Source organism: Rhododendron vialii, chromosome 13a (assembly GCF_030253575.1).
Source record: "Rhododendron vialii isolate Sample 1 chromosome 13a, ASM3025357v1".
NCBI lineage: Eukaryota > Viridiplantae > Streptophyta > Magnoliopsida > Ericales > Ericaceae > Rhododendron > Rhododendron vialii.
Genome location: NC_080569.1, coordinates 7,296,980 through 7,367,215, shown reverse-complemented (window position 1 = coordinate 7,367,215; position 70,236 = coordinate 7,296,980). Strand labels below are relative to the sequence as shown.

The following is a 70,236-nucleotide window of genomic DNA, read 5'->3' as shown; positions in this document are numbered from 1 at the left end:
GTTGGGGCACTTGGGCTTATAGAATGATGAGTTGGGCTAACTCATTATCTCAAATTAGGCATTTTTCATTCTATTGGACTTAAAAAGAGTCCTACTCAAATTCAAATAGTAAAACTATTTAAGTGTTCCTAAAATTTGGGATTTTTGGAATGCCCAAGAGGCCCCTCTTGGGCCTTAATTGGGGTTGGGCCGGCACTGTCCCAAGCGAGCTTACTAGTGTAAACCTGTAACGACTCTGATTTTCAGTAAATAAAAATTTCGTTAAAAAAATTTGAATTTGAATTTTATTACTTGGATTTGCTTTTAATATTTGTTTTTAATTTCTATAATCCGTCATAATTAGATTTAAGTCTGTAAAAATTTTATTTCTTGGCTAGAAATCCTACTTGGCGAGTAAGGTTAGTTTCCAACCGACTAGTTGGACAAACCAAACTACCATTTCTCCTAGTTACACTTTCCGAACCCTAATTGGACATTTTTGATCGTCTTGGAGCCTTTTGAACCCCCGAACCCTAATTGAACCCTTAGACTTTTAGGGGTAATCATTATACCCCATGACAAGTCATTTCAAACCCTAATTATTACCAATATTCCTTTACCCCTTGATCCATAATTGTTAGGAGAATTTTTATCCCTTGGTTAATAGACCTTTGACTTGCCAATATGCATGACAAGACAAGTCATACAAAGAATCCCATCATTTTGCTTCCAAAAGAAGCAAGACTAGCCATGCATGCATGCACACCTATGTCCTAGCCTTAAGCCTAACTATCTTAGGTTTTACTTTCCTAGATGAATATATACATGTACTTATATACCTATATATGTCTATAGAGAGAGAGAGAGAGAGAGAGAGAGAGAGAGAGAAAGGCCGAATGGGAGAGGGAGGTGGAGTGTGTGATTGTGTTTTGGACACTTACACAAGCAACCTTAATAGCCCTAAGCCTATGTACTTCATGCCAACCCATTCTAGTCTTCCAAAGTACAAAGCTAGTCCATGATTATATTCTTTCTTGCAAGCAACCTCCTCATAGGCTTGACAAGTCAAAAACCCTTCATGATGGCCTAAGATTTGGCCTAAATTGGAAAAGACAAGTCATGGAAGGCTATGACTTGATTAAAAGGCTTGAAATGACCACTTAGTGGAGCAAATCCATGGGAGAAAGGAGAGCGGGGGGGGGGGGGGGGGGGGGGGGTTGCGGCGGGCATAGAGGAGGGAGGAGGAGCTCAAGTGTTGGCTATAAATAGCACCCCATGCCTTCCATTCAACTCACACCTTCACTCATTTGCCATTTTCATTTTCCAGACAGCTTACTGCCCTTCACAAATCTTTATTTTTCTCCTGCTTAAAGTAGTTTTTAGAACCAACTCCCTTCGGGAAAGTTGTAGAGCACTTCAAAACCTTCAAGTTAGACCCAAGAACCACCCCAATCGGTAGTGAAGAAATGATAAAGATATTGGCATCCGAAGTTCAGTAAAAATCTCGGATTTCCATTTCCAGACAGCATACTGTCTCTTCCTTTATCACCATTTTTCTCCTACCTAAAGTAGTTTCTAGGATCAACTTCCTTCACGAAAGTTGTAGAGCACTTTGAGAGCTTCAATTACGACCCAAGAACGATCATATTCGACCAAATATTGACCGAGTTACTGCCATCCAAAGTTTGGTCCAGATTTGCGAATTTCACCGCCCGTAGAAATCCTCCAACTAGCTTATTCGTCCCCGACTAGATTCGGATCAAGGTAGATTAATCTTACTCACTATCTCTATGTATAACGTAGGATAATCTTAACTCCTATCTCTAAGCATACATAAACGTTTTCTTAGCCGTTAAACTCTAAATGTAAATGTATGATGCTTGTATGTTGAGAAATGCATAAAAAAACTTGAAAGGTGTTTTTCCTAAAAAGATGAAAAGGAAGGGGAGTATGTTAAACATATCGACTTTATTTTTCGGAAAAGCATATGTTGTTTAGAACTTCACAAAAAGGAAGAAAGAACGATTTTCAAAAGTCAAGACTTTATCGTTTGATTAGAAGTATTCGTGTCTGATATTTGAGATAGTTATGAGCATGATTATTAATATAGAATTGGATGATCTTGCTAGTTTAGTTTCAAGATTACAATGAATGATTTATGTAGAAAGTCTTACCGCGGAGTTTATGCATGAAAACGAGACACGGAAATCGAGAAAGTAGAAACATGACACCTAGGGTGTGGTTAATAAAAAAGGCGTGTTTTTGAAAATGGTGAAATGTTTTGAAAACCGCAATGTGGCCGAACGTGGTAGCCCATTGTGTGGTGTGAGTTTTGTGTGTGTTCCAATGAAAATCCGGAATAGCGGAACCATTGTGAGGTTGTGTGCGTTCCCATGAGAACCCGGACCGGCGGAACCATGGTGAGGTATGGCTTGGTTATCCGCGGAGAGGAACCAATGCAAATTGTGTGCCAATGGAAACCCGGTGCGGCGGAACCATTGTGAGGATACTCGGGAGACCGGAACGGCAGAACCGAGGTTGGGTGTGTTAAAAATGGATTTCCGAAATAATGAATTGGTTATGAAATGTGAAAAATGGAGACACGGTTTACGAGATGTCGCGTAGGAGAAACTCAGAAAATCACGGACACCAACGCTAGGAAGATAGCGAATGTGGATGTGTCATTGTTATTCATTTATGCATGAGTTATGCGACAATCATGAGTTGTGTGCTATATCTATGACCTGCTATTTGTAAGTTAAGGGTTGGTGGGTATAGGATTATTCTATTGAGCTTTGTAGTTCATGGTGTTACTCTTGATGACCCTGACATATTATATCGGTGGCGACGCTGGTATAATGTGTCAGATCTTACAGACGAACAGGGTGAACTCTACACCTTGGAGACTTTTGGAGCCGAGGAGCTGGCCAGGATGGAGGAAGAAGCGGAGCAGTAGATAGGACCCCTAGTCTACCCTCCTTTTGTTGAATAAGATTATTCTTTGGAGAATATTCTGTAATATTGAGCCAGACTCCATTTAGTTTTTCAATGAAATTGCCTATTTAACGTTTTCAAAATTGGGGGCGTTACAAAACCAGTGCAGACAAACTTGACAGATAATTCTTCCTTAGATAAGGCATTTACCACATCGGTTGGGTTTTTTTTAAGATGTCAATGTTTTCATTGGAACTTAAGTCAAGTCTTTACATAAGATGGAATCTAGACCGGGCGGAATACAACCCGACTGAAATAAAAACTTCCTATCAAAACAGTTAGAAGCTATCCAGTGTGCTACTCTGTTCTGTCTCCTACAGCACCACACAAAAGACCATTGCCTCGTTTTGGCCCATTCTTTAATATCCTGTACCATAGCTTCAATCTCCCAGGGGCATTGCGAATTATCATCAGTCAAGCATGAAATGAGAATCTTGCAATCAGCTTCAAAAATCACATTCTGGAAGTTTTCTTCAATTGCCACTTTACAAGCAATCCTTAAAGTCCAAGCTTCAATGGATAGAGCTGATGAAACCGTAGTTCTCCCACACCGCCATACTTGAGCCGATCCACCACTGTCTCTGGCAATAATGCCAAAGGCAGCTAAGCTGCGGGAGGATTTAAATGCTCCGTCACAATTGAATTTTATAACCGATGGGCGATGGAGGAGGTGGTGACCACCCCTCCAACACGCTTGGCCTAGCAAGGCCCTCTTCCCTTTGCTGACATATCCCTTGCAAGTAATCCATATTGGCTTTTCTAGCTTGCTCAATGACCTCTTCTGGTACGACCTTCCGACTATTGAAAGCAAAGTTATTCACATCGGTTGGGTTGGACTGGCTATTCTTTTCTATATGACTCCTCTCCCATGGATAATGTATTTACCACATTGGCTGGGTTGGTTTGGCTATTAGTATTTATTTTCTATTGAAATGAGTAAGTTGTATGTGCAAGTCACCTTCTTCTATGTTTCTCTAAACGACACGGCATTTTAATTTTGTTACCATAGAAGGCAGAGACGCGGAAGTTGTGCTCATTCTACAGATAACCCTAGAAAAATCCTTTAATTCACTCTTTTTTTTTGGGAAATGATAATGGTATTCCAAAAATTGATGCAGGTACTCAAAAATCAGTGTAACTCCAAAGCTACTTTCTTTTATTTTTTGGAATGCTTGCATCAATTTTTAGAGTGCCAATATCATTTCTTTCTTTCTTTTCTCTTTATTTGTATCAGATTAAACCCATGTTACTCTTCGATTCAGATCTGTCAACTTGAATGACGTGACAAACGTTTAAAAATCAAAGACGACGCCAAATTTGACATCGGAGATAGTTTGTTGAGAGTAAATTTTTTAGCTTATTAGTGAAACACCATTTTGTCATCTATTTTGCCAAATTCTAATTGAAGGCCTACATAACTGATCATGGGCAAACCTATTAGTACTAAATTTGTAGTCCCCACAAACCAGGAGGAGCTCAATCAAATCCAAATATGTACTGGAGATACTAGTTCGGTTGGATTATGACGTAAGATCCTAGGTATCCACCGACGTGGATTACTGCAGCCATAAGAGATGTGAGTAGGGTAATCGTGCACGTCAAAAGAGACTCGCAGTAGAAACACACCCTGGCATCACGTCTACCGCGCCATTTGGCAATCTCGTAACTTCTGTTGTTGAATAACGTGGAGCTACTAAGTCACGCCGCGTCTCCACTCAATATTTGTCCTTTCCAATTGTTATGGAGTATAGTATCTGGGGCGGCGGAAAAAACCCCTCCATTCTGCCCGTGCCGAACAGAATTCATTCTCGTTTCATTGAGAAAACATTCTTTCCGGAGGCGGAAGAAAATGGAGGGTTTTCCGCCATCATTGTGGGCCTCTTTCGTGGGTTTTTTTTGGGTAATCCGAACCGTTCATCATATAAGGCCCATAAAATAATATATTCACGCGAAAAATTAGCTTGTCCGGACATCGATGGGTATGTCAAAAATTGAGTTTAAGACGAAAAAACTGACGATCGTGAACAGTTCGACTTAAAAAACAGTTGATACAAAGAATAATACTGAACTTATACTTTGCACAGGTGATACAAAGTTTGAAAATGCTGATAGAAAAAATGCACACAACAAATTCAACATTCCTAAAATTCTTTAGCTTTTACAATGACCATTAAATTTACTTACACCTTGAAAATTATATGAATTATGAACTTGCCTAAATGCTTGGTTTCCCATGCTGCGGAGCTAGAGCCGCTTGGTTTACTTGGTATTTACGACTTTGCGCGAGAGTGTTCATGCTAATGTTTTTGTGAATAAACTATGCTAATTTTGCATGTTATTCATGCTAATGAATAACTTGTGTTGCAGAAGTTAATCAATAGCGTGAAGCTGAGAGCCATCTATTGGTTTTTCATCTCTGGATTACTAATCTGTTAGTAGATCTTTACTACTAAAAACACCAATGCTTAGACCGAGTTAGGAGACAATAATAATTGAACTCAATTCTCGTCAACTTGTTCCACTTTTAGTGGGCCCTGATTTACTTAAGGCTCCCAGCCTAAAGAAGCGAAAGATGTTACTGTAGAGTGTGGGAGAGTCTAAAAGTCGTCCTCTGAGTTCTTCTACCTTGCACTTCATGTTCACCAAGTCATTGGCTGAAAAAGTCCCGTCAATGGATAAGACAAAAATCTAAAACTATCAAATTAAACGCCCTAACAACCACGCAAGTTAACCCTAATTATAGTACTAGTAAATAATCGATACGTTCAACTCGCATGTCGGATTGTGTCATTTGACTTTCACACCTGAGAAAAAAAAAATGCTTTAAGAATTTCAAATTATTGAAGACCGCTACTATTTTTTCCGAAATTAAATAGTACATGATAGACCAATTGGTAAAAACACCGAGTCAATGACCCCAGGTCACGTAACACCTGCCCTCAACGTAAATTCGCCCTTGATCACAGCGGTCAGAAGGATCCCACGCCAAGCACGCACAGGATGGAATTGCTGAGTACTATAACAGATGCATGCAACCAGGACACAGGGTGCCTGCCTGTGCCATTTACCACATGTTGAAATACCGACGCAATCCATGACGTGGACAAGCACATCATTTTACAAGTAAAGCTAGCTACGATCGAACAATCAAGGATATTTCTAGTATTACTTAACACATCGCGTGGATAAGGATTAAACCTGGTTATCGAATCAAATCAAATCAAATTCAACTCAAAACTCTCTCGCAGATGATGTCACCACTGACCACACCATTTTTTAAAACTAATACACTACACACGTGTATATATATCCCCACGTATATATATATATATAAACCCATGCTCCCTCCCAAACTCGTAAAGCATTAAATTCTTCTTCCAAAAAAAATTTCTGAGCTTTCTGAATGGAAAAGGCCAAGACAAAACCCAATTGGGTCAGGGGGAGCTGTATAGGCAGGGGCTCGTTCGGGACCGTCAGCCGCGCCGTCGACAAGTCCGACGGCGGGGTTTTCGCGGTCAAGTCCGTCGGCCTCGGGCCCGGCTCGGAGGCCCGGGCGGAGGCCTTGGAGAACGAAATCCGGATCCTCCGGCGTCTCTCGTCGCCGTGGGTGGTGGCGTACCTCGGCGACGACATGACGGTGGAGGACGGCGCTGTGGAGCCGTTCCGGAACCTCCACTTGGAGTACTTGCCGGGTGGCACCGCGGCTGACCTGGCGGCCGACGCGGACGACGAGGGCATTGTGCGGTCGTTAACCTGGTGCGTCGCGTCCGCTCTGAGTTACGTGCACTCGTTGGGTATCGTCCACTGCGACGTCAAGGGGAGGAACGTGTTGCTGGGCCCCGCACGGTACGCGGCGAAGCTATCCGATTTCGGGACGGCGGCGGAGTCGGCTGCGGCGCCACGTGGGAGCCCGCTGTGGATGGCACCGGAGGTAATTCGGGGGGAATACCAGGGGCCGGAGTCGGACGTGTGGTCATTGGGGTGTACGGTGATCGAGATGGTGACGGGGAAGCCGGGTTGGGAGGACCGCGGCGCCGACACGCTGTGTCGGATCGGGTACTCCGACGAGCTGCCCGAGTTACCGACGCGGTTGTCTGAACTCGGCTTGGATTTCCTAGACAAGTGTCTCCGAAGGGACAGAACGGAGCGTTGGAGCTGCGATCAGCTGCTACGGCATCCGTTTATATCGTCGTCGGCAGTTCCGATTATGGATTCTCACCAATCGCCGCGTTGCGTGCTCGATTTGTTGGATACAGAGTTTTGCGAATTCGACGACGACGACGACGATGAAGAAGATGATAAATTTCCGGAATTACCAACTCAGTCTGTTAGAGATAGAATTGGTAAATTAGCTTCTACCACGGGGGTAAATTGGGAATCTGATGGGTGGATTGAGGTGAGGAATGTGATCAGCGAAAAAGCTCCGGAAGTTTCGGAGGCGCGTTGTTGTCGTGGGGGTGACGAAGAAGGGACAAGCTCGGAATTCTCGATATTTTCGAGGACTGAGGGAGAAATGGAAGGGACAAGTGGGGAATATTCTGATTGGAAAGAAATTGAGAGGACCAATTTAGAATATTTTGATTTTGGTGGTGGGATAGAGGAGGCGGTGGTGGTGGACGGAGGACGACGGTGGCGTGGGAGCGAAGCTGGTACGAGTTGTCGGTGTAAATTGGGAGGGTGGAATTGGGTGGCGGACGGTGGGCACGTGGCCGTCACAGCTGGTGGAATTTTATTTGTACTTTATCCTCCTACTTCCTTGTATTCCACACCAGTAATGTGTAAGGATTTGGTTATGTTTTACCTACTACTCCTATCTGCTGTATTATTCACGTTTTACTTGATATACCAATTCGACGGTCCATTTGAACTGCTTCCAACTGCATTACACCGTGTTTCGCCAAGTTTATTAGTATTTTTTAAGTGGTGTTCATTTAACTTTTTCTAAAAGTTATGGTTTTTTTCTTACTTGAATTTTTTTTCACGTTTGTTAATTTTGTATCAAAATTTTATGATTTATTAATTTGTCTCGTCGAGAAGAGACGGAAAAGTAATTTTTTTTTTTTACTTTTACCCAAATACTTATCCGATCCGTATCTTCAAAATGAATTGGAAAACCAAAAAAATGAGGCACAAGACTAACAAACGCGAAAAAAATTTAAATAAGGACAAAACCAAAAAAAAGAAGTTGGTGAAACGGGATATAAGTACTTATTTAATTTTAGTTAGTGGAATCTAAGCCTTCTTGAAATGTTCAATTCCTTATAATTTAAGCCAAACTTGAAAAAATATCACTTGGGTGTCCGCTGCACCTAATTGTTTGGTTGTTAAAATGGTTACTATTATTGTTGTCGGCTGCACCTAATTTTCTTTAGGCAATGGTATGTTGCAAGAATATGCCTCCACATATTTGAACAACCGGCTGACGAAGGATCGGGGGTGCTGTAGTATACGGTGCATCCCGTGTAGGGCGGCACACAGCCGTCGATCTAATCAATCAACGGTCTACATTAAAAATCAATTATAACCGGTAATAAATGATTCTTACCGGTCATAATTAAAAATTATAACTTAACCATTTATTGTCGAGATCGATGACCCCTGTGCGTTCTACAGAGTGCCTTATAAGGTCTTGCACTACATGAAAGAATTGTCCAAATCCTTAGTACATCAGAGGTGCTTTATTAGGCTTTCGGAAACAGTCTAATGTGAAATTAGACTTTAAGAATAGAGTACTGCTATATACACCGACCATTTTGGACCGAAACCGTACCGACGGCCGCGCGCGGCCGTCTCCGGCCACCGGACGGCCGATCCGAGCCGTCCAAAAATTTTAAAAAAAAAAACCGAGGGGCCTAACGCGGGAATCAACGTCATCCGATGTGTGTAGGGTGCTTGATCTAAACACCCTATTTTTCGTGTATATATGTATACACGAAAAATAGGGTGTTTAGATCAAGCACCCTACACACATCGGATGACGTTGATTCCCGCGTAAGGCCCCTCGGTTTTTTTTTTTAAAATTTTTGGACGGCTCGGATCGGCCGTCCGGTGGCCGGAGACGGCCGCGTGCGGCCGGAGACGGCCGCGTGCGGCCGTCGGTACGGTTTCGGTCCAAAAATGGTCGGTACACATAGGATTTTCCTTAAGAATATGGATACCCACTAGGAAATTCTAGTGGACACGACCTTAGTTTTGTTTTCTTGGGAAAAAGAGAAAGAATGGTCACATCACAGAAAGGATTTGAAAACATCCACGATTCCACATGTTCTAAACTAAAGATTGTTAAGTTGGGTTCGTGAACTAGCGGTCCGTTTGCAGGGGCGGAGCCACCTTGAGATAAAGGGTGGCATCCGACTCCCCTGCCTTCTAAATTACAATGGAGATAGTTATAGTTTTCATATCAAAATTGTTTACTTGATCTCATTTTTATATTACAATTTGTCCCAGTCCGTTTAAAAGTTTGGAACTTGAGGAAAAAAAGAGGGCAAAATAAAATATCCTCACTTCTCCCTCCAAAAAACCCCCCAAAAATATCTACTTAACTCCTTTTTGTTTACCATTTCAACGTTTTTTTTTTTTTACTATCAAGTAGTATGAAATAAATTTTTTTTGTGCTATAGAAAATTGACTCCACTATCAAGAATTTCTGGCTCCGCCCCTGTTCGTTTGGCGGACAGAGAAGAGAGGGGGATGAGGGCTTTGGGCGGATAAGCAAATCCAAACTTTTTCTGATCTGGTGTTTGGTTCTCCCATTTGCACGCACCCGAACTGTTTATTTGGCGGATAAGCTAATACCCCTTATCCCATTGACCCCTAACTTATATTTGGATAGATGGAATTATATATTGGCGTGCCGTTCATGCCTCTCTCCAGTCATTGTTGTATTCTCATTACAAGGGCAACTAAAAAAACTCTCACACTATTTCTATATTTATCCACTCACTTTTATTCATCCATTTCGGACATCAAACAAACTATCCATAGTTAATGTTGAATTCTTGATTAATTCTCCCTAATTACTTATCTATTTTTTAATCCACATTTTTTGTTCTCGAATCCTTATCAGCCCGCAAAACTCAGCGTGTGAATTAGGTGGTGTGACAAAACTTCGAGTTACCAAAGGGTGAAGAATATTGGGATTGGGTCAAACAAAATAGTGTTATCACCACAGCCGCTAATCTTCCGGGTGGGTTGGCAATGATTTACCCAACACAAGCCGAAAATTTCTTAAACTTCTTTTTATTTTTACTAATCGTTATATATATGAACTTATTTCACCTTCGATCTATATATTCTATAATTTTTTTTATTTTTCTCGTCGAAACAAATAATTAGTCCGAAGGACTAAGATGAAAATCTAAAGAAAAGATTATGAAAGTAAATATCTTTTCACGAGGTTCTTTTGCGAATATTTTCATTTTAACCCAACGCGTGGAAGAAAAAATAACGCTAAAGATATAGGTACCGACCAGCCGAGAGGGAAATCGTACCGACGGTCGCGCTGGGCCGTCTCCGACCACCGGAAGGCCGATCCGAGCCATCCAAAAATTCTAAAAAAAAAACCGAGGGACCCCTCGCAAGAATCAACGGCATCCGAGGTGTGTAGGGTGCTTGATCCGAGCACCCCTTTTTCGTGTATATACACCCCTTTTTTTGTGTACATATATATACATGAAAAAGTGGTGCTTGGATCAAGCACCCTACACACCTCGGATGCCGTTGATTCTTGCGCAGAGTCCCTTGGTTTTTTTTTTTAGAATTTTTGGACAGCTCGGATCGGCCGACCGGTGGCCGGAGATGGCCCGGCGCAGCCATCGGTACGATTTTCCTCTCCGGCCGGTCAATGTATATAGCAGCACTCAAAAATAAATTCATTCTTCACTTTTTTCTGTCACCTCACTTTCTCTTATTTTTTTCATTTTTTTTAATGAAATGAACATGAACTAATTTTTAGTCACGGGATTAGATTTATTACCGAAAGAAATAGATAATACAGGATTTTGCTCCAGTTTTATTTGTAATCCGCTCTAATGGATGGTCAGATTGGCCCCCATACCTAGCCGAGGTGCACAAAAATTATAAGAATAGATAATAAAAATTAGGGCCACCGACCATCCTAAAGAGAGAAAAGAAAAAAGGAGCATGGGAAACCATGTTTGTTAAAAGTAGTTATATATGGTAGTCAGCCCATGTTCGTTTTTGTGACAATTGACAACGAGAGAGAGAGAGAGTATGCAATTTCAATATTTCCTTGCCTAACGTGTTAAATAAGGTCCATCCACCCTCTATTATAACAAGACAAGAAAACTTGTTTTCCACGTACTCGGTTTCCACCACACAAGAAACCATGAGAAACTTCCTAAGAAATGAGGTACTCCAGCAACTAGCTTAGCAAGTCTTCCCATCTCTTAATTACTAGAAACTTGTCGTTGCCATTTTCCTTGTTTTATTGGTGAAATATTATTGATAACTAGATAAGGGTACTGGGTACATCGAAGAAAGCAAAAAGGAAAAAACACCTACGACATGATGTTGATGCTTTGTTTCAAAAAAACGCCTACAACTTGTCGTTGCAATGCTCTGCTACTTGTTTCCCAAATTCCCTTGTGGGAACAAGTTCGAGTGCCGTGAATCTTCGGATGATTTAAATAATCTATATCGATCTTTTTCTTTTACTACACCCTTTGAGTTTGTTTTTTTTATTTTTAACCAAACCGCCCTTTGAGTTTATCCATATTCCATAGATGTTTCTCACGAGTGAGTCATGACGTAAGATGAAACTTCATTTTGTAGAGCATCTTCAATCCAATAATTCACTTCTTCTTTTTTTACCTCTGTTTCTATGTTTGAAATCATCAAAATAGTATATTATATGGAGAGAGAAAAAAAAGTGGCTTTGAATGGTACTCTATTACAGTCAACCCCAAAGCCACCAATACTCTATTTTCTAGAAAATTTACTTCATATCTAGGAAATTCAACACTTCCCCTTAAAACTCAAATTCAAAATTTCCCAAAATTTTGACGTCTCCGATTTGAAGCCATGGGTTGAAGATTTGAAGCTATAGGAGCATCGATCTTCAACTCATGGCTTCAAATTGGAAATGTCAATTTTTTTTTTAAGACTCATGTGGCATTTTTGACATCAAACCCTTCCTCTTCAATCTTTTCATCAAATTTCTTATGTCAAACGATTCTTTCTTAACCAACAATAGCTTTTTTTTTTTGAAGAAAATGTAATTTGGCATGGGGTGATGGTGGTGTCACATTTGGCAGCCGTGAGAGCTTCCTTCAAATCCACGTGTAATTGGCATAAGGAAGGCAACTTGGTTGGATGGGTTCTAGTTGTCAAAAGGAGCCGTTACTTGCTCCACGCCACTTTTGACCTCTCCCGTTGGAGATGCTCACATGAGGCAATGCGCTATTGCCCAAAAATGGGCTAAGTAGATGGAAGACTCACTTAACATTGTGAAAGCCCAACCCAGTTAATGTTAAATGATTGGATCAAGTATCTATAAATATCGGATTGAGCTAATTTTTCGTAGAGCACTTGAAAAAATATTTAATATTTAATGAACGACTTGGATTGTTTGTATGAGATCCGTAGTGGGCCCCACACAAAAATCTGTGCGGGATCTGTGTACAACAAAGTCTGTGTCAACAGACTTATTTGAACCCGGTTAGTCGAACAATTAACAAAATTTCCGCCCATTTGGATCCTAAAACAATAAGCCCAATCAGTTCAAACCCCACAAAAGAAACAGTAGGCCCAATCACATGTATAATTTGGGCCTTATGATCGATCAGGCGGGGCTGCATTTGACAGAGATTATGACCAACTTGGATTCTACCTTCAGGATGGAGCTTTTTCGCCTCTCGCAGCATTGCCGCCTTTGGTGTAATTGTCAGGGATAGTAGTGGAACTGCTCAGTTTTGGCGGTGTGGGAAAGTGAAGGTGTCTTCAGCTTGTGCGATAGAGGCATGGGCCCTAAGGAGAGCTTGCAATTCAAAAATTGAAGCAGATTATTCTCAAGTGATTTTCGAGTCTGATAGTCAAGTGGTGATACAAAGCGTTCAAGGAAGAATTAATTGTCCATGGGAGATCCATACTGTGGTGGAAGATATCAAGACTTGGGCTAAAGGAAGAAATTGGTCCTTCATCTGGGCTGGTAGAATGAAGAACAAGGCTGCTTATTGGTTGGCTTCTTATAGTATTAATAGTTGTTCTTCTATTCAATTGGGTTGTATTCTGCCCGATTTTGATTCTATTTTGCATAAAGATTGTAACTCCTGATCCGGTTGCTTTTTAATCAATGCGACATGTTCAAAAAAAAAAAAGGATTCTACCTTCAAAGTTTTCTCAGAATTTCAATTACAAAACCTAGAATTTCAATCTCATGTAAATTATTTTTTAATTAAAAAGATATAATTACGAATGGTGTACCAATAACATTTATTTAAAAGTTATAGTAATTAAATTAATGGGCTTTCTATTTAACCCCACCCGAATTTCGGGCATTTTTTTATAGCATTACTCATTGCCAATTTGTCAAGCAAATTTAACAAGTATTCAACAGGCACACCCTCAGGTTGCATTCTTATTCTCTATAGCTGCTAAAGCCATTAGAGAAGCAAACTAAAGTTGTTGAGCTAGTCTTATTTACCGTTTGCTTTATTGGTCAAATTAAAACTTTCACAACTGTCCAAAAAAATAACATGTTATTATAACATAAAAGATTCTTTGTTTGCTTAAATAAGAATATTTGAATTATATATCTGAGTAATTTTAATATTTTATGTTGGATTATATGTCAATATATAATCTGGTAATCGCACAAAGTGTTGGGATAATCAATACCGCGAGATGTACTTATTAGTTGAATAGATTATTTTTGCACTAAATTTTATCTTGATAAAAATGATTCATGGGTGTTTTGGCTTAATAATGAAGACACATTATCTTTTGTATTTACTTCATTTATTTACATTTATTAGTTTTGCTTTAATTTTTCATGAATTATAAATACGGATCAACGAGAAGAATTTTAAAAGGTAAAGATTATGGATTAAATTAATATTTTTTGTATTAGATAAAATTTTGTCTTTACTAAATTTTTTTTAAGATTGTAATCTAATATTTTAGTTTGTAAATTTCTCTCATTGAGATAAGCCAATAATTTTTTTTAAAAAAATCAACACAAAATCAATAAATACAAACAAATTTGAATAAGAAAAAAAAACAATCTAGCTTAATTAATTTAAACCTCCCGTGCTTAGCTAAATCCTCACCGTCTTTTAGCTGTCAAGTTTCCATACGCCCCTCCACCCCGTCATTATATAACAGTACAAAAACCCTAGACACAGTGACACGGTTCAAACCCTACTTCTCTCTCTCTACCAAATCAGTTAACCGAACACTCTACTTCCTCTCTCCCTCCCTCCGAATGGCAGATCCAGAGCACAGAGACGCGGAAGAACCGGCCGCCGGCGAAGACGAAGACACCGGAGCACAGGTCGCACCGATCGTCAAGCTCGAAGAGGTCGCCGTCACCACCGGCGAAGAAGAGGAAGACGCCATCCTCGATCTGTAACTCTCCCTCCCTCTCTCTTGTGAATACCTAGGGTTTCCGTGATCACTCTTAATCTGATCTGTCGCTGTGGATATTTGTTTTGCAGGAAAGCCAAACTTTACCGATTCGACAAGGACGGCAACCAGTGGAAGGAGAGAGGCGCTGGAACTGTGAAGCTTTTGAAGCACAAGGTTACCGGAAAAGTTCGTCTCGTTATGCGCCAATCGAAGACTCTCAAGATCTGCGCCAACCATCTCGGTCTGTTGCCCTTTGGCTCTCTCTCTCTCTCTCTCTCTCTCTCTCATAATTGACTTCGTCTCACTCATGTATCGTTTTCCAGTTATTGCTACCATGTCGGTTCAGGAGCATGCAGGAAACGAAAAGTCTTGCGTCTGGCACGCTGCGGATTTTGCTGATGGGGAACTCAAGGACGAACTCTTTTGCATCCGATTCGGATCGGTGGAGAGTAAGTATTTTGCTTCACTTTTTCTCTTCGTTACGTGGATGTGATGATTCGCTACGCGAATGTGATGATGTGTGGCTTGGCAGTATTTTGTAGTGGGCTGAACAGTCTGAATTGGTAGTATCCTGTTGTTGAGTTTGGATTCCTTTGACTAGCTTGGGATCTTGTGCCAAGTTTATGTGTAGGATATTGCTAGTGCATGTTGGGTTTGGATGTTTGCCTTTTCTGGTTTGTAGATGTAGATTAACGCTGTATAGTATGTTGGCCATTAAAAACATCAATCACTCAAAAACCATATTTGATTGAACCAAGTGGTAAGATATTGGAACTTCTACGAAAGGGACAAAAGTCCCTGAGATATTAAATTCTGAGTGTCAATGTAAAATAGTTTCTTCGAATGATTGTCACGTGGGGTTTATGTAAAAGCCTAAAAGGTCTCAAGAGACTTATAGAGTTCTGATTTAGCAAAAGACAAAACCCAAAAAAGGAAAGAATACCGTGTTTTGTATTTTCGAGGGCTATTGGCATCACAGTTTTCAGATAGATGGGGAGCATTTTGTAATATCACAGAGAACGAATTCTGAGTATTACCATTGTCCATTGACCGCGACATCAGTTAGTGGTAGAAGAAACGAAGCAGCTGCATTGTCGCCCCGCTGGCATGATCTGCTTGAAGCTTCTTATGGCCATGGAGCAAGTCTTATAAGGGTTGACTCTGACCTTTCTTTGATGTCTCTGATTTTTGTGTCTTTTGAATCCTTCACATGATCAGCGATCTGTAAACAAGAAATCTTGTCCCACAGTGTGGTGCCGTCTACTGCCTCACTAAGGCATAAGTTAGCAAGTTTGTGTGCATTGAAAAGAGGTTCAATTTTGATCTCCCCGTCTATTTGAGGTCATCGGTAAACTCCCCCAGTGAGGAATTTCTCCACATTCATGGGGATTATCTCAATCAATCAGCCCCGAGATCTAACTGTAGGTCAGGGCTGCCTTCATTGGTTGCTTGTATTGACGCTCTTCTTCATCCCTATCAACAGCTATTCGGGGTGAAAAGGGAAGAAAGAAACAGAGGATTAAGTATAGCGTTTGAGGGTGCCTCACACTTCAATAAATTACATTGCTTTTAGCTCATTAGTGTTTGGGACACTGCTGTGTATATTCCCAAGGAACTAGGTTTAGTTGCGTCATTTTTCCAACTTGGAAGTTTGAATCAGTACAATTTGTTCTCTTACTTCTGGCCAAAGCTTTTATTATCTTTATTAATTCCTTGTTGCTTCTGCCAATCTCGGAAAACTTTATCTCACAGTCTGGATTAACTCCTAACAGCCTCTCTTTCCGTAGTTACTCCAGACAAATGCTGGTTTAGCTTTTATTAGCTGTATGCTGCATTTCAGAAAAGAAACTGCATTATCGAATCTTGTGTTAATATGAAGAGAAGGAAAAAAATTGTGTTGGTTGATTGGTTTGCATATTAATGCCCCAACATTAATCCTTCAACCTTTGCCTATTATGGCTTGAATTTCTGTCACTTCCCCCAGATTACTTTTATATTCGTCACTCATTTCTTGTTCACATAATTCTCTCTCTGACTCTAAGGAATCTATCGCACGCCTTTACCCCTCATTTATTAACTTATTATGGTTATTTTTGCATTTCATTGTGCTTATTATTATGTCTTATCAAAGTTGGTGATTCAAATGTGCCATATAATCAAAACTAATTTGTTTGAGCTCTTATTAATTTTGTAAATACATGTTTGGAGTTTTGGACAATTGACTTAGGTAAGGGTATGTGATGTGCATGTCTAGTTGGGCATGCACACCCTCAATAGTCTACGTGATTAGTACGTCCTTGCATACCACATATTAGCTTATAAAGTTACAAGTACCGCTTACCCAAAAAGTGTCAGTTGAAGCTAACCTGAGTCACCTGACACTTTGGCCAATACCCTCACCCATCATGTGCATATTACTACTTGCAACACTTTGGCCCTACCCATACCCATAACCATCCCCACCCCCATCCTCATCCGATAACATGCATCTTTCCAGGGAACTCTATGAAACAGTAAACGGGTGCGTCCGATGTGGCCACAATTTTATTCTGATTTGTCAGATTGTGTAATTCTGCAGAAACTGTTCTGCATCATTTACTTTCTTTATAGATCATGATATTTGTGGCAGAGGAATCTGCTTTATCCAACTTTGAGGCGGATGAGGGGCTCTAGCCTCTAGTATCTCTCTAAAGTGATTAAAAAAAAAAAAAGGGTAGGTGGAAGCAACACTTGTGGAAGAGGAATGCCAAACCACTGCTGCAATTTGTGTTTCTGCATGGGAGAATGGGTTTACTAAATCAGCATATAGCTGGAACAATGTACGTATAGGCTGGTGCAAATGATACTACTCCAGTTAAATTAGTGTGCAAATGAGTGCGCACAGATCGCTGGTCAGCCGAATAGATTGTACCGCATCGTCACAAAAGTTAGATACGCATTTTTGTGCCTTCAAGGAAGAAATACTGAGCAATGACTAAGAAAGAGTTTTAAAATGCAATTGCTGTCCTCATCGGAACCATTATCAGTGGTTCTATTGTTGTTACCATATCGAGTTTAGAAAAGTGTACATTACTTATTTGTAGTGTGGTAAGGTCAATTACCACATATTGCCTTCTTGACCAACTGCGGAGTCTTTGGCAGTTGAATTGGCTTGAACTCCTGATTGGTGCTGGTTATTTCCTGAGTAATCTGTTTTTTGGTTATGAACTGATTTGTTGAAGGCACATAATTTTTTTTGTTACCTAAATACAGGTTTGATTCATATTTGTTTCTCAAAGCACCAAAGTGGAAATCGTTATGAAGATATAAGGCATCTGTCACATTTTATTTATTGTTAATAACTCAATGTCTGAAATCAAGGGAAATGATAATGCCAAAACTATTTTTGTTGGTGTCAAAACTGTTTTTGTTGGTGCCAAAACTCTAGTGCACAAAAGGCTTGTACCAGGTGCAATTTACAAGACTTTTATGCATTGGAGTTTTGGCACCAACAAAAACGGTTTTGGCATTATCACTAGCCGAAATCAATTGTTTAATGGATTGGGTTTTATAGTCCTCATCAGATATTTTGGTAGTTTATTGTCCCGTAAGTTTCATCAGGCGTTCCTCCATCACTCCAGATCTTTCCCCTGAACATTTTAGATTCATATATATACCTTCATTATTTTCTCTGCAGATTGCAAAACCTTTATGGAAACGTTCCAAGATGTAGCTGAATCACAACAAAAGAAAGAAGAAAACAAAGATGCATCTGCTGCTGCTGGGCTGCTCGAGAAGTTGAGTGTTGAAGATGAAAAAACAGAAGACAAGGCCAGTGAAGAAGTCCCTGTTGCAGCCAAGGAGAAGGAATCTGAAAGTGAACCTGTGAAAGTCGATGCAGAGAAAAAGGGAGAGACTTCTGCTCCTTCAACTTAAGGTGGGAATGTCGGTATTCCTTCCAATGTGGCAAGGTTACTAGTCTGACCTTGTTTACCACCCAATTCTCGGTATACTCTGTTAAATGGTCAAATGGAGTGGCGTATGGTTATGGGTGAGAAATGGTGTGGATTTGTCAGTCGGTCATTGGAGTCTTTGGTCAGTATCCTTCGAAATCCGAGTCCAGTTTTCGTGTCATGGTTATCTTGGTTCAGGGTGGTTCTTAGTTTGCCCTTCGATGTACTTACTCGCCTGGTGAAGTTTCTTGTCAAGTTATTCTTATGCCGGTTTTGTTTCTATATGCTTATATGAACAGAGTTTTTTTTCATGAGATTGTAATCTTATTAAAAAAAAAAAAAACATATTTTGGTCAAATCTGGAGCTTTTTCTATTGGTATTGGGAACATCTGATGCTGCTGGTTTGGGAAGCTGGTGATTGGGCTGAAGTTATGCATGCTGTACTTCTCATCAGCCTTTGGCTGTTGCTATTTCAGCTGCTATTTGCAGGTGTTTGCTAACTTGAAAAATTAGGGTTAGATGAACCCTACCGCTTGTGGGTGTGAAGAAAGTAGAGGTATTCGATCTGAAAATTCTTCATCAAACAGGACCTGGGGATGCACATGCCAATCAGAGCCATCGATTGTTCGGCAAAAATTTGAGTCGTCGATTGCCAAGATGAACGGCCAGATGGGGTGCTCGGCACCGCTGCCAAGCACTCCCTCCTGGCAGCATCTCCCATTCCCAACAAATGTGAGAGATAAGAAGACACAAGAAGAGAAGAAGACAGGAAATGATTTTAATTTTTAATTTGTGGTTGAGGAAACGAAACATATATTCATAAACCAAATATTACGTAGGACTCGCTGATCTTGAAAATACGACGACGTCCCAAAAGGTCCAAACCAAAATAACGAGAAATAAATAGAAATAAATAAAGATTTGCCAAAAATAGAGGTCGGTTTGGATGATGTAACTACGATGACGTCCAAAAGGTTCAAACCAAAATAAATAGAAATAAATAAAGATTTGCCAAAACTAGCGGTCGGTTTGGATGATGTTGGAGATATTGATTTACTCATGGAAGTGTTTGGAGAAAGTTGGAGGGATCGTATCAGCATTGGAGTTCAATGTCCTGTTGAACCTACAACAGAAGACAATTCTGTCAGGTGGCGTCAAGGCCGATTTGATTTTGTTAGAATTCAAAGATTTGTCGTCGAGGATGATCGGATTTGAGGGCCAAATATCTCAGATTTGATCACCTCTGTTCTAGAATGGTGGCGTGAGTTGGAGAACTGCTTCGACGAGTCTCAACCACAAAAGGGAGAGGAGTAAGGGAGGGAGCCGGTGAGAAATTCATACTCGAGGTCTGAAAGCCCATCCAATTCTACTTTTGCAATTAGGAGAGAGTTTCGATTTAGGGAAAATGACGGCCAAGGACGTGTTTGATAATTTAATACCCACCAATGACATTTTCAGCATTAACAAATGTTCTCAAATGTTCTCAGCATGTCCTTGGCGGGTATTAATTATCAAAATACGTCCTGGGCCGTCATTTTCCCTTCGATTTACAGAAAGCTCTTTGTAAGATACGTGGTGTCACATTCCTCTCCTAGGGGAGAAAATCACAGGAGTGATGCTGAGGTCTCAGATTTGTTGCTCGTTGAGAAATCCGAACCTCTGAAAAATTACATTATTTGGAAATTAAATAACCAATGGTAGTTACGCTGTCTACGCACTTATCTTGAAGAAATGAGTTCCAATTCAATATGATCATAGGTTTATTTTCAATATAAATGTGTTCTAAAATCATATATCAATTAGTCGTTGATCTGTGCGATTCTTTGTAGAGTTAAAGTTCTTGAAAGCGAAATAAGCAATTTAAATAATCGAAGTCACTTGTTGCTGAGACCCAAAAGAGGATCCGTTTCCATAACTATGTATAGCCTATAGCATGTTTTTTTGAAGTAAATAAATTACAAAGCAATAAAAAGAAAAAGAAAAAGGTGAAGGTAGCTGCAGCTTCTTCCCTTTTAGTAGTTTCCTTTTCCTTTTCCTTTTCCTTTCTTTTTAAATTTTGTTTCCATTTTCTGTTTTGTTCTCGAGCAATTTGATTTCTTTTCAAATCCTAATAACTTGGAGACACATAGTTTCCAAGGTTTTGCAGTACAAAGCAAAATTAACGAATGGAAGAAGGCAACATAAAATTCGCTAGATAAATGCATGGAACACAACTTTAAAATACAGCTCCGGATACAACTGTCTCTAAAGCCGTTTGATGTATGTGGGTCCGCATTCGCTAGATAAATGCATGGAACACAACTTTAAAACACAGCTCCGGATACAACTGCTTTTAAAGCCGTACGGTTCCGAATACAGTTGTGTTCGGGGTTGTGTCTGAAAAGCGAGTTCCAAACTTTTCCAATTTGCCAGGGTTATCAATTGTCATCGATCAACCTTCTGTAGTGACCAAGACCAAACAATAAAACAAACCCCACTTTCAATCATGCTGTACAGCAACTCTCCTCCGTGATCTTCTTCAGTGATGGGCAGTTGCATATCCCAATCACCCTTTAAGCTTCCCTTCCCAGCAGGCAATGGAATTGAACAGCCGAAGATTGCCATGGACCATTAAAGCAAAAGCTCAACTCAAGCTTCAAAAAAGTCGGCTACTTCCAAGTTCCAACTACCCATTGCGGCTTTTAAAGCACTTTTTTTTTCTTTTTTTTTTCTCTTCTTTTTTCGCCTTGTGAGTGAGCAAACTGAGAAATGAGAATGTTTTCACCTTTTTCAAAGGACACCCATGATTCTCAACCAAGTGATTTAGCTTAGTGAGTATAACCTAATAAGAAGGCAGGGTTTACACCTTTACAGGACGGAAGTCCTTTTCGTTAGTAACTTCTTAGCAAAATTTCTTTCAAAGTCTTTGAGGTAATCATGGGTACCGACATGTGCAGAAATTTAAGCAAACTGATATTTACAGAAAGTTAAGCAACAAAGAAAATCTCATGAATGTATAATGCTTTGTATACGACCATTGGATCAGGGGCCTGGCTGATCTAATCATTGCAACACCACATCGTCGTATGTAGGCAGTAGGTAGCATCACAAGAAAATTAACTACAAATTCGTCCATTTTATTTCTGGTGGGCAGTAATAATCAGAGACCTTTTTCTTGTTCTTTACTTTCCTGCAGTCAGCATCCATCGAGTACTGCTATTGGTACCGACGGTACCGTAGGGAAAATGCACCGACGGCCACCGGACAGCCGATCCGAGCCGTCCAAAAATTTTAAAAAATAAAACCGAGTGGGCCTACGCGAGAATCAATGGCATCCGAAGTGTGTAGGGTACTTGATCCGAGCACCCATTTTTTCGTGTATATACACGAATATACAAATATACACGAAAAATGGGTGCTCGGATCAAGTATCCTACACACCTCAGATGCCATTGATTCTCGCATAGGCCCACTCGGTTTTATTTTTTAAAATTTTTGGACGGCTCGGATCGGCCGTCCGGTGGCCGTCGGTGTATTTTCCCTATGGTACCATCGGTACCAATAGGATTTCTGGCATCGATTACCATAATCTAGGTTTTCCACTCTACACTTTCCCCTTCACAAGCAAAGAGTAGGAAGTGCATTTATAAAACAGTAACGAATTCGATGTCAATTCACATGGCTGTACCAGATGGGCCTTGGAAATCAAATCAGATTGACCTAATGAATTCCAACCTCCCAATCTGTGCCTAACACTTGGACAACCAGCATTCCAAAGAAAGCTCCACAGTTGGACAGTTACAATTTTGCAATCAATCAAATCTCAAATGTTCATACAAGTCATGCTTTACATTACCTGAAAAACATGGTGGTGGTGTTGGTGGAGGGGACATTAATGATTTTCAAGAGCTAAAAAAGCTTCACAAAGGAAATATGTAGGAGTCATAAGGTAAAATTTGAATAGAGAATTAAATAGCACCTAACATGCCCACCTTTGGACAGCTACTCCTCACGGGCATCTAATGCTAGCAACCTCAAAAATTCTTTCACCTACTTAAACATCTAAAGTAAAAGTGGGGGGTAAAAGACAGAGGAAAACCACATGTGTAACAGAGCAAGAGTGCCAAAAGTCTGAAATACCCATCTAGAAAACAGAACTACGTATCTTGAACTAGAATTTTGAGATAAATGTGGGGATGCAGGCGATTTTCAAGGAGTATTAGCCTTTCAGCCTTAGGTGAGGATACCTTACTTCAGAAGTAAGGCATGCACAGAAGGGAAAATCAAACGGTTCATTTACATCCCATCTCTTCTTGCAATCTTTCCACTGGCATCAGAGCAGGAAATAAAAAAATGCCGGTCGATGACGACGACTCAAGGATGGCCTTCCTCAGAAATGAACTGGAGGCAGCTCTGGCAATGAACAATTTGCTGGAGAAGGAAAATGTGGAACTAAAACAAGAAGTGTCTCGTCTAAAAGCACAGGTTAGTGCCCTCAAAGCACATGATAATGAGAGAAAATCCATTCTCTGGAAGAAGTTGCAGAACTCCATGGATAGCATAAGTACAGAGAGATTTCAAGAGAAAGCAACAGTTCAGTCTGACATTGCAGCAAAAAGTCGAGCAGTGGAGAGTTCAAAGCCAGCGGAAGGTTACCTCGAATCTACAGCTGAAAAGGAGAAACCCCGAAGAGTACCACAACCACCACCGCCAAGGCCAATTACTTCAGCCCCTTCGCATAAGGTAAATGAGTATAAAGTACCATCACCAACAGCGCCACCACCTCCACCACCACTGCCAAGAAACTTGTTAGTTCCATCAAAAGCAGTGCGTCGCGTGCCAGAGGTGATGGAATTCTACCGTTCACTTATGAAGAGAGATGCTCAAAAGGATAGCACAACTAGTCCTAGAGGAACATCTCCAGCTATAAATCCCAGGAACATGATTGGAGAAATTGAGAACAGATCTACTCATCTACTGGCAGTAAGTCTTGCAGCAACCTGCTCGTGATATCTATTGACTAGCATACCATTAAACACTGCTGAAAGTATTTGTTTTCCATGTGCAGATAAAGTCAGATGTGGAAACACAAGGGGAATTCATAGATTCATTAGCAAGGGCAGTGGAGACTGCAGCCTTTACAGATATGTCCGAAGTGGAGACATTCGTCAAGTGGCTAGATGGAGAACTATCCTGCCTGGTTGACGAAAGGGCTGTATTGAAGCATTTCTCCCAGTGGCCAGAGAGAAAGGCAGATGCAATGAGGGAAGCTGCTTTCAGCTACAGAGACCTAAAGAACCTTGAATCTGAAGTTTCATCATTCAAGGACAACCCAAAACAGATTTTGACCCAGTCCCTAAGAAGGATGCAAGCATTGCAAGACAGGCAAGCATATACATCTAATGGGTACAATAAATTATTGATACATTTGAACTGTACTCATTACATCCTGAATTTAATTATGTGCAGGTTGGAAACAAGTGCTAACAACTTTGAAAGAATTAGAGAGGGTACAGGCAAGAGATACAAGGAGTTCCGTATACCCTGTGAATGGATGCTGGACACTGGTGTGATTGGACAGGTAGGTGGTAAATTGATGAGCTTTAACATGAAGGGCAGTGTTCTAAAAATCGGAATTAACCGGCGATTAATCGCTGGTGGGACCTATCCAACTAGATCCAACTAATTGTTATGTGCCGATTAATTGCCGATTACTAGGCCTCGAAGCTCGAAGGTGACCGACTATCCGACTTGCGCCTAGCGACTTTTAGAACACTAATGAAGGGTGTATGGTTAAGCCGACAACAACACTTAACCAATAGTTTAGTAAACAATGTGACTACATGTTTGACAGTGGTGATGTTGATAAATTTAAGATCCAGTTACGTTTTTTACATGTCATGCATCCGTCATCCCATGAACCCCGCCATTAGATCACTAGAAAACATGGGGGGGGGGGGGGGTGAGAAGGGGAAGTAGCTCTCAACCAAAATAAATTCAGCATTGTGCATTTAACATTCAGAAAGACCCACATATTTCCACAATTGAGTATTTATTTTTTACCTACAACTGGGTTGTGCGATAGAATCTGCAATAAACACGACTAACTGGTCATCCTGAATTCGGCAATTTTACCTCTTGTGAGCTCATGATTAGGCTCTTCCTGATCAAGCTGCCAAACATTCCTCTACCCTATTTACAGATGAAATTAAGTTCATTGACCCTGGCAAAGGCATTCATGAGGAGGGTAACTAAAGAACTGCAGTACAAGGAATATGAAGAGGATCTCCTGCTTCAAGGTGTTCGATTTGCTTTTCGAATACATCAGGTAACATTTAAAACCTCTCAACACAGAATCTCCGCCTCCAGCTCATTTAACCAACTGCACATTCTTCCAGTTTGCAGGTGGCTTTGACGCAGAAACCAAGCATGCATTTGATGAACTAAGGAAGGTTGGAACATGTCAACAGAAGCCATAGCATCCTCCTAAAAAGCATGGGATGTTAACATGATACAGTATGGAAGACTGCCATTATGCAAACTACTAGCACTAGGCGTACGTGTAAACTAGTTTATCGTAGGAAGGATTTTTACAAATACGAGTATCTGGTTAAAATTCCAGAAAAGCGTTTCTGTATAAGCTTGATCCGTTTACAACATTCCTTTTACGAATTGAGGCACAAATAAAAACTAGCCTAAAGCCTCAATATCTTCACTGGCCGATAGTCTCTTTCCCACCTGTTTACAAGTCCATTGAGATGGCATAATTGGATGAAGTTTATGAAGCAAACCCAAAGTCAACTAATCTTGGCATACAGACCAGACAAAACCAGATAACTTCCTGTAATACAGAAATCCCCATACCCTCGCACATGTATGCAAATGTTAACTAGCTGCAAAAAGTGCAGGACAGTGGGAATACAAGGGTAAGTAACATGGCGTACCTAATCGAAGGTTTCAATTGGAAGGTGGCAGATGCGAATGCGATAAAAAACTGGCACTATTTTTAAATGGAGTAATAATATGGTCATACCAATTACATTAACACTCCTATCTTTCCACGATACATCATAGATTCATAGTAGAGTTAAACACGCTACAACAATCATTATAACCCTCATCACAATGAGCCAACATCCGATAAATGTTATCCAGTGTTCATAACCCGATACCTCGCTTTGGAGACAGACAAACCTTCGATTGATTACGTGGCATACGCCGCAAAATGCATGACATGAATAACAAAACACATTCTATTGATATTTGATCATGCAAGAAATAATTGCCCAAACAACACCGGGAAGGTTCAACTGGAACGTGGACACAATAACACTCAAAATCACTAACGCTCATAATCAGCAAAGTTTAGAAAAATTCCATACATCAACTGTACCACAAACAACTACCAATCTTAAACCCTTTTATTTTTTAGGCTTTGAGAAATCAAACCCAATTCCTTATTAGCTCCCAGAAACCTTAAGACTGTTACTTAGATCGCTGCCTCATCTTTCGGCGCTTTCTCTTCAACCTCCTCATACGCTTCTTCTTCCACTGATATTTTTTCCCAATAATACAAAACACACAACAGCAACATCAATCGTGCGTCAACTGAGAAATCGATTCAAAATAGCTGTTCAAATCAAAGAGACTAGCTGGAGAAACGAAAATCGGAGTAGTTACCTTGGCTCTCATGATGATTCAGTGGCAAACGCTACTTCCTCGTCTACTTCGAAGCCGTCTTCGACCCGAAACGATTGCAGAGGAGAGATTGACAGCGGCGGTTGAGGCTATTGCTATTTATAGCTACACCGGAAACCTTTTGGAAAGCCCGTGAATTGGGGGTTAAGGTCCAGTTCAGTTTGGATGTGTCCAGCCCGGTCCAATATTGATACTGTGGGCTTATACCTAGCCCACAACAATAATCGAAACCATTCAGGCCCGTTTCGCTAAGGAAATACTCTTTCCGTCCCATTTTATTTGTCCACCAACAATTGACTCAACACGTTTTGGACGCAACTAAATAATCAAACTAACTTATTTTACGGGTATGGGTTGAAATTCCAAATATAAATATTTTGTTGTTCTCCATTTCGTTTGATTATGATATATTTTCTACGTGGCCGTAATCATTCTTTGTTTTAAGATTGACTTCACATCGGAAGGTAAATGGTATTGGCATTCAAAAAATTGATGCAGACACTCCAAAATCAGTGTAATTCCAAAACTATTTTACTTTATTTTTTAAAGTGTCAATATTATTTTTGTATGTTAAAGGCACTTATTAAACATGTTGTTTCTTGAAATTGCGTCAAATATCTTAGGCCACAGGGGCATAGGCTAAAAGGTGTCTGCATCTTAGAGTAGTTTGGTATGTTAAAGGCACTTATTAAACATGTTGTTTCTTGAAATTGCGTCAAATATCTTAGGCCACAGGGGCATAGGCTAAAAGGTGTCTGCATCTTAGAGTAGTTTGGTAATTGAGATGAGAGTAAATTTTACACGGACCCTCCGTGTATAAGGGAGGGTCCGCCCAACCAATTAAAAGAAAACACCTCAAGCTTTTGCTCAGAATTGAGATTAAATTTTACACGGACCCTCCGTGTATAAGGGAGGATCCGCCCAACCAATTAAAAGAAAACACCTCAAGCTTTTGCTCAGCTTTGCTGGGACAGTCTGAATATTTTTTTCCATTTAGGATCCTATGGAGCAGAAACTTAATTATGAGAGCTGTAGAGACAAAATTTAACTATGACACTTTAGAATAATATGATCATAATGACAAGATCTTTGCATCGGTTCAAACGGATTGAAAATTGGAGCACTTAACTTTTTAACCATATTTTTTAATATAGAAATAGTTGACAAAAATTAAGTACTCTAATTTTTTAATATTATTTTAAAGAGTTATAATTAATTCTTGTCTCTAGAGCTCTCATAATCAAGTTTCTGTTTTATAGAGTCCCAAACAAAAGAGCATATACTTAAATTATGAAAGCCTTACAGATAAAACTTAATTATGCTCCTTTAGAATAATATGATTAGAATAATAAGATTTTCACACTGATTCAAACGGATTAAAAATTAGAGTACTTAATTTTTGTCAACTATTTCTATATTAAAAAATATGGTTAAAAAGTTAAGTGCTCCAATTTTCAATCCGTTTGAACCGATGCAAAGATCTTGTCATTCTGATCATATTATTTTAAAGTGTCATAGTTAAATTTTGTCTCTGCAGCTTTCATAATTAAGTTTCTGCTCCATAGGATCTTAAATGGAAAAAAATATTCCGACTGTCCCGGCAAAGCTGGGCAAAAGCTTGAGGTGTTTTCTTTTAATTGGTTGGGCGGACCCTCCCTTATACACGGAGGGTCCTTGTAAAATTTAATCTCGAGGTGATTTCTCTTTGATTTCTTGGGTGTTCTGGGTAGATTTTGAGGTGATTTTGTTTGAGATGAATGGTCCTGCTCATGCTTCACTTTCTTTAATTTATCTTTAGATTAGATAGATATGAGGTCAAATCAACTCCGTCTTTACCCAACCGAATTTAGAACTCAAATAACTTCCGCTTGATTGATTACACACTAAATGATCTCCAAATTAGTGCAATTATTTTTTCTAAATTGAGCTTTTTGGTTGAAATAAAATGCTCTAGATAATGCTTTGGCATATTGAAATTCCCGTAGGCATTGCGCGTGTTTGCAGACTGTATGTCTGCAAACTGCTTTTTGGCGACTATCCTTCTTGTTCTTGCAAGTTTGGCGACTGTATGGCATTGCGCGTGTTTGCAGACTGTATGTCTGCAAAACTGTCTTTTGGCGACTATCTTTCTTGTTCTTGCAAGTTTTTGAAAAGAAAAGAAAACTTCAAAAACTTGCAAGAACAAGAAAGAGCCATAATTTTTCCTGATTCACGTGAGAATAATTTAAACATCCAATTCATAACCTTTTGTGGACGCCTTTTCTAATGTGTTCATACTGATGGTGAATTGGCCAGTTCCGTTGGAAAAATGAATTTTTGTTTTTGACTCGGCTGAGTGAGTGTTTCATCTTTCCTCGGCTACGCATAATTAAATGTGCTTTTGCTCCAACCATATACTCGTTTCACTTTGGTCTTGTTTTTAAAGGTTGTCCTGTCATGAATGCTTTTTAACTTTGGCTTTACTACTAATCAAATCGTTACTTCTTTTTTGTACGATGATCTCATTTAATAGGTCACATTCCTGAGAAAGACTAATTAGAGAGAGGGAGAAGGGAGCGAGGGCAGCGCGTGCCGATGCAAGTGGATGAGGCGAGCTTTTGTGTACGTGGCAGTAGATGAGAGCATTCATATGTCTGTTTTGTTATTATTTTTCTAAAAAAAAAAACGTAGGCCCAACAAGTACTGACTAAGATTGTTGTGTATAATGTTGTACATTGCATTTTGATAATTGCCACGTTCTCGATTTTCAACATAAATAAATAATCTCTTCTAGAAATAAGACATCGCATAGCATAAATAATACTACTCCAAAAGAGTTTCCACCTGTTTAACTTACAAATCAAGTCTCCGAGTTTAAAGATATACAACATTGGCACTCTGGCTCAAATAAACTTAAGTATAAGTACGAACAAGTTCTCAAGTTACAAACGGTTTAGTCAAAAAAAAATCTAGAGAAATTAGTTACAAACGCATCTTTATTAAAAAGAAAGTCATTACAAAGATGATTAAGTAACTAAGCGGTGTTAGCTTCCAAAAGTCTTCAACATCCAAGCACTCGATGCATGCAAGCTATTATGCAGCATTTGAACCTGAAAATAATAATAGGTTGAGCTACACTAACCCAGTAAGAAAATCTTTTACCAATTCTACGTGCAAATATGATGACAAGTGTAACGAAAATAAATCAAGAGAATGTAGCTCAATGAATGGACTAACATTCAACTCAAGAGTATGCCAACATTCATTTGATTCAATTTAAGCATGCATTTATCACCTCTAACCATGTAGTTCACAAGTTACTAGCAATTCTAATGATTTACGACACGACCCTCTATCATAAATCCCTGCTGTCTATATTTCCACCTATTGCGTTACAGTGAACCCTAACACCGTATTACAACTTTTGACTCACACACTTACTTTATTTTTCAATATGCAAACTACGACTTCCCCATAATCACATTCTTACATGAAAACATCATATGATATGCCAACAATGCCACAAACATTTCCAAGTAATCAACCAACCAATGAGATGCATTTCAACGAGGTTTTAATCAAGTAAACTCTTATTCGTTCCTCACTAATGGAAGGCCAACGAAACAAGGATAACATCGATTAATCATAGGAAGTCAATTGAACATGCTTGAAGTAGGTTAGAAGGTATCCAAAAGGGTTTAGAAACGATTGGGGCTCAATACGGTCGAAAGGATACAAAACAGCAAAAAAACTGTCAAGAGAAGAGGGGGATCGATCCCCCCATAACTAGGGACCGATCCCTGAAGCTGCTGGGCAGAGAGAGAAAATGGGGGATCCATCCCTACGCGATTTTAGGGATTTTCTGTAGATTTCGACAGCTTTCAAGAAAGCAAAGCATAACGATCAAGGCTCAATTTCTACACCTAATCAACATATAAACACATAAAAAGGCCAAGAAGTTACTACCTCTCAACAATGACCAAGATCTAAGCGATTTGAACGAGCCCTAACTTCAAAGACTTCGAAATCAACTAAAGGCTTTCCTCCAAGCTTGACCCAATGAATTTCGAGCTCAAGAACGCGATTGGAAAATGGAATGGAGGTTGATCTTTGAGGTTTTGGAGAGATGGAGTGGAGTTTTGAGTGAGAGAGATAGACAGTAGAGAGAGAAAGAACGGTGGAGAGAGAGATACAAAGGGATGTTTTTATCTCATATACATTCACACACACTATATATACTAACATAAAAGTAAAACACACATTCACCCCCTCTAGATTCCATTTTATCACTTCAAACTATAATCCAAATAACCACCACATTATTCATATTCTCCCAATTTGACATTTAATAAACATTTCAATAATTAAAATCATACGGGTCTCTACAATAACAATAGGTCTCATATGACATGAACAATTACAATATTTTCATCAGTACTCCTGATATTAACAGCAGGTCTCATTAGTACCAATATTTTCGTGGGGTGTTTATACTAGTGATTAACATACGCAGAATAATTTTTTGGTTCAAATTTGTTCAATTTTTTTTGGCATTTGTTAGTTTTAAGCTAAACTTTTATGTGATATGAGTGAATAAGAGTGAGAGGAATTAGAAAAGTAAAAAATTATGACTTTTACAGAAATATTTTGGGAATATCCAAACAAAAGCTCAAAAAGTCAATTTTTGGATTTTTATCTTGGATATTTCCCAAAATACTTGTAAAAGTCATAATTTTTTTACTTTTCCGATTCTTCTCGACCTTATTCACCCATATTTTTCAAAAAATTGGCATAAAACAAATAAGGGAAAAAAATCGATATGGTCCCTGTAGTTTAGTGTTTGTGTCAACATAGTCTATGCAGTTTGAATTGGCTCTATTTACATTCTGTAATTTCTATTTTGTTCTAACTTAGTCTAATTACTAACTGCCGTTAGCCTCCGTTAACCCTAGACACAAATGGGTCCATTTTCTAGTGAATTACCGAACTCTTTCTTCTCGAATCTCGCAGACCTAAAGCCTTTTCCTAAAAAGCAAAACGGAATCACATTTTTTTAAAAATCGGGTTCTCTGGCCCGTGTTCTTTTTTCTAAAATACTTGAATTATTCTTCCAATATTCAAGAAGTGACCAAACACACCTAAACTCTATGTCCGGTGGAGATAAGTTTTTTCCCAAACCCCTTTTGTGGCCCGAACTATGGCCAGACCTGATTCTCCTTTACCCGGAGATATGTAGGCAGCTTGATGAAAGCTCAGTCCCATTTGAAAATAAAACCCATTTTATTTTCTAAAATTCAAACATTTTTCAAAAATATCCAAACATTTTTTATAGAATACAAAACTCCTCATTTTTTCTTTCTTTTCAAGAACCACGTAGCAATTCATAGTAATCGAATCACTTATTCAAGCCCTATTCCCTCTCACTCCTTCCCCCCGAAGGCGAACGAGACACGTTTCAGTCAAAGGTAAAATCTTGGGCGTGACAAATGGACAATGGAAACCGTGAAAAAAAATGGAGAATGAAACAATAAGGCTTTGTGTTTTGGTTCAGAGGTATATTAGGGTAAGAGGAGAATGACATATTACGGTTTTAATCCTAAAAAAGGGGCTCATTCGTGTCTGGGGTTAACGGAATCTAATGACAGTTAATAATTGGACTAAGTTGGAACAAAATGAAAACTACAAAGTGTAAATCGAGCCAATTCAAACTGTAGGGACCAAGTTGACACAAATACTAAACTACAATGATCATTTCAATTTTTTTCCCAACAAATAAACGTAAAAAAAAAAAAAAAAAGAATAAGGGCAAAATCCAAAAATTATGTTGCATAAGTTTGGAATCTAAAAGGAACCAACAAATGAGAAGGGAGAACTAACTTCGAAATTTATTCGAATTCACCATTTGAATAACAATTGACAATTCCATGCATCTTCAACAAACTTACCAACTCCAATAGCTGCTTTCACTTTATCATAGTCTTATATACCTGGCCCTTCAAATTTCGGACACGTAGAACACATTGCCCTCTGTAAATCGGACACGTAGAAACTGCGCCGAGCCGCAAGACTTTTCAATCGGTTGGTGGAGAAATTTTTGGGTGCTTGGTGGGTATAACGTCACTAGGCTGACGGGTGCCGAGCACCTACATTTGAGACGTTTAAAAATGTGTTGGATAGCCTAAATTGAAACACTCTCTCTCCTCTCACCCCACCACTCTTTTCTTTATTTTTTTTTCTCCAATCCGAGTCGTCTAAAACCGAAATAGACGGTCCGGATGTCTCGAGTTGGCTCCACGTGGTACCCGCTGGCCACTAAAAGATTTCTCCGATTTGTGGGTTTGCTGATTTGCTCCTACTAAGGCTTTACTCGAGCCAAAAATTTGAATTTGAACTCTGCTAGAGTCTTAACAAACCGAGCCTAATCATTTACTAAATAAGTCTCTTTAATCGAGAAGAACTTCCCTTAACGAGTCGAGCTTTTGTCGAACGAGTCGAAAACTGAAGCTTGTGCTCAGCTCATTTGCCAAACGAGCCGAGCTTGGCTCGCGAGCTGCTCAATTCGTTTACAGCCTTACTCCTCGCACAATTTATTAGGATTCGATTCAAAGGTCAAGCTGCAAGAAAGTAGTACTTTCTTGTGAATTCCTTAGTCACAACGTAAAAATAGTTAACAAATGCGTAAACTAATCTAAACACTTTGACTGTTAAAAAAATGAAAAGGTAACCGCCCGAAGCCCATGCCATGTCGTCTGGTCCCACCCCCGCATCATCCAAAAGGGTGTGCCCGCATCATCCAAAAGCTATATAGCCCCCACCCCACGCATTGTCAAACAAGATAAATTTTTCGGTGCCTGGGGTATATACGACGTGGTATTTGTTTGGCACATTCAGGCGTTCAATATATTTTTAGAAGGTTCAGATTGAAATATATATATATTTTTTTTCTTTTCAAATTTGAGCCGTTTAAAAATACAATGAACGACTCGGATGCACCGGATGGACACCACGTGTTACCCACAACCGTCCAACACACCGTCACAGCACACCACCAGAAAAAACATCGCTGCGGCTTGCAAGTTGCCCCGCTTCTTTCTTATCGACAAACAAAGCCCCCACCAACCCAACCGAACCGAACCGAACCGGGCATTTCCCCTCCTTCAATCTCCATCTCTCACTTCCCATTCTCCCCATCCTCAACTGCACCCACACAAAATCACATGGACGACTGCTTCGTCTTCGTCTACTAGTAGTAGTATTCTCGATTACTACTAAATTGAACTTGCAAAACTGTTGATAAAGTATACAGGCAGTTTCAGAGGTTATAGAGAGAGAGAGAATGGGGACTGGTGCGTCGAGGAACCCGGACAGCAGCTCGCATGGAGGCGAGGAGAGAGAAGGAGAAAACCTAGACCAAGCAGGCGGCGGGCAGCTCTACGTCTCTCTCAAAATGGTGAATTACAAGCTCCAAGCCGCCGACGACGTCTCCCCCCACGTCTACGGCTCTGCCCCTCTCGTCGGTTCCTGGGACCCCTCCAAAGCTGTAACTAAACAGGATTTTCACTCTTTTTTTACTACTTCTTTCTTTCCAATTTTCGCAATTCATGATTCTGCCGTAATTACCTTTAATTTCTCCAATTTCGCTAGCTCTCAATGGAACGCGAGTCGAACTCAATGTGGGAACTCAGCTTCGTCGTCCCACCTAATCACGGTAATTCGAAAAATTCCTTCGTCTATTGCCTAGGGTTTATGATTACAGAAAGTATAGGAACGCAATGTAAAACACAATCGTTGCATGTGGACTTATGTAGCTCGAGCAGCTCCAGATACCGTTGTGTTCTAAAGTTGTGTTCCTGGTATTGTTTTTGAGATTATGTGAACGTGTCAGAAACAATATTGATGGTTTTTTGTTTGTTCGGTATTAGAAACATTGGATTTCAAATTCCTTTTGAAGCCGAAGTACAGTAATGCGCCGTGCGTAGTTGAGGAGGGGCCAAACCGGCAGCTCACCGGGGGGACCTTGCAAGGTGATGCGAGGTCGGCGTTGTTTAGGCTGAACGGCGACGAGGTTTTCGAGTATCAGGTGTTCATTCAGGCGGACAGGGTTTCGCCGTTTGATCTTGCGGCTAGTTGGAGAGCGTATCATGAGAACCTTCAGCCTTCTACTGTTCGGGGAATTCCTGATGTTAGTATAAATTCAGCCCCAGAAACAGGTGCTGAGGTATGAAAAGGTTCATAGATGGTGACTGATGCTCGTCTTTAGAATGCTTTTCAAATTCTCCGTCGCTAATTTGCTTGAACATAATCATAGTTCAATTAATGTATAGCTACCTAGACACAGACTAGCGATCCACTCACAAGCAATTTTACCATAAAGAACACATAGTTGGACCAAACAACAGTTAACTGTAGGATCTTTCAAAAGAAAAGCTTGGATGTTTGTGGCCTGGTGCGCTAGGTGGAAGGTGATACGAGAAGCTGTTTGTCTTCTTTGAGGAGGCTTGGTTCTTCTACTAAGAATAGGAACATGTGTCATTTGGGGTTCCCAATGGTTTGTTTGCTCCTTAATGGGGTTCCCCGTTGCTGGTTGTATTTGTTGTATTTTGGTTTTGGTGTTGAAATTGTGCCCTATGTATTGCTGAGTATAGGCTAGGCTAGCCTTGGTAAGGTGAGGGAGTTGGTTGTTCTTTGATCTTTTCTGGGGCTTGCCCTTTGTTTCTCTTGTGGACTCTCAAGTTATACCCTTGGTCCTTGTTTTTTGGTTCGTTTCTTAAACTTACCACGGAAAAAACCCAAAGCCACACTTGATAAAATTAGTTGGCAGACCAAAACAATCCTACGAAAAACAAATTCAATCAGAACTTGATTGGACAAGATCTTAGAGGACCCCACTGCATATTTTTCTTTCTAGAATACTCAGCATCGGAAATTCTGCTTATCTGGAGCAACTAATGACCATTGAGAGAAAGAAGGATATACTAAGCTTGTTTGGACCACTTAATGGCGAGTGACTTAAGCACTTGGAAATTCAATGCGGGGAGAACAAATGATTCTTGAGCGGGATGGTTTTTGTCATTCAATGTTGCCAAATGATGGAAATAAGCTAGTTGTTCATGCAATGGAGTGGACTTGAGTTGACTCTGCTGCACCTGTTTATAGTCTACAATTATTTGATTTCCTCCCTTCCTAATCGACCATGTTGTGCTGTAGTTAACAGCAGAGAGTTGCTGGTGAAGCTCCCAGTTGCTACTTTCTTAACATTTCTGTGGTGGAGAAATTTTTATGGTTGAGAAACTGTTTAGGTTTTTTGGTTTACTGAAATCCCCCTCATTTAATAATGCAGAATGGCTCTTCAGTGAGTTTGGAGCTTGATCTTGAGCATTATGTTGTCCCTGCTCCAGCAGCATCAAGTTTGATTTATGCTGCTAACATGACAGAAACTCCAAGGTCATTAACCCATGCCGGGGTGTTTTCCAAGCATGAGAGTTCAACCAGCGGTTTGCAGTCCCACAAGGATGGTGGAGTTCTTAGTGACCGACCTGCGGCTATAAAGGTTAATCTTGATGACCTAAATTTCCGGTTGTAACTTAGATTTTACTGTTTGAATAGGAATTAGTAACTGCCAATCATATCACCAAAGTCCTCCATGTGCCCATGCAATTGGTCAGATCAGGGGTTTTGGATGTGCACCTAAATTGCATTACTGTGAGCAACTCTAAAGCTTTTTATAGTGTAAAGGCATAGTGTAACAGCACCTGCTTATAGCGGACATTTGAATTCAGAACAAATAGCTTTGAATTCGTATATTCTGACATAACCTCCATGGTCAGAGTTATGGGGAGCATTTATTAGTTGGATAGTTGTTCAAGTGGATGTTCGTATGTAGAAGCCAGTATGCCATTTAGTTTCTGGTTGCATATCTATTGCTTGATATTCCGCCAGGGCAAGTTTCGTTAGCTGCAGGTTGTTATTTTGTAATCAGGCTGGACGCCTTTTGTGCTTTTTTCCTGATTCTGGCATCATTTTCTGCTTTTAGATCTGAAACAGAATATGTTAACATGATGTAGGAGATGGAGGTCATGGTACCAGATCCGTCCAATGTGTATTCAGGTACCGGCATGGTCGAATCAAAGTCAGTGGGCACATTTTCACCTTTCCAAAAGCAAGATAGTCACAGGGGGCTCTTTGTGGATAGGGGTGTTGGATCTCCTAGGCTAGTTAAATCCGCTAGTGCAACGACTTTCAGCACTGATCTCAAACTAGATTCAGAAGCCAAGGTATATTTTAACATATTTCTTTCCCTTTAGTGACGATTCTGCTAGCAAGAGATTTTTCTCTCTCTCGATTAGTGAATTTAGTTATGAGTTTCCACCATTTTATTTACTTAATTATTCATTCTCGTGAATTGTTAGAATGCAATGCCAGCAGCTGCTGGAGCTGTTGCCGCTGCAGCTGTGGCTGATCAACTGCTTGGACCAAAGGAGGATAGACATCTGGCAATTGTCCTGGTATTTTAATGTTTGGCCTGAATAGATTAGTTGTTAACACCTTTCCTTCTCTTGTTTTAATTGAAAGCACCATTCTAGAAGCAACTGTCAACGTCCATAGGCTTATAATGCTTTGAGTTGGATTTGAAAAATGTTATGTTTGTCAATGAGAATGAAGACTCTGTATTGCCTACATACTAGGTCGGCTTGCCAGCTCGAGGGAAGACTTTCACTGCCGCTAAGCTCACACGATATCTTCGCTGGTTGGGTCATGACACCAAACATTTCAATGTTGGAAAGGTGATTTATGTAATTTTGGTGATTATTCTTCATACTTTTGAAGGCCTTATCACGTAAACAAATGGATATAACTTATTATGTTGTTGTTGAACAGTATCGACGCCTCAAGCATGGAGCTAACCAGGTCTGATAAAGTTGTCCCTGTTGGGAAGCTTGGTTACTGTTGCAGTTTTTTGGGTTTTTATGCTTTGTAGTTCAATATCTTATGTAACATGGCTTATGATGTCATCTAATATGTGATATATTGGGTGGTGGTGTTCCAATAAAACTTTTTGGGCATCCCACGAAGTTCTAGTGGACCTCCTTCACCCATCACCAACTGAAAGCTTGGGGATGCTATTGGAAGTTCACTATAGCTCACATTTCTGCGTGCAGGCAGCTGATTTTTTCCGAGGCGACAATCCAGAAGGCAAGGAGGCAAGAAACGAGGTGAATCTTCAATACTGATACTTCTTTCTGATTTTAGAAATGGTGTTGTACTTCTTATGAGCCTACTTGTAGGTTTCTTTGTACAAGTAATATTTATCATGCCAATAGGGCACACGTCCAAGTAAGCGAAACATTTTTTCTCATGCCTTAAATTTGCTTTCTGCCTTTCCCTTCAATATGTTCATCCTTTGTAGTGTTTCGAATTGCTATTCATCCCACTAGTGCAAAGCAGTACACTAGTATGTTGCAATAGTATTGTACATACTGTCTTTTTATTGTTATAATCAATTGTTTTGGGAATAATGACTTTGCAATTTGTCAAATGGACTGTATTAACCTTTCTCTTTGCCCTAGTTTTAATACATCACGTGGTACTAGGTAGCAGCCCTGGCCATGGATGATATGATAGCTTGGATGCAAGAAGGTGGCCAGGTAAGTTTTTCTAGATCATATACATTGCATCCCAGTTGTTTCCATTGTTAATTAATTATTTTAATCTAGTGCAGGTGGGAATATTTGATGCCACAAACAGCACAAGGGAACGAAGGAATATGCTGATGAAAATGGCTGAAGGAAAATGCAAGGTAAATACAATTTTTGAAGAGGATCAGGTGTGTTGCATAGCAGGCCAGGAAGATCCATGACTTCTGGAGTTTCCCTGTGTGAAACAAATGGGTTTTTATGGCTAATCAGCATATTTGGAAATTCTACTGATATGTTTTTATTTAGTACTTATCTCATTCATATCCGATGCAAATTATATACTTGCAGATTATTTTTTTGGAGACAATATGCAATGATGAACGGATTATTGAAAGAAACATACGGCTTAAAATTCAACAAAGCCCTGACTATGCTGAAGAGTATGTCTGCTTACTAAAATGAGCCAGTTCTTATATGAGTTGGCATATCAGAAGTTAGTAATTTTATGTTTCTCTTCAGGCCAGATTATGAAGCTGGATATCAAGACTTCAAAATGCGGCTAGATAACTATGAGAAAGTAGTTTTCTGAATTAGTAGTGCTTTTAATAATTGTTCTCCTGATATTCACATTTCAAAATTGGAGTTTATTATTTCAAGATAATAATTTGAATAAATGTTGCAGGTTTATGAGCCAGTTCAAGAAGGATCATACATCAAAATGATTGATATGGTCAGTGGCCAAGGTGGACAAATACAAGTAAGTTACAGTTACTATTTTGTCATCATCATCATCATCATCATCTAACTATCAGTACAGTCAGCCTTTTGTATCAAATTGTCTTCTCTGCATAGCATACGTCTTGAAGGCTGATCTATATTTTCTTGAAGGATGTCAAATGCTATCTTTTATTTCCCTTCGGTATCTGGTATTTGCAGAAGTAACCATCAATTAGACATGCCCACAGGCTTGACCTGGTAATAATGATTAATGGACACTCTGGAGTCTGGACTAATATTATCCATCCCATTCCATACCGGCCTTTACGGACTGGGATGTTCTGTTTTGGAAAGAAAAAAAGGGTATATACGACCTTCACTTTTGTCTGGGCAAATTACCGGGCAATTTCAGAACATAGTTTCCGTGCGTTTTCTCTGGTAAAAAGGAAATCATGAAAGGAGAGAAACGAAAGTCTGGTTCTAGACGGCAAATTAGCAAGCGGGACAGAAGGGTGAAGGCAACTTGCTGGCGTGAATGTATCTTGTATATTTTTTGTTGAGGGTTGTATAGTCCTTTTAGCCATGTAGGGTTTCATTATGTTTTCTATTTATCCTGTGTAAGGGTTTTAACCAACATTAGCAATAATACAATCCGCTTTCTTTCTCTGCAAAGTATTATGGTATATCAAAGCTAGGTACCAGAGATGGATAGAGTGCGTGTCTCTGGCCTGCATGCAGCAGGTCCTGCCAAGTGAACACTCTGCGCATGAGGGAGGGTGTGAAAGGGAAGTTCCACATCACCTGGGTACCAAAGTAGTATGAAGTATATGAGCATCATGACGGCACCATCACTTCAACAACTAGCTTTTGGGGTTGACTTCTACCCAAGACCATATAACAGCTGGATCTCCATCATAGGAGGAGAAGGTGGCGTGATGGATGACAACATTAGTAGGAGAAGATGGTGGTGGTTGCTAGTTTCTCAAGAAAAAAAAGTGAAATAGAAAGAGGATAGGGAGATGCTGAGCTAAGATCTGTCATCTTGGATGAGAGAATGCAACATCAGGGGACAAGAGGCAGAAGATACAGTTATTGGCATGTGCAAAAGATATGCAATTTGAGGACCACTTGGTTGGAAATATTATCAAGGAATACTAGGGCAAGTTCGCAGGTTTGGCAAGCGACTTCTTGTAGTTTTGGTTATTGGTTGACGGTGAAACTTAGTGTTGAAGGTCTTAGCATCATTCTGGTAGAGTAGTTAGAGACCAGGGCTACTGGATCTTGGTTCTTGCTGTTATGCTAAGGTTCATTGGGTTTTACTTTGACTTCCACTGTGCTGCACTTTCACAATATAAATAGCTAAATGATATGTGAGACGACTTCCTTGATTTTTTCTGTCCAGTTAACTAAAGGGTACTTGACGAGATCACTACCTGGAGACAAAAAACATTTCCAGATGCTTTTTTATTGTACTTATTGATTGGTAGGAAAATGTTTGGATGCACAACTTTTGCCCGCATATTAACCATTTTTTCCATATTGGCTTGACTACTGTTTCTTTGTCATTTAGGTTGAGCTTCTTTTTCTTTCTGTAAATACCTTAGTTGCTCATATTCCTGGTCTTTGCTGGATGTTTCCAGAGTATACTATAGTTCATAGAGGGTTTATCTTTCAAGTTTTTTTTTTTTTTTCCAGGTGAACAACATCAGTGGCTATCTTCCAGGAAGGATTGTCTTCTTCTTGGTATGCTTTTCCTCTATTTTAGTATGTAGTGTTTTTACTTTGATTGAGTAATGCTGTTTGATTTATCCTAATTTGTGTCCCCTCTGTTAATTTGTTGGCATTGCTATTCATTAATATAGTCCGATTTCCATGATCTGGTGTTTCATAAACCTTAAAAATTCTGATCCCGGGATAAAGAATAGTTCGTCTTTAGCGAAAGTCTTCTTTGTCTTCTGCTTTTCGCGTGAACGTGGGCAATTTAGATTCGAAATGAAGTAGCCAGCTTACTGGTAGAGTGATTGAAGAAAGATTGTTTTTTTCCCCCCCTTCTTTTCAATAGACAAGTGTGGTTAAGAAAATATGGTGGTCGTGATACTATAATGATACTTGTGCATTTTGCTGTACAAGCTGAGAGGCACTAGAGTCTAGAGTTTGTGTGGTTTTTAGGTGGAATCTCCTCCTATTAGTTTTATCATGTGGAGTGAGGACTATGTATGTTGCGATTGTTGACCTTGAGCAGTGTGAGAAATCCTCGTCATATGACGATTCACTTGCAGTCTACCGCCACTATATAAGTGGAACTTGGTGTTTCTTCCTGGAGTAATATCAATCCATCTTAATTACTTGGTCCCCGTGGGAATATAGTATGGAACACATGTTTATGGTTGAACTACTCTTGTAATAATTGTAATTTGTGGAGGAAGAGTCATTGAATGAAAGAGACAGCTAGAAAATTTGTTTACATCTGTTATACTCACAAAGGTCAAGAGTGACATTTTTAAGGTTTCTTTGGTCAGCAGAGACTTTGGTCTCTACGTAAAGATGACTGTTGAAGTGATGATTATATCTCCCCCCTGTTCTCGTAATGGATCTGCTTATGAACACAATTTTTCATTAATGCCCTGCAGGTGAACACGCATCTCACACCCCGTCCAATTTTACTTACGAGGCATGGAGAAAGTCGAGATAACGTTAGAGGAAGAATTGGTGGTGACTCTGGTGTGAGGTTTGTGATTCTATTTCATTTGTCATCTTTTGAAAATTCTGAATGTGACTGGTCAAAATGGCCACATTTCTATCTTAAATGCGAATATTTGCCTTTGAATTTTGTATTCTATGTATTGGAAACCAACAAATGTATGCTCTTTTTTTTATCTGACAGTTTGGGTGAGTGATAGGGTTCTAAGGTTGGTAAAGAAACCTCGTAAATCATGGAAGCTTATAGATTTGAGCTCAGTGATAGTCAAAGTAGTCTGAAGCTGAGAGATTTGAGCTGAGTGATAGTCGAGGTAGTCTTTGAGAGTCCCCTTTGGCTTCATTTGGTCCCAGATATGATTTTGTGGGTTTGACTGGTCATCCCTGGAGCCTGGAGGTATCGATGTTGCATGGGTGTGGGCTTTACAAGGGCTTCGGCATATTTTGGGATGCTATTTTGAAGTTGCTCAGCTATTAGGAGGGTAGGGGAAATAGGGTGAAGTTCTGATTTCAGAGTTGGCGTGGGTATGATACGTCGGAGGTGGCTTATCTGGCTTATAGGATTTTTATTTTTTTTCCGCCTCGAGGGTTTGGTGGAAGGCAGGATATCATTTGGTGGCCAACAGGGCCAGATTGAGGTTAACTCCTTTAACTTGGCATTAACAGGTTCTAGAAAGTCCAACTTTCCCTGGAAAGGCATTTGGTAGGTAGGAGCTCCAATAGTTAATTTCTTTGTGTAGAATGCAGCTATAAGAGCATCCACAATGTAATAATCAAAACCAAAAGGTTGCTAAGGTTAGCAATGTGTGCTCAAAAAAGTGCTCATATTGTAATAACCAAACTTAGCAACCTCTTAGCAACTCATCAAATTTTGGCCTTCGGATAATCAAAACTAGCAACCTTTTGCCAATAACCAAATTTATTGGACCCCACATCTTCTCAATCAAGTACACCCATCATGTGAGAGTAAAACTCACCCTCCATAAAGCAAATACTTTATTGGTAAGTGAAACTCACTCTCCACTTTGGCAAGTGGTTGTGCATTTCACAATATTGATCACTTTATGAATCTTAACAAATGCTCTCTACTTTCACTTATTTTACCAGAATGCCATTCAATGTAGACCATTAGATTGAGAAGAAAAAAACTGACCGTTAGATTTAAATTTTTGCCAATTCATTTTTATTATGAGCAAAAAGTAAACAATGTGAGACTTGACATTGCTAACTTTAACAACCTCTAAATAGATAATCAAAAGATGATGTGGCAACTTTTGGTTTTCCAGTTTTGATTATTACATTGTGGATGCTCTAAGGAGATTTTGAGGCAGATTGCAGTGAATTGGAAATGCTGCCTTTGTGAGCCAGATGAAAAAAAATTGTTTCGTTTGTTCATCTGTTGCCAGGTGGCCTCAGGTTTGTGGACTTTTGTCTCCATTTTTTGGGAGCAGTGGGTCTTTCATAGTGTGGTGGGAGTTTTGTTTGGCTGGTGGGGGGTAGAGTTGGGAAAGGAGAATAGAAGGCTTGGTTGTTAGCTCCCTTTTGTTCGATGTGTTTGTTATGAAGGTAGCTCAACTAGAGGACTTTTCATGGTTTAGAGGAGCCTGTTCATAGGATAAAGATTACCTTCTTGTCTATTTTGGGTATGAAAAACTGTGCAATCACCAGAAATTCCTCAGAACTCTTGAAGAACAGAGAAAACTTCTTGACAAAGCATGTGACCGGCCAGATCTATATATAAAGTGCAAAGACAAGAAGTGCATTTGCCGCCCTTCGTATCGGAAGTCCAAACGTTTTCAGAAATGGAAGTTCCATTCTCCTGGAAAATTTCTCCAGTTTTCAAAATCTGGCAAATTCTCAAGCTAGAAAAAATGAAAATTTTTCAAGAAGAAAAAATTCAGAGGACAGCGACAATCTGATCGCTGCTACATATGCAGAAAGAAAGGGCACTATGCCAAACAGTGTCCAAATAAAGCAACAAGGGACAAAATGGTGAACTCTTTGGCTCTCATAGATGATGATCTTGAAAATGCCGATGTTGAATCATTATTTTCCATTGATGATGAAGCAACGGCTGAAGCAGTCCTTGCATTTACTTTTGATGACTCTTCATCGGAATCAGACGATTCTTCTGATGATTCTGACTCATTCCCCTATGAAATTCAAACATTTGAGTTCTCAAACATCATGTGATTTTGGGCTGTTTGACCCAACTTGGGACCAAATTGTAGATTTCATAGATTATTTGGCAGAGTTGATTGATTATGCGTTGTTTTTGTAGGCCCACATACCCCATGGGGCATGTATCTGAGGAGCACTTCAGACCACCTTTATTGTTGTTGTGCCTTCTCAAGGATTATGGTGCCACTTATAGTAGTGGCGTCGGACTCCTGATTGCAGGGCCCAACATAGAGAATCACTTGTACATTTGTCCCCATTGGAGCCAAGTGATCCAATTGAGCTGTCCTTTGTGGTCTGACCCCCTTGATATATAAATGTCATCCTTTAGGAATACAAGACATGTGCTTGAACAATGGGTTGATCCGTAGATATACTGGTTGATATGGAAAATTAGGAGCCTTTGTTGATATAATGATATGAGAATGATGCACATGAAGGCAGTTGAGTTATTATATTGTGTTAAAAAAGAAACTGTAACAAGAAACATTATTGCAGGCACTTGAAAGAATATAAAGTGCTAAACCATCTGGATTATAAACATTTGGATTGTATTAAACACCAGCTGCTGACAAATAATGAGCAGTCTTTCTAGTAGTACATGTTTGATGCTAAGATAATCTGTCATTTGCTTGACAATTGATTATTTTTGCGCTAAATAGGGTTTAGCATATGAGAATCCGTAGTTTCTTCTTAGTTAATATGACGTGTACTGGAATACTTCATTTTTTTGAAATTCTTATGCACTGATGTCTTTCAATGCTGTTTTCATTTCGACTTTTTATGTTTTTCTATGATTATTTGGCCAATCGTACAGTATAATTATTTTAATCTTCTGTAACTTGGTTAGTTTTCTATATCTATCACTCTTCTTTTGCACAAGATGTGCCTGATCTAATTGTTTTCCCCACCATACATGGTTTTACTCATCCACACCTTGATAGAAGTGGCTTCCATCAAGTTGATAAGCTACGATAGGGAATGCTTCTTTGGGTGCGGACTTGAGAATCCCTTTCTCGAAGAAAGGAGCAAGAGCCGTTGGCATAAATCTTTCTTGAGAAACTGGTGACCCATCTAAATAATAAGCAATGATTGGAAAATCCTGGTGGGCATTGGCTTCACTCTGTTGTGCTAGCCTAAGATTCGCTCTTTGATCAGTCATTTACTTTGTGATTTCTATGTTGAATCTTTATCCTTTTTCCAACTGAAAGCTGGTTGACCCCCTATATTTTTGGAACAGTGATACAGGAGAGATTTATGCAAAGAAACTTGCTAACTTTGTGGAAAAGCGGCTAAAAAATGAGCGGGCTGCTTCTGTAAGCTTTGCCAACATAGTTGATTATTTATGATGTGCATATTTTGAGTATATATATTTTTCTATTCGGTGCTAGTACTTGTGTGATTTTTGTATTCATGCATGCTATCAATTTACTCAACCTCAAGACACCCAGAGCTATTTCCGGTTAACCAAAATAAAAAGACACCAGGAGCTATTTAACATATCTGGTGCTTGTGTCATTTTGCATTGAGCCCTCTTCCACATTACTTTACCTATGATGTCGCTTGAGGGTATCAACAAAACAGAAATCAAAACTAAAAATGTGTCACAGACTCACAGTGTCACGTCTAGCAGTTGGAATTGTAACCATTTGGAAAGTTTTAGGTCCTGCATTCCAAACATAGTTTTCTCCATTGGAAATACATGTTTAGTTCTGATTTCAGGAGATCTAGGTATAGGTCGATCACCACATAAGAGTATGTGAAAACTACTTTTATAACGAGATTTAATGCCCTATCTTCCTTGCAACAGCACAAACCTACAGTTATTGAAGTTGTGAGTAAAAGTCCAGAAATGCTTATTGTGAATTTGTGTGGTTTTGCCTGTGGCATAGATATGGACTAGCACATTGCAGAGAACTATTATGACAGCTAGTTCAATTGTTGGATTTCCAAAGGTTAGTGCGAACTGTGAAGCCTGGAAATCTATTCTTTTTTGGAGAAAAAAATTATCATAAGTTTTTAAGTGATCTTGTACTTAGGTGTTAATATTTAGTTTTAGAATAGTCTTAGACTCTGTTCATTACTTTGACTTTTCAGATACAATGGCGTGCTCTTGATGAGATAAATGCTGGAGTATGTGATGGAATGACATATGAAGAAATAAAGAAGAACATGCCCGAAGAGTACGAGTATGTTGTGATTCATACCAAACCGAGCCTTATGTTCTAATCACTTGGGGTCGGCTACATGAATCCGTTTCCTCCATTGAGCTCTGTCAAGGACCACTTGTTCACACAAACCCATTATACTCATATCTTTGCGCACAACAGCATCTAATGTCAATTTAGGTCTACCCCTCTCCGTAGCATTGCTACCTAAAGCTATCCTATTCGCTCTTTTAACTACTGCATCTTCTGGTTTACGGTAGACATGTCCAAACCATCTTAGCCTATTTTCCCTCAACTTCTTCTCTATAGGTGCTACACCTACCATCTTACGAACTGTTTCATTTTTAATCCTGTCTCGTCTAATCTTACCACACATCCACCTCAACATTAGTTTCGCTACACTCATCTTGCTCAAATGTTGTTTCTTAATAGGCTAACATTCTGTTCCATAAAGTATCGCTGGTCTTATGGTAGTTCTATAGAATTTTCTTTTCAATTTTGTGAGTACCCTCTTGTCACATAGTACACCAGTAGCGTTTATCCACTTGAGCCACCCCAGATGGATTCTATGGGTCACATCATCAATAATCTCTCCATCTCTACTAATAATTGAGCCTAAATACCTAAAATGATCACTCTTTGGTATCTCCTGGTCTTGGATCATCACTCTTTCTTCATGCGCACTACTGGTACTACTAAACTTGCACATCATATACTCAGTTTTATTCCTACTTATCCGAAAACCCTTTGATTCTAATGCTTCCCTCCAAATTTCTAGTTTCATATTAACACCTCTAGTGGTTTCATCTACGAGGACAATGTCATCTGCAAACATCATACACCATGGAATATCCTTTTGAAATTGTCTAATCAATTCATCCATAACCAAGGCAAAGAGGTACGGGCTCAGGGCTGACCCTTGATGCAATCCTACGGTGATTGGAAATTCGCTTGTGATTTTTATTTTTGAAAGATTGAAACTGTGATTCTTTAACATTTGATGTTGTTAGCCTGTTAGGCGAGTGAAATTTTAAATTCTTCATTTACTTTTAAGTTTCCTTGGTACTTCTGAGCCTATTTTACTTGCAATCTTTTCGTCAGTTCGCGTAAGAAGGACAAGTTGAGGTATCGATATCCTCGTGGAGAATCTTATCTGGATGTAATCCAAAGGTATAACTGTCTTCAGTTCAGATAAAACTTTAGTTCTCGAAGATTTGCACTTAATAACCGTATTACTTGTAGGCTAGAGCCTGTTATCATCGAGCTTGAACGACAGCGTGCCCCTGTTGTGGTGATATCCCACCAGGTCATACATTCTGTCTTATTGCTTCCCTCCTTTTAATTAGGGCAGGTCAAGATTATGTCAAAGTTATCCAAACTGACTTTTGTTTTGTTTGTGTAGGCGGTATTGCGAGCATTATATGCTTATTTTGCTGATAGGCCTTTAAAAGAAATTCCGCATATCGAGGTATTTCATTGAACTACATAAGAACAGAAGGATTTTCATGGACATCAACTATTTATGCTGCATTTTCATTAGCCTTTATGCTCATGAGAAGATACTAGTTCCACTTGCGCGTCTTGCTTGGGATTTGGATCTTGAACTGTTAATTGCACAATTAATCGTATCGATTCAAAGTTATCTGACTACATTAGCTCCGCAACTTTCAGATGCCGCTCCACACAATCATAGAGATACAAATGGGAGTTACCGGTGTGCAAGAGAAAAGATACAAACTCATGGATTGAACTTGCTTTAAGATCCTAAGTTGCATGCTCGGCTAAGGCAATTCTTGGGTGAGTTGATTTTTTTCACTAACAAGGTGTAACATTAGCAAGAATGTTTACCATATAAGTACAATAATTACCAATCAATTTTTAATCTGCTGTCAGAATACAATTATGTCCGTTGGCGTATAAAAGTTATTCTTTCCTTCCTTCAGAAATTAGAATTTTAATACTCAATTTTCAATTCAAAATACAAAATTTGCATGCATAATTTATGAATATTGAGTCATTTTTAGCACAATATCACTTCTCTAAGGGTAATTATTTAGTAGCAAGAATTCAATTTTTAGCACAATATCACTCCGAATGTTGATCCCACATGCATATATTCTTATGGCTCTGTCCTTGCTTATAGTAATTATGGACTTCTTTCTTGTATTTTTGTACCACATGTTGTATCAAAAGAAAATGCCAATAGTAAGCTTTATCATGATGTCATCCTCTTTTTTTTTTTTTTTTTGGGTGCTGAATCAGCATTTACACTACAAAGTACAAACCTCCTCATAGGAGTAATAAGTGGGGCCATATCTTGTCAAATCTTTTTGGGGCAGAAATTTCGTTATGTGCGACAATCAAAGAGCGTAACCTGAAATCAAATCAGGTAGGCTCTGTTTCTGTTTGGCAACGTGAGTGACCCTTGTCTTTTGAATTACTAGGTCAGAGAGAGCCAGCAGAGCAGGGAAGTCACGAGCTTCAACTTGAAGCATTGATCCCTTTTTTTTACTCAATACATGCAGGAAGAAAAGATGTAACCTCAAAAACCAAAAGCCCCATTAGACTTGTCTTGAAATAAAACAAACACTCCAAGTATTAAATCCTATTTCTTGAGATTATTTATCCAACACATCTCCGGCTTTGATAGATCTCCCGCTAGTGGATGACATGATTATTCTCCTATAGATTAGTCGAGGTCTGGGCAAGTGGCCCAAACACTTTGATTTACAAATAAAAAGTCTTTTAAGTAATTATTCAACAATCCAGGTGGGGCGGCTTGAGAGTTTTGGTACAAGTGCGATGGCATAAATATTATAGAGTTTTAATGATTGAATATCTTAGGTTGCAAAATATACTGGTCTGGATTTTTTGATTTTGTTTGTTTGAATATTTAGTTACTCACATATTCAATAGAAGTTTCACTTATTTTGATAAAAAAATATAGTCTAATTAGTCCCACAGGAAGGTATTAATGTAACCATTCATACACCTTAAAACTCCCGTGGACTTGTAGTGGGCGGTGAGGATTTCAGGAGTGGTAGTTCCGTTATCAAAAAGTCTAAGAACACATAACCCTTCATGTATGTAAATCTACATAAATTGAACGATTTCAGATCTAATTGTGTACGGAGTTAATGTTCCTTGGATCGCTCTTCGTTTATGAAGTCAATAGACACTTGCAGACTCTCTCTTCCATCCATGTGGCACCCCTGAAGATAAAGAAAACCATCAAACTGGAATCGGAGGGGCTGTAGTGGATGATGTAACAACATCGTTTTAGAGCATAACTAAACCTAAATAACACAAAGGAATATAGACATCGGTTTGACATGATTTAGATATGTATTGCATTTGAATCCTTGTATCTTTATAATATATCCACATAGTTAAGAAAAGAGACAATTTGTATGTCACTAAAAATATAATTTTTTTGAAGAGGAGCTAGATATGAATTTAAAATTTTAAAAAAGAGTTAAGGAATATCTTTAGTATAACATGTTTTACTTCATATTCTACTAGCAATTAAACAAATTCTTGCCACGTGGTGCTCTTATTCTCAAGGAAAGTCATTCAACATTGCTATATATTACAGATTGATATGATTTACACGTAGATTTTGTGGTATCTTTGTATCTTTTCATATTTATCTAATTAAAGTAGAGGTTTCAGTTATATTTCATTTGATTAAAATATAAGAATGTCAAAGAATAGCTGAACTTCAAATTTGACAAGAAGTTATAGAATATGTTTCAGTGTTACATGCTTTTCTTAAAATTCTAACAAAAAACTAAATGAATTCATGTCAATTGGTAATCTCAAGGTCCTTCCCCACAAAAAGTCACTTCAGAGCATCTCCAGCCTTAAATGTCAAATTTGGAGATGCTAAATCCATTTGAAGGGTATATAGTATAACCCCTAAGGATTGGCCTGATAGTTAAGGCTCGATATTTATGGGGTTTGTTCCAACTTTTTTTTTTTTGATAGGCAAAATTTTATTAAAAAACAGGGAGAAAGGAAAGGAAAATCTAACAAAAAGTTAGATAGTACCGTACATGGGTCGAAACCCAACCCCTAAGGTCTAACCTGGGAGCTCAAAAATAATACAATCTAGCACACCCGATATCCAAATATACAACATAGGCCAAAATAAACAGGCCCAAGAAGACCCGCCCGACAGACTCAGCCCCACAAAATCTTAATCCGCTCGTAACTTGGATCTAAGGTTCAAAACCTTATACATGCTACTCCCTCTGTCCCTTTTTTAGAGTTCAGTATTTCATTTTGGGCTGTCCTTTAATAAGTGTCTATTTTGTAAAGTTAGTAGGTAAAAGTTGGTGTATTATCTATTTTATCTCTAAAAGTAGATTTCTTTTTAAAAAGTAAGTAAGTAAAAGTGTAATGATGATGGGTAAGTAGGGAAAGTGGAGGAAAAAATTGATATGAAAGGTATACTGATGATGTCTTTTTAATAAGTTGGAATTACGAAGCAGGACATTAAAAAAGGGACGGAGGGAGTAATAACTTTGATTAGACCAGCCTATTCGAGGTTTGTCCTATAGTATTTAAATGGGCTCTTTGCTAGTGGCAGTGGACGTTGTCATTGGTTCTTCAAAGACTAATTGAGGTGCATGTAAGCTAGATTAGACACATAGGAGAGTTACAAAATAAATTATATGGTGGCTAGGTTTGGCTTACCTTTATTATTTGACTAGTTTGGATAAGATTTTTGTCTGATTTGAACATTTGTTACAGTTTTTATGAATTATTGAATCGTCTAGGTGAGAAAAATTTAAAAGGTAAAAAATTATGACAAAAATTGTTATAAAGTTTAGAAAAATAATCCAAATTTATTGTCATTTATTGTCTTTCATGATTCTTTAAATTTTTTGTCATATTTTTATACTTTTAGTTTCTCTAGTCGAGACGAACAATCAATAATAATATTTTTGTGTACCTATTTCTGTGTACATGTTATTATGATATAATAATATTTTAATGGGTACTGGGATCTTCTCCAGCCTTCTGCCGTCCAAATTCGGAGGCGAGAAATAGGAGTAGTCGTGTTCTTGTTCGTTTGGGTACTTAAAACTCCACCTCACGGTTTTCAATAAATTTTTTTTATCTATCTTTCTTCACTCATTATGTTTTAAAATTTCTTTCAAAATTCAAACCGAACAAGTCAGCAGCATCTCAGACCCATATTTGACGGCAAGAAGTAACTGCATCTTGATAGCCTATTTGACAATCACTTGTTCAGATTTATTAATAATTGTGATTGAGAATATATATTTCTATATTACTACCACTTAAAATGCTTTTCTGATGGCCACGACTACTGAGTTTTAAGAAACCAAATCCAAAGTAAGGGTGGAGGATAGTAAGGGCGGAGGATAATAGGTAATAGGTAAAATGTACATTGATATTCGAAAAATGTATGAAAATGCATTTGTATCTGTAACATATACTCCGTATATTGATATCTAAATTTTTGAAAGAATTATAAATATATTATCCTCCGCCCTGTCAACACTGAATCAGTGTTAACCCATTCCGGCAACATTACATACATGCACATTAATCCAGTGCTGCCGTCGCCTTCACGAGATCTTCATTAAATCCTGGGATTCTCTTGACCTTAAAAACCCCCCCAGCTTAGAACGCAGAGAGAGAGAGAGAGAGAGAACAAGCAGACGCAGTGTAGGAGAAACCAGGGCACAAATGCTCGCAATCATCAACGACTTTTACATTCCCACTCCCATGAAAACATGAGATCCCAGAATCCATTTTACATATTTTCCCGTCATTTCCTCACACTCCTCCGTCGAGTGAAAATGCTCAGTCCAACTCCAACCATACAGGCCTTGAGAAATCCGGCACAGAGGAGCACATCATCATACGGCGGCGGAGGAGGAGGAGACCTCATCTCCTCCGCCTTAGTAGCCTTACTCCTCGTCATCGTCTTCGTCGCCTTACTCCACGTTTACGCCAAACTATTCCTAACCCAACAAAACCAATCTCCACCCAGGATCATCACAACACAAGTATTCTCCGCATCTCTCCTCTTGGCTCACACCCGTTTCCGTCGTCACCCCGAGAGTTACCCAACCAAGGGCTTGGATTCTTCGGCAATTGCTAAGATACCCCTGTTCGTGTACCGGGAGGAGGAGAACCCGGAAGAATTGGAATGCGTTATTTGCTTAACCGCGTTTGAAGGGGGAGAGATCGGGAGGAAACTGGGAAAGTGCGGGCACGGGTTCCACGTGGACTGCATCGACATGTGGTTGGGGTCCCACTCGAGTTGTCCGACGTGTCGGGCTTTGGCGAGTGGGTCGACCCAGGGAAGCGAAGTTAGTTCGGAAGTGTCAAACGTTGCTGATGCGAGTGGGGATTCGGTGGGTGTATCGGAAATTGTGGTTGAGGTTCCGAGTTCCGGTGATGCGAGGGTAGTGGGAGGGATGGGCGGCGGCAGCGGTGGCGATGCGTCGTTGGTTCGTTCGTCGGCGTCGCAAGCGGCGGCGGGGCTGGGCGGGTCGTTGAAGAGAATGTTGAGGTGGAGTGTATCTGGAAGGAAAAGTCGTTCGTTATCCAATGTTGTTGTAACTGAATCAGACAATCTAGAGAGAGAGTAGAGAGATCATCGTCCATGGTCTTAACTTAATTTTTATCCTTCTTGTTATTTTTTTTTATTAGTTATGCGCTTATGTTTTTAAAATTTTATATCCATCCTGTCGCGAGAAATCGAAAACATAAAAATTAGGAGTGATAATATTAAAAAATTACTAATTAAAAGAAAAAAAAATTCAAAATAGAACGATTTCTTGAAATTTTTAAATGTTTAATTTGATTTATACTTTTATGATTCATATCATCAAAATGAATAAATATACGAAAAATTTAACACAAAGTTAGGCCAAACTTCTCAATTGATACCTTAACACCAATCACTAGGCAAAATACCTAGCCAAATTTGTTACTCCCTTCGTCCCTATTTAATAGTCCATCGTTCTATTCTAACCGGATAAAAAACTATTAAATCGGTAATGAATTTTATATTCAATATGGATATTGTTTGATAGATGACGCAGGAAGCTAGGCGTGTTGATAAAGAAGAAACACGCAACAAAAACAACACGATTCATGAACAAGTATGAACTAGAGGTACTTTCTCTACAAACACACAATAATGAGAAAACTCTCAATTTTCATTAATTAATCAATCATAAACAGCCCCTTAGCCCCAAGGCTTAGTGCATTCTTATTTATAATGATAGTCTAAAAATACTGGTAAAAAGGAAATAAAATAAAGGAAAGCTAAAAATTTGAATCTTGGAGAATAAGAAAATAATAACAAGGAAATAGAATTTATAACCTAAATAAGAAAACCTCTTATTCTAGGCAATTTACGCTAAAACGGAAAGATTTCTACAAAAAATACTAAATTCAAAATAATAAACGGAACTTTCTATATATATTTCTAGAATAATTAAAATATCCGCCTGTATCAATAGATCTCGATTAGTTCTATAATACAATGCTTTTAAACTCACATAAAATATTATAAATTATGAGATATAATCAATTGAAAAGTGGCACAAACTTTCAAAAAAAACTATTAAATTGAGACGAAGGGAGCAGAAACGAATTTAAGTGTGGGCTTACGGGGGGCCAAGGCCCCCAACACAGTTTTGGAGTTTTTTTTTCAAAATAATATTAAATTAGTAGTTTTTTTTTTTTGGTTGAGAACACCTAAGTATTGTATTTGATATTGGGTGTTATTTAGACATTTAAAATGCTTTAAGAATGTGTGCTTTCGGGTCCCAAACCCCAATTTCTCTCTCTACACACGGTTTTTCATAAGTTTTTTTTTTCTCTCCCTTCACTTACTACCCAAAAAACCTCCCTCAAAATTTAAACCAAACAAACTATTAGATTTTCAAACCTTAAAATTTCAAAATCTTGTTCATAATTCGGCCCGCGTTTACAAAATTCTGATTCTGTCTTGGGAGGGAGTATATTCTAGTTTAGCTAGTCACAAAGTGCAGGTACTTTTCCACAAACTCTCTATTGTACCCCTCTACGTTTGATAATATTCATTTTAAATTCATGTCGAATGAAAGAAATTCTAGTACGACAGAGAGAGGGAGCCAGGAGGGGCCGGAAAGGAAGAGAGAGAGAGAGAGAGAGATGAACAAATCCAGTGAGAGTTTGCTGGTAGCAAAACAGAAACCTAGCATTTTCAATAAACTTGAAAGAAATAAATTGAAAATCACACACCAAGAGAGAGATTTTGTTGATAGCAAAACAAAAACCTAACGTTTTCAATTTGAAAAAGAAACAACAAAGCTTGAGAGGGGGAAGAAATGGGGAACACGCATCACAACCCAATTCCAGCTGACAACCAGAGAACATGGAGAGAGGAAAAATTATTCAAGCCGCAGGAGTATTGTCACGTGGTGTTCGGCTGTTTTTTTCACCACACATTTGTGTGATCCACCACCATGAAGTGTGTGGAGCTCACACAAATACTATGTGGTAAAGAGATAATTGGAGCACCATTTGGCAATGCCTTTGGGATATAGAATAATTATGCACTTTGCAGATAATTGGGGCCGGTCCATAACTTTAGTATTGAGACAAACAGAAATGTGTGGTGAAGAAGAGTATTGGAGCACCGCGTGCCGGTGCCCAGGGTCGGCTTTGAGATTTCGGAGGCCTAAGACAATCTTCGAAAATGAGTCCCTTAATATCGTATCACTTAACGTGTAATTCCTTCTTCGTTAGTATATTGAGTTTGTTTGCAATGGAAATTATCGTTTAAAGAGAAAAAATGCATCCATGTTAATGATACATTCATCACACTGAATAATTTTCCTAGAGATCAACAATCCCGACGTCTCATGATCCAATTTTATTCTCGCTTTTTGTTTTTTCCTCCATTTCGTTTTTACTGGGCCATTGGATCTTATGTAAAAGGGCACATATTCGTGGGTTAACAAACGGGCTCTATAGCAACACACACACACACACTAGATACTAAAAACAAATGGAGACCCTAATTTTTGGACATTTTTGAGAGCTTAAGACTTGCGAGTCTCATGGACCTTAGCCCAGAGCCGGCCATGCCTGTGCCCCAAGATCACCAATAGTGTTTCCTGTCTTTTTTGCTTTATAAATATGCTACTGTAGCATTTACGATTTATACAAATGGCGGAACACAATCAGTAGCAGAGTTTGAAGACACACATGGAGCCTGGTTCAATTTTTTTAAAAAGTAATTGCTTTAAATATTGTTTCTTTAAGTGAGAGTAGTGTGATTTTTCTATTTTAAAGCTTACATATATATAACCTAATTTAGCGGTACAAAAATTATGGTCATAGCATGGCGGGAAAGTTAATTAGTGTGAAAAACTCCATTGAAAACTCGTTTCAACATAATTACTTTGTTAGATTTTATCCCACGTTACTCACATAGATTACCCATGCTAGCTTGGTTCGTATATATCATAGACGTTACTTTACCTATTGTCAACTGATTTTTGGTTGAAACTCTCAAAGCAATCTAATATGTTATCAAAGCTAAGTCTTTGATCTCATCTCACGTGGTCGAGTTTCTGTCTGAGTCAAATTGCCCCGTCTCATCCATTCATATCTCCACGTGCATCCGGACAGCACGTGAGCGGAAGTATTAGACATTATCTCGCATCACTCACCAAAGCCATCTAATGTTGGCTCATATAATCTAAAGATTACTCCACCTATTAACAATATTTGATTTTAGATCGGAAAGCCCCTAAGAAATCTAACAAAATTAGAGCATCTCCCACCCATATTCAAGCGCGAATTAAAGAAACTCTTGGATAAAGGTACACGTGTTCGATTGGGCAAGGGTCTGTGTACCTCCCTTTGGTGGGACAACTGGTTGGGGGATGGGACCCTTCGATTAAAAATAGAGGGCCCCTTTCACCACCATGAAACTGATCTTTTAGTTCGTTGACTGTTGGACAAATCTTAGTTGGAACCATGGCATTACTTCTTTTGATTTTCCCGGAGTCCATCCATTCTTAATTCAATCTACAAAACCACATTCCAGTGGTTCAACAACCAACCTGATCGCATCATTTGGCATCTCATGACTCCGAATGGTGAGTTGAGTTCCACCACTGCCCACTCCCTCCTTATTCCCACGGAATCCCTCACCTCCAATCTCCACTGGAAATGGATTTGGCGCCTTCCGTGTACCTATCGTATCCAGCACTTCGTCTGGCTTGCTGTCCAGGATCGTCTTCTTACGGGTAACAATCTTTTTACTCGTCGTATCACCTCCTCCCCGGACTGTAGTTGGTGCCCTTCTGTGTGTGAGAATGCCTGTCACGTTCTTTGCGACTGTAGTCGAGCTGTGTCTATTTGGACGGCCGGCAATTCAGTTTCCCTTGCATAACTCTCAGAACAACTCCTTTGACTGGATCATCACCAATGCAAGGATTTCGGGTACCTACTGTTCGGGCACCCCTTGGAAAGTCGTTTTCCTCTTTGCTATTTGGCATATTTGGGTCGATAGAAATAAACGCATCTTCGAATTTAACTCTAACTCGAATTGGCCGGACCCCGCTTCTATTGCTAAGACCATCATAAACAAGGCCTTGGAATGGCATTTCTTGGTCCAGTATAAACTTAAGGGGCAGAGAAATGGCATTGGTGAAAATTTTTTCAAGCTCAACACAGACGGACCGTAGCTTTTAATGCGGCACTGGGCACGGCAGGTACGGGAGGTATTCTCCGTGATCACTTGGTAGATGGGTTGGTGGTTTCCATAAAAATTTGCAGGTGAACTCCAGCCTTATGGCTGAAATTTTGGCTTTACGGGATGGCCCCGGTTTTGGCAAAGGCAGAAAGTGTGAACAAGTTGGAAATCGAAGTTGATGCTTTGGGTATGGTACAGTTGATTGGTGATCATCACACCACAAACCACCAACTTGGTAAACATTTTACTTGATTATAGGTCCCTAGCTCCTAGAAGAATTTGAAGCGGTGTCCATCATATCAAACACTTCTATTGGGAAGCAAATCATTGTACGGATGAATTGGCAAATGACGCACATATTTCGGTGGCAGATTTTCATATCTACCCTCTTATGCCTAAGGACGTGTTTGATTGCATATTTCGTTTTGGGGGGATTCGTAATGATGTGGGATTATGATTGGAATTGAGAATAAGGTGGGATTATTAATGAGGGGATGAATCATTTATTCATGTTTGTTTTGCATAGGATTAGGATTGGAATTGAGAATGAGGTGAAATTATAAATAACATGTTTGTTTTGGCTAGGATTAGAATTGAGATTAAGATTGAGGTAAGTTTTTAAACTGGTTTTGCTCAATCCCATGGGGATGGCATTAGTAATAACACCCCCCCGGATTGACTAATCTCATCAGATGGGAGGATTGGTATTTCCATGAGATTTGTAATCCATGGGATTCCAACCAAACACACTTTTTGAATTGCACTTCACTTTTGGAGTCTTATCCCAAGCCCCAATCCGGCTATCAAACACGCCCTAATTGTATTGCTAGTTTATTTTATGCGAATTTGATTGGGGTTGTATACCCCTGGTTTGTAAACTCTTAATTTATGTTTAATGCATCTTCTATTACCAAAAAAAAAACTCCAAAATGGAGAATAAATGTGATATATTGATGAAAGATTTTGTAATTTATCCCATCTTTTTTTTCAATTTTTATACTTTATGGAAGAATTTTGATGAGGGACCTATCGTTAATTTGATCTAAAAAAAGAGGCGTGGTCTCTATTTTTGGAGACCTGAAAGTAATTTTGGAGACAAAATGAGATTAACCGGGCCGGGCTGATCTTAGCCCAAATCTTTTACTTGTGCGCATTCAAGCCTACTTGACGTAGTTAGGCCCTGCTGTTCTTCATAAATTTCTGTTTGGTAATGGAGTATTAATTTTTCTTTTGTAATGCAGCTCGTACGATGATCTTAGGCAACACATGATTTTAGGCAGCGTCCCAGCGTGCTTCTTTTGCAAAAACTTTTTTTTCCCGATAATCACGTATCTGGACAAACTTATGCGTACTTCGACTGCTTCTGGAAGCTAGACCATAAATTAATTTACCGTCCAATAGCAGGATTCCACTTGAAGTCAAAACAAATGCTCCCTATGAATATCCTCAAAAGAACTACTGTAATTGATAGCAACACCTAATTAATTAAGAAGTTTCGAGACGTCAGGAAGAGCAAACCTCTCGGTCTGATCAGGCCTTGACCACTACAAAGAGAATTAATCATTCCGGTCATTAATTTCCGCGAGAGCCGAATAATTTTTTATTGGAAAAATCCAACAAAAAAGTAACAACAAATACAAAATGCCCAGCAGTACAAGAACAAACAAACTATGATCTCAGTAATGAAAAAAGCGTACATTGATCATTGATTTCTTTTTTCTCCTTTTTTGACTTTTGAGTACCATCTGATAATAGATATACGACTACAAATCAACCAGGAGAGAAGCCCTGCAGAGGGGACAACTGGATCGAGCACTAAGCCACTTATCCACGCACTCCGAATGGTAAGCGTGCTGACACTTTGGCAAAACCTTAACAATCTCTTCATCTGCAAACAAACCCAAGCAAATGGAGCACTCGCTTTCCCTAACGGTACTGTTGCCGCAGCTTCCACTTTCGATGTCGGAAACCGCCGTCGACCGGCGCGGGAAAACGGGTAAGTTGCTTATGGCGGCAGGGTCGAGTCCGAGCGGCTGAGAGACCGGCGGCAAGGAGGAGCTCAAGCTGTTGTTGGAGGTGGCGGCGGCCGTGTTAATTGTTGTTGTTGATGAGGAAGGGATGTAGAGAGAGATGAAGTGGTAGTAGAAGTAGAAGCAAGCGGAGAGGAAGATGATGGCGAAAATGATGATTATGAGGATGAGGCCGAGGGTGTGGTGTGGGATTATGGTGTGGGTGAGGTTTGTGACGTGGAACCGGAAGTTGGGCTGGATCATATTGTCTTGGGAAGCCATGATGGGGAAAGAGGAGAGGAGCGGTGGTGGTGGCCGCCGGCGGTTGGAGTTTGGTTAGGTTTGGAGTTTGAGATATTTGAGTGAGATTAGAAGATGATGGTGTGAGTATGGGCTTCCTATACTGGCTAGCAGAGATGATTGCTCACAAGCATGCATCCACCTTAGTCCTTCGTTAGGTGTGTGAGCATTTGTTACCATTTGTGTAATAAAGCCACCAACTGCCATCTCTCTCTCTCTCTCTAAATTGTGAGCATATAACCCCTTGTGAAGATGAAACTATGCCTTTTGCTTATAATGACACATTTGGCAGTGCGGTGACATTGTGACAGTACAAATATATACATGAAGAAGTGATGAAATTACAAACAAGGTACTACTTCAATTGATTTACTGGGTTGCCGTTGAGGAATTTTTCGGTACCAGGTGGGTATCATGTGGCCGTGTCCATGTGGTGCCCGAGCAACCCATTTAAAATCTTTCAAAATTGTGTCGGACGGTCTAAATTAAAATCCTCTCTCTTCTCTCACCCCACCACTCTCTCTCCAAATCCGAGCTGTCCAAAACCAAAAGGGACGACCTGAATGCGCCGAGCTGGCACCACGTGATACCCACCCAGCACTGAAAAATTTCTCGCGTTGCTGACATGATCATATGTTTTTAGAAATAGCAGCACTATTTTTTTTTTCTCTCTTTTTTACTGGAGACGTGTAAGAAAAGGGGATGGGCGTATCCTACAAACGAGGTGGGTCCCACGCACATTGCGTATGTCGTAATTATGTAATTTTTATGCGATGATTTAAGAGGTGTAAATTGACTTATCATGATTAATTGTTGTACTTTGAGAGATTAATTAGAAGAGTTGTACAGTATTGGAGCCAGTGATTATATAAACCTTGACTCTAAATTGCATAGCCAAAATCATGAGTCGAGTTTGATATTAATTGGCCACGCTCTAGCTTGTGGAGCCCTCATGCATGGATAGGGTAGATTGACAGAAGCACATATGAATATATATTCTACCCATAATATATACTATATGCATCAATCACCAAAAACATTAATGAATGATCGATCTTCTTGATCGAGGACGTACGTACGTACCCATTTGGTTATCGCGCGTTAATTGCATGCTTATTTCCTATCACAATTGTGACCAAATTAACGAATGACAGAATTGGAGGACAAATTAAATAACCGATTGCGATTTAGATGATTCCACACCACACCCTTCCCGATATCGGATTAAGGTGATTTTTTTAAGGGACCATAAACGACGCATTTGGAACAAAATGAGCGACTCCGATCATCTTTGCGGGACCCGAGACGAGCGCAAAACGGATCTGTGCATGGCTGCTGTGCAGCAAATGCTGTACCTGTAGCTTTTCTGATTATTATTTGATCTGTCACTTCAATGAAAAATGAAATTATATAATCGAAGGGTAAATCATACTGTACTGTTTAGTAGTAGAAGCAAAATGGATTAGGCAAAACAGCTGATGCCTCTCGGGTGGGGAGAAAATAAAAAAAATAATGTTACCATTTAAAGAAGTTCCAGCTAGGACATCTTGTTATACATTTCATGAGCTCTTTCATAATTTCCTCAATTTCACATATAAGATACTAGCTTAATTTTGCTAGACGACATCATTCGGAGGCGAACATGAGAGGTGTAACCTTTGAGAGAATGTAGTTTTCTTTTGTTTTCCGGTGTACCCAAAAAAAATGAAAAAAGAAAACACATGTTTTATGGGCATCAGAGTCCAACAAACTTATTCTTTGATAACAAAAGGGCTAAAACAAGCCTTACAATCGGGTGGGACGGCAGGCCTGTTGAATCAGAGCCCGTTAGACATCTTATATAGAAGCTACTAGGGAGTAGTAGAGATTGAATATTGCAAATTAGAATCAGACGAAATGGTCCCGGCGGGGTTCGAACCCGCGACCTTCTGCTCATAAGAGCAACGCTTTAACCAACGGAGCTACGGGACCATTTTGTCGAGTGAAAGTGCCCCATAAAACTAGTTTTTCGTTTAAAAAGAAAGGTAGGTATGACAGAACGTGATGGAAGGAGAAATTTCTGAGGCTGAAAATTACGAGTTCTCTAGATTGTCAAAGTCGTGCTTGGAATTGGAATAAACGCAGAATATTTTTTTTGGGTTAATCATAGTACGTGCGCGAGAAGCAAATCCCGGATTTGCACCCCCTCTTGCGTGTGAATAACTCGTGACGCGCACCCGATTTATTGATTTCCGAATCAGTTTTTTCAAATTGTCTTCGGCCACAACCCATTTTTCCGAGCACGTGAGGCCTCTCATTGGGTCCTCATTTACAAGTCCACTAGTGTGCAAAGTCATTTAAGATGGAAAAGAGTTTTGTAACTAAGCAATGTGGGACAAGATACAAATACATAGGTATTTTATGATGAATCGCATAGTATGGGGGATTTTTTTGAATTATGATTATATATATTGTAGTTGCGGTAAATCTAAAACGGTACCCGGTATCTGATTGGTACCGATACCCTGGCCGGTACGGTATTCAAAACATTGCGCTTGTTAAACATGATACGTTTTTGTGCTGACGAACATATAGGTTGCTTCACCGCTCAATTGGTAAAGTACCGGTAGCCCTCCCCCAGTTTTCATCGTTTTGCCATTTAACTGAATGGAAATGGCTTATCTGCAGTCTGTGTTTGGACTGCAGAGAGCAACAGTCGGTGCATCTCGGTCGTCCAAATGTATTTTTAATAGTTAGATTTTGTTAAAAGAATCTTCGCGAGAAAAATAGTTTCTTCCCGCATAAAGTCTTTTTGAAATCTAAACCATTGATTGCCGAGAAGTTGTCTCCAAACTAAATATACCAAACACTGTAAATGAATGATTTTTTCTCACTCTGCTATCCCAAAGTTCCCAAAAGTGGAGCTCTAGTCATGTACCCACTCACACATAAAGTAAAGCAATGTTGCACCGGTGGGTTATGCGTAAACGTCCAAGTTTCAACAAAATTATTACTCTATGCAAAAATGGGCAATACTGAAGACTATATATATAGCCAAAAAAGAGAGGTTTGAAGTGGTGCTTATTAATAAATCCAACTCAGAAAACCAGTTCAAATCATTCTTCGTTGGGTTCAACAGATCAATCTTTTGGAAGTGGCGTTCCCGGTCACAGTACGTACTTGTGATACATTTCACAGTTAATTTTAGGTATTGTACAAGTTCAGCGAGCTATACGCAGCAGTACTGTCATGTTTCTTCAGTTTTCAACATTACAACAATTCAAACTTTTGGCTAGAACATGCACTAGATTTCTTCTTAATTGGCAACCATAATCGTACGAATGAAAATCCCATCTGACCGGCAGGATTAGGATATCATCCATTGAAACCTCTCCAATTAATGGATCCCGTTGGAACTTTCAATTGAACTGAGACGGTTACAACAAAAGTCAAACGGAAAAATACCTAAAGCTCGTACAAATGCGTTGGTCGCACTGTCATAGCAATATTGACAAGATTCAGCTGAGAATTGTGATAGTTGCACCAAATTTCAAAGATTATTCTTCAATTGCTTTGCACCAATTTTCAGGCCCAAAGGGCAAGGATAGACATAGAGGTAGATCCAAGAACAAGGGCTACAAACGATGCCTTTTTCAACCAAGGCTCGGAACTCATCAACTTGCTGTGAAAGAAGTCGAGGGCTATGAGATCGACGAGACCCATGTAAATGAGGATACCTGAAGAGAGGGAACCCAATATCCCTTCGAGAATCAAGGCGTTGAGACTGCTGTCATCATAACCAGTTAACGAGAATATGATCATCCCCAATACTATTCCCACGGGCGTTGTCACCGAAAACAAGAAGCACATGTAGGCCGTTGTTCCGAAGCTGAACCCCGCCTGTCATTGCCACAGATATCATCATTAGTTAGAAACATAGAATTCACTGACTAGAATCATTAAGTCAATTTTCTCCGCGGACGACCTACGCAAAATGGCCTAGAAGATCGATATCGGATCATCGAGTCGGACTCAAAGTAGGAGCAAAACCGGCCAGGTCTAAAGCTTTTTTTATGCTAATTGGAGACGAGCATAAACCCAAACCTCATCACATCGTATTTAATTGCGATTCAGAATCTATCAATGACATCTCACGTGATCTAAAATTGCTACTTTACCATACATATATGTATTCCAATTTGTCGATAGATAGAGTTTCACCTATTTAGGTATTTTTATTTGAAGCTTACCTAATTTACATATTTTCTTTTATATATGTTTGAGGTAAATAAAGTAAGATAAAGTGTGGGCTGAGTTCCTTATTCTTAAAGATTGTGAGCACTTTTAGTATCTAGTCTAGTAGTACTACATTTCTTTATCTTTTCATCAAATTGGAAAATGCCTTTTTTAATCATTCGTCTTAGGTGAAATTTAAAACCTTCATTAATAATTTTCACTTACAAATTTCTCTCTCATAACAGAACCAATAGTGTAAATTAATTTAACAGGAAATTATCAAAAATGAAAAAAAAAAATCACTAAAGACGAGAAAGTACCATACAGCTGTTTTTTTTAATTTTCCTAAAGTGTCTTATATATAAATTTTGTCACATCGGTCCATATTTTAATACTTTTTCAATTCATATCGTCGAACCGAACGATAACTCCAAAAATCACAACAAAAAAACTAGACCAAAAATTACGAAATTTAATTCAGGGCAAATGAGTTTATAAGAATGCAACCTAATTAAGCGCGGTTAGGCGTCCCTATAAAGAACGTTAAAATTTACGGCAGAATTTATAAATCCCTGACGCCAATCCTTATCGCAAGTCAACGGAATTGGCGATCAGATTTTAAACGGTCATCCCTTCCATCCACCACACAATCCACGGCTCAAACGCCGAGCCACGGTGGCCTAATCACCGTTCGTTCCCCTGAGTTACTCCCGCGACGTGTCCTATCACTCTAATCACGCATCAAGATACGTTATCTAGTACAGGCTTTCATAGATATTCGTACCTGAGCAATACAACCTCCAAGCCCCATCCCTTCAAAGATCTGGTGGAACGCCAGCGCCGCCACAAGCGGCCTGATCGTGCACTGGTTCTGCGACATCCCCATCGTCACCCCTATAATCACCGAGTGAAATATTATCCCTATCTCCAGCACCTGCGACACCAGCCTCTGCTTCATCCTCAACAACTCCTCCGCCGCACTCCGCTCGCCGATAACCCCCAACTCCCCCCCACTCTCCGCCGATTTCCTCCTCGCCGCCAATTCCTCGCTCGTCCCAATCGGCGCGTAATGACTGTTCTTCCCATGGCCGTGGCCGTGGCCGTGGCTGTCGACGTGTGACGTGGCGGTGAGGTCGACGAGCAAGGCGGTGAGGACGCCGATGAGGGTGACGAGGCCGGAGAAGGGGAAGTCCTTCCACGGGTGGCGGGACGAGACCTGGCAGTCGGCGAGGGCGTCGAAGGCGTCGGGGAGGACGTGGACGAGGGAGGTGGAGAGGATGACGCCCGCCGCGAAGCACTTGATTATTAGGATGGCCTTGTCGTAGACCGGCTTGCCGTGGAACAATCGAGCTAGCATCACCGGAGACGATATCCCGACGACGCTCGTGACGAAGATCACGAGGATCGATATGAGCTTAAGATGTGCCGCTGCTCGACTGTCCCGGCACGAGAGCTGTCGAGCCGTGTCGGTCGCGCACACCGCCATGTTTGGATAATTCCCACCTCAGAAACGGAAGTTGGGTATAGAAGTTTAAGAGAGAGAGAGAGTATTCCTAGTTGTAGAACAGTAGAAGGAAGACTTTCCGTTCTCGTGAGTGGTGGGTGACTTTGTCCTTTGTTTCGTGGTAACAGAAAAGCAAAAGACAGACTTTGACATTTCTCTCTGATTTGATTCTGGTGTATGGTGTGGAGCCGCCGGGGCAGCAAATGAGCTAACTTTTACCGTTATCGAGTTTGTTTATTAAATTTTTAATGAATTTGAGTCAAGTTTAGTGAAAATTTAACAAGTTGAGCTCGAGTCAAACAGGTCTTGACTTAATCGAGCTCGAGTTTGTTTACGAGTTTTAACGGATTAACAAAAAACATATAGATATATATATTCTCGCATAGGCTTAATACAACAAAAAAATGTATTGATTGTGAAATATATATCTTTCATTTTCTTATGCTTTACAAGAAAATAATCTCAATTTTAGAATAATAATAACATGTAATATATTTTTGTAAAGAGATTTTGCATTAGGATATCAAAATGCTAATTGTAATAATTAATGTAAAAGCATCTCCAACACTACAGGCAGTTTGATACTAAAAGTACAATTTTTAAAGCATTCAATAATTTTATCCCCTTTTGTGAATGTATATAAATATTTGTGTGTGGTTGTAACATTGTTATAGAACATTTTCAACCTTTTCTTCAAATTTGGAGGCGTCAAAATTTTTTGAAGGTTGATGTGGAATTTTTTTTTAAATACTATTCAAGTAACAGCATAAAAGTAGAAACATCAACGTACGATTAATGGGGTGCCTAATAATGTGATATTTATTTCACTGCTTAAATTAATTAATTAATTTGCCTAGTTATGAGAGAATAGCTATATTTAACCAACCATTAAAGCAAAAGGCAAAATACATATTTTAAAGTAAAAAGATTCTGGAGCAGCACGTGACGGTGTCCGAACCCTTTTCATGCACCCACATAAATTTACGTGGAGTTCAAGACTAAAGTATGGACATCGCATAACTTTGCGGTGTAGGTCGAAGAACCATGGAGCATCCCGTGACAAAATAGTTACTCCTTTTAAAAAGATTATTGGACTTGTAGAAAGTGTGTTTCACTAGTACCGATCATTTCGCCTAACACCACTCACAGCCAAGTCAAATAGAGAGCTCCCGGAGTGCAAAAATGCTAGCACCATACATACTTACACATCCATACTCATAAGTATGCGGGCACTACACACGTTATACATATCTAGTGTACGTGGGGAGCTCACACACTTACGGATGCGAGTGTGTGGTAAGAGTGCCCCAGGCGTGGAGACCACTGAGGTGTGGAAATGTTGGGCACTTGGACATGGCTTTTAATGGAGTGGGGTCCAGTAAATTGAATGGTCATATAAGCCATGGTTTAGTGTCCAAAATGAAGGTTCCAACAAGCGACCGACTTGGATGAGTGTGATGTGTGGAAGTTCCACCACCGCAATTATAGAATGGGTGATCACATCTTTTTCTTTTCTCTTCTCTTTCTAATGCTAGCTGTTCATATTTTTCAAGTTTGTCTTCTCTTTATCACTAAGTTTTTCAGGTATTTCTCGGTGTGCCTAAAATCTAATCTTATTTTTCTCATAGATCTAATCTTATTTTTCTTTTATGAGAAAATCGATGGCTAGTAATTTTGGTCGTTCACTTTTTAAGACAAATACGACGGTATATATTTAGAGCGTTAAGCTCTTCGCTGCTTCTTTTTTTTTTTTGTGTGGTACATTGGAAATGAAGTCCTTGGCTGAGTTGGCTCGACTACCACACTCAAAATTTGGGAGGGAATTTGGGACAGTCTAGTTGTAGTGCTGACTTCTGTCGTTTCTTGGGCTATATATTCATGTGTCATCGGCCTGTACGGGTTTGCAATTAGGAAAACATTGCATCTAATTAGTTTAGTATCTTGGGCTATATATTCAAGTTCATGTGGCTGGCTGTTGTTAACATAAGTTTAGTAGTATCGATATAATGACTAGCGCGCGTTGGGTGCACAAGCAACTTTTGAAATAATTTTTCGATTGTAGCTAGGTGTACGTAGCTATCTATCTATTTGAATTCATTTATGATGTGCATTAATTCTATAGCTGCAACTACGACATGAAACATGGATGGATGGATGGATGGGTGGGTATAACTGCAATGTGCGGTGTGGTAAAAATGAGAAATGAAGAAATAACTGTAACGGGAAGCATGGATGGAGTTTTGCGTTTAAGACAAATTCCAGATTTATCCTCAACAATTTCATTAATCTACGGCAATCGTAATATATGAGCATCCAGAATTTAAGAGTACGTACTTTTGAGAATCCAAAGAGTTTTAAGTAGGCCTCACTTTTGAGTCCATACCAAAAGATTCTTTCAATTCCCTTTATACCTAGTTCTTTTTCTTCAATAGAAAATTCTAAAATAATTCCAATGGATTGACAATAGTAAATGTGTGAATGTGTATTAAAGGGTATAAAAAGTATACAGAAATACTTATTTTTTTTATCTTCTACTATGCTTATCGTCAGCCCAGTGGACTGACAATAGCTTTATTTTGGTATTGATTATATAGGAGTGAAATTACAATCAAGAGGAGAGATTTGCTCTTCCTAATTACTGTAATCAAGGGATACATATTCTCTACAAGGAAAGAAGAATTAATACAATAATAAAGTCCTATACAAACTACACAATCATAGGAATACAGATTGTAGGAAATATTGACCAACCCAAGGATCAAGCAAGGAATTTGATATCCGTTGACAAGATGAATCAACCTAAGTACTGGGATTTGATGGTGGGCTAAAATTATAATGGGTTGGGCTAAAAAAAAAATGAGGTGGTTTAAAATTTATTGAGCTAAAATTTCACATATAAATTTTTAGTTTTTTTTTTTTTTTTTTGAGCTACAGCACAGCTGTCATTCTATGTATTTCCACCACTGGGTGTGTAGACAACGCATGTGAAAACTAATCTTCATAACAAAATGAAATACGGTTTTTTTTTAGATTCTTTGATTATCTTCATTGAAAGAGAACTTGTTGAATATATTGACTCAGACTAAATAATAAATGATTTCTACTCTCTAAATAATGTAGGGCACACCATTCGTAGGATACAACTTCAATAGTGTACGGTTTTTTTTTTTTGTACTTTTCTTTTGTCTATTTTGAAAACTTACATATTTATGCACAAATTTGCTCGACATTAACTATAAACTATTTATTTATATTAGTTTATTAACTTTTGAGTTAGCCCAAACCAGATTAGATTCCTGTTCCGCCCCTGTAAACATTCTATTCGGGTTAATCTTATCTCGTGTACCTTTTGTCCCAAAGCTGGACTAGTGGACTCATTCATAGCTAGGCTGGACCTGTTTGGTTTCCTTTTTCCTTTTTCTTTTGGGCTAGAGAAGTCTAGAACGTAGTGGTAATGTCCACCATGGGCCAAGCCCAAATTGCGGGCTGGGTTTTCTTGTCACATAAGCCACGAAGCTGCTTAGCCTTTGAGTGTAGATCACTGCGACCTGTGTGGAGGGAATAAACTTGCAGGAATGGGAGGAGCTAGCGCAAACAGAGATGGCGGTCTCGCACATAATCCCTTCCGACGAGATCTCAGGGAGTTGCTCGTGGCCGATATCCCCCGGGTTCACCGCGAGAGACTTTAATTTTCTGTTAGCCTGTTGTTTTCAGTTTCACCAAAAGAAGAAGAAGAAGAAGATCAAACCTGTGTGAACATGAAGATTCTACTATATATGGTTTGTGAGAGTTAGCAGCTTCCTATAAAGAGGTGCAACATGTGTTGATCTCCTCTTAGCTGCTTCTAAGTTTTATTTTTCCCCCCTATACATATATCCTTAATTTTGAGATAGTACCTTTTTTCATCTACAAATATATATCTTGAAAAATTCGATGACCCAAATTAATCTATCAATCTTAGGGACGAGTACTTCTTTAGATTCTTTAATTGCAATACAAACTTTTGCAGCATGTGGCTTATAAATTCTATGCAACATTAGTCCCGAGCGAGACTACATGTTGTAGATTTGAGATGCGCTAGATTGATGTGACGTTTCCTCCTAATTTTGTACATAACACCGTTTGTAATAGAGATCATTAATTAATGTATGATGCTTGCCAACTACTTGTACGTTTTTAGAATTGGAGATCGAAGACAAGTGGCATGGATCAAATGGAGACTTAATAATAACTAACAAGTGAGGTTACATTATTAATTATACTAACAAGAGGAATTATCATCTTTAGAGGTCCCATTCTGTTATCCGGTATACCCTTTTAATTACAAGGTCGATCAGTGCATTCCTATAACGCTTAATTGGAACATTGAACCTCTACATATATAGTGCATATGTAAATGGAGAAGATGGAAGAGGGGTGACTGAATTAAAGTAGGTTCTTTGAACATTAATCTTGGGACTAGGAAATTAACACTTTGCCGTCCATATAAAAGTTGTCTTGCAGATAAAGCTGGATAAGTGGGTGCTGGAATGTATGTGTGTGAGAAAGGAGATCGAAAAGAATTAGAGCCCGTTCCAGAACACATTTTAAAAAAATAAGTATTTATTTTACATTTTCAAACTCAAAAAATAATGTAAATGAAAAATAATTTTTCGATTTTTTTTGCACCATATTAAAGATCTTTCAAACAAGATCCATATTGCATATTTTTAGATTTCAATAAATCTATCGTTTTTTAACTTGAAATTGCTTCTTGAAAAATAAGTATTTATTTGACATTAAAAAACGAGGCCTTAATGGAATATCCCAACTTGCCCAATCAAGCTAACTCCATAAAATCCAAATTTAATTTCCCAAGCCAGAAAGGTGAACCCAGCCTTTGCTTCTTTTCTTTTTTCTTTTTTCTTTTTTTTCTTTTTTTTAGGGGGGTGAAGGGACCCACATTTCTCCCCCATAAAATTTGTCGGTCCCACTACTCATATGGACGCATATTATAAGTGCTCCAAAGTATCCAATTCCGAAAAAGCATGTAGACAACATAATGCATGCAAGGAAAACAACACACACTCACAAAGCAGACAGGGTATTGTACACTTCTCCCTTGGAGCACTTGTGGAGCTTGAAATCATGGATTAATTCAAGGGACCCGGCCAATTGAGCAAACTAATGCGTAGCAAAATTTTATGGCCAATTATCGAGTATTTCCGGAGTACTATGCAGGATGCCATATGGTATTTTTCGCAAGTAAAAGAGCTAATTATTGGGTATTTTCGAAATACTATGTGGGTTGCCATGTGGTATCTTTCGCGAAAAATTATCGTTACGTAAATGGTTGGAAGTACCACGTTCGAAAATGCGGTAATCACCACCCCCATTTCATGCCTAGTGGTGGGTCCAATGCGATTCGATCGCCTAAGCCATGAGGTAGAGGGCATTTAGACAAGTGTAGGCTTTCTGATTCGTCAAATGGTCCACGACGCCTAGCTCTTTTTGTACTAATGGGGGTTTATGTATAATAATAATAAAAATCGAATAAAAGTGAGGTAGTTGAAAGTATGATGAATGCTTTAAAAGTGCATGTATAGAAATTTTTAAAAAGAGGAGAAAGAGACAGTTAGGCTATTGTGAGCAATTTTCCGTGCGTGTGAGGGGTGGAACCCTTTGGAAGTGTCGTAGTGCTACGTGCACCCAAGTATTTTCCAAATTCTATTGGTCGACGGGGCTAATCATTGGCTACTCCCGGCGGCGTGCCATGTGATATTGTTGCGTGGTACTTTTCATAAATAACCAGTTGCCAATGACAACATAAGGTGGTTCACTCCGTGTCTCGTGGGCACTCAACTTAATTGCACGATAATGTCTCTTACGCATGATTTGCCGCTGCATAAATGATTAGGAGTACCGCCTAGCTAGGCAACAC

The 70,236-nt window shown here is 39.3% G+C and overlaps 6 protein-coding genes, 1 long non-coding RNA gene and 1 other non-coding gene across 11 annotated transcripts; 5 read left to right on the top strand and 3 right to left on the bottom strand.

Annotated features, from left to right (window-relative positions):
• The first annotated feature begins 6,316 nt into the window (after nt 1–6,316).
• LOC131313830 (mitogen-activated protein kinase kinase kinase 18-like) lies at nt 6,317–8,418 on the top strand. The gene is made up of 2 exons (XM_058342331.1): nt 6,317–7,896; nt 8,346–8,418. Exons 1-2 carry the CDS (start codon nt 6,377–6,379, stop codon nt 8,416–8,418), a joined length of 1,593 nt encoding a protein of 530 aa, XP_058198314.1. The 5' UTR covers nt 6,317–6,376.
• Nucleotides 8,419–11,320: 2,902 nt separating this feature from the next.
• Nucleotides 11,321–18,849, top strand: LOC131313829 (uncharacterized). The gene is made up of 8 exons (XM_058342330.1): nt 11,321–11,344; nt 11,448–11,589; nt 12,204–12,365; nt 12,830–13,255; nt 14,250–14,559; nt 14,649–14,800; nt 14,883–15,008; nt 18,236–18,849. The coding sequence occupies exons 1-8, from the start codon at nt 11,321–11,323 to the stop codon at nt 18,472–18,474; spliced, it is 1,581 nt and encodes a 526-aa protein (XP_058198313.1). The 3' UTR covers nt 18,475–18,849.
• A 3,601-nt stretch (nt 18,850–22,450) lies between these two features.
• Nucleotides 22,451–25,202, top strand: LOC131314295 (protein CHUP1, chloroplastic). 2 transcript variants are annotated; one of them, XM_058342838.1, is made up of 5 exons: nt 22,451–23,454; nt 23,540–23,856; nt 23,941–24,052; nt 24,674–24,799; nt 24,877–25,202. In XM_058342838.1, the coding sequence occupies exons 1-5, from the start codon at nt 22,738–22,740 to the stop codon at nt 24,916–24,918; spliced, it is 1,314 nt and encodes a 437-aa protein (XP_058198821.1). In that variant the 5' UTR covers nt 22,451–22,737; the 3' UTR covers nt 24,919–25,202. The 2 variants fall into 2 exon arrangements, with proteins under 2 accessions (XP_058198821.1, XP_058198820.1); XM_058342837.1 differs by having other exon boundaries at nt 22,457–23,454; nt 24,870–25,202.
• Nucleotides 25,203–25,706: 504 nt separating this feature from the next.
• Nucleotides 25,707–26,435, bottom strand: LOC131314296 (uncharacterized). Its single transcript, XR_009196336.1, has 2 exons — nt 26,152–26,435; nt 25,707–26,022 (listed from the first exon to the last, which is right to left on the bottom strand). It is a non-coding gene; the product is annotated as an uncharacterized LOC131314296 (long non-coding RNA).
• Nucleotides 26,436–33,237: 6,802 nt separating this feature from the next.
• Nucleotides 33,238–48,193, top strand: LOC131314294 (6-phosphofructo-2-kinase/fructose-2,6-bisphosphatase). 3 transcript variants are annotated; one of them, XM_058342835.1, is made up of 24 exons: nt 33,238–33,688; nt 33,793–33,856; nt 34,071–34,366; nt 35,489–35,698; nt 36,213–36,422; nt 36,558–36,653; nt 36,834–36,932; nt 37,027–37,056; nt 37,308–37,361; nt 37,740–37,793; nt 37,868–37,945; nt 38,133–38,224; nt 38,304–38,361; nt 38,467–38,541; nt 40,197–40,244; nt 41,132–41,229; nt 44,617–44,692; nt 45,269–45,331; nt 45,474–45,565; nt 46,646–46,714; nt 46,787–46,850; nt 46,947–47,012; nt 47,216–47,341; nt 47,989–48,193. In XM_058342835.1, the coding sequence occupies exons 1-23, from the start codon at nt 33,485–33,487 to the stop codon at nt 47,291–47,293; spliced, it is 2,274 nt and encodes a 757-aa protein (XP_058198818.1). In that variant the 5' UTR covers nt 33,238–33,484; the 3' UTR covers nt 47,294–47,341; nt 47,989–48,193. The 3 variants fall into 3 exon arrangements, with proteins under 3 accessions (XP_058198818.1, XP_058198819.1, XP_058198817.1); XM_058342836.1 differs by lacking the exon at nt 47,989–48,193 and having other exon boundaries at nt 45,474–45,559; nt 47,216–47,490; XM_058342834.1 differs by lacking the exon at nt 47,989–48,193 and having other exon boundaries at nt 47,216–47,490.
• Nucleotides 48,194–51,378: 3,185 nt separating this feature from the next.
• Nucleotides 51,379–52,207, top strand: LOC131313828 (RING-H2 finger protein ATL63). Its single transcript, XM_058342329.1, has one exon. The coding sequence runs from the start codon at nt 51,379–51,381 to the stop codon at nt 52,174–52,176; it is 798 nt and encodes a 265-aa protein (XP_058198312.1). The 3' UTR covers nt 52,177–52,207.
• An 8,287-nt stretch (nt 52,208–60,494) lies between these two features.
• Nucleotides 60,495–60,568, bottom strand: TRNAI-UAU (transfer RNA isoleucine (anticodon UAU)). Its single transcript has one exon. It is a non-coding gene; the product is annotated as a tRNA-Ile (tRNA).
• A 1,405-nt stretch (nt 60,569–61,973) lies between these two features.
• Nucleotides 61,974–64,508, bottom strand: LOC131314293 (zinc transporter 6, chloroplastic). The gene is made up of 2 exons (XM_058342833.1): nt 63,597–64,508; nt 61,974–62,476 (listed from the first exon to the last, which is right to left on the bottom strand). The coding sequence occupies exons 1-2, from the start codon at nt 64,296–64,298 to the stop codon at nt 62,162–62,164; spliced, it is 1,017 nt and encodes a 338-aa protein (XP_058198816.1). The 5' UTR covers nt 64,299–64,508; the 3' UTR covers nt 61,974–62,161.
• Between the last annotated feature and the right edge of the window lie 5,728 nt (nt 64,509–70,236).

What these genes read in the sequence shown, in the direction of transcription:
- LOC131314295 (XM_058342837.1), top strand. Translation starts at nt 22,738, where the DNA reads ATGCACAGAAGGGAAAATCAAACGGTTCATTTACATCCCATCTCTTCT. An exon ending in ACACTGGTGTGATTGGACAG is followed by an intron (nt 24,053 to 24,673) that starts GTAGGTGGTAAA and finishes CCCTATTTACAG; the next exon opens with ATGAAATTAAGTTCATTGAC. An exon ending in TTGCTTTTCGAATACATCAG is followed by an intron (nt 24,800 to 24,869) that starts GTAACATTTAAA and finishes ACATTCTTCCAG; the next exon opens with TTTGCAGGTGGCTTTGACGC.
- LOC131314294 (XM_058342835.1), top strand. Translation starts at nt 33,485, where the DNA reads ATGGGGACTGGTGCGTCGAGGAACCCGGACAGCAGCTCGCATGGAGGC. An exon ending in GAAGGATTGTCTTCTTCTTG is followed by an intron (nt 40,245 to 41,131) that starts GTATGCTTTTCC and finishes AATGCCCTGCAG; the next exon opens with GTGAACACGCATCTCACACC. An exon ending in GGTGGTGACTCTGGTGTGAG is followed by an intron (nt 41,230 to 44,616) that starts GTTTGTGATTCT and finishes TTTTTGGAACAG; the next exon opens with TGATACAGGAGAGATTTATG.
- LOC131314293 (XM_058342833.1), bottom strand. Translation starts at nt 64,298, where the DNA reads ATGGCGGTGTGCGCGACCGACACGGCTCGACAGCTCTCGTGCCGGGAC. An exon ending in TTGGAGGTTGTATTGCTCAG is followed by an intron (nt 62,477 to 63,596) that starts GTACGAATATCT and finishes TGGCAATGACAG; the next exon opens with GCGGGGTTCAGCTTCGGAAC.
- LOC131313830 (XM_058342331.1), top strand. Translation starts at nt 6,377, where the DNA reads ATGGAAAAGGCCAAGACAAAACCCAATTGGGTCAGGGGGAGCTGTATA. An exon ending in TTATTAGTATTTTTTAAGTG is followed by an intron (nt 7,897 to 8,345) that starts GTGTTCATTTAA and finishes AATTTTCTTTAG; the next exon opens with GCAATGGTATGTTGCAAGAA.
- LOC131313829 (XM_058342330.1), top strand. Translation starts at nt 11,321, where the DNA reads ATGAGAAACTTCCTAAGAAATGAG. An exon ending in CGCCACTTTTGACCTCTCCC is followed by an intron (nt 12,366 to 12,829) that starts GTTGGAGATGCT and finishes TTCTACCTTCAG; the next exon opens with GATGGAGCTTTTTCGCCTCT. An exon ending in TTCTATTTTGCATAAAGATT is followed by an intron (nt 13,256 to 14,249) that starts GTAACTCCTGAT and finishes TCCCGTGCTTAG; the next exon opens with CTAAATCCTCACCGTCTTTT.
- LOC131313828 (XM_058342329.1), top strand. Translation starts at nt 51,379, where the DNA reads ATGCTCAGTCCAACTCCAACCATACAGGCCTTGAGAAATCCGGCACAG.